At 43.1% G+C, this 72,089-nt stretch overlaps 1 protein-coding gene across 1 annotated transcript; it reads right to left on the bottom strand.

Annotated features, from left to right (window-relative positions):
- Positions 8,296-54,305, bottom strand: AGPAT5 (1-acylglycerol-3-phosphate O-acyltransferase 5). Its single transcript, XM_018042052.1, has 8 exons — positions 53,963-54,305; positions 42,025-42,094; positions 32,452-32,567; positions 29,076-29,165; positions 25,939-26,029; positions 17,523-17,684; positions 11,842-11,965; positions 8,296-10,872 (listed from the first exon to the last, which is right to left on the bottom strand). The coding sequence occupies exons 1-8, from the start codon at positions 54,179-54,181 to the stop codon at positions 10,647-10,649; spliced, it is 1,098 nt and encodes a 365-aa protein (XP_017897541.1). The 5' UTR covers positions 54,182-54,305; the 3' UTR covers positions 8,296-10,646.

The following is a 72,089-nucleotide window of genomic DNA, read 5'->3' on the forward strand; positions in this document are numbered from 1 at the left end:
AGCTCGAACATCTGAAAGTTCTCGGTTCACGTACTATTGAAGCTTGGCTTGGAGAATTTTGAGCATTACTTTGCTAGCATGTGAGATGAGTGCAATTATGTGGTAGTTGGAGCATTCTTTGGCATTTCCTTTCTTTGGGATTGGAATGAAAACAGACCTTTTCCAGTCCTGGGGCCACTGCTGAGTTTTCCAAATTTGCTGGCATATTGAGTGCAGCACTTTCACAGCATCATCTTTTAGGACTTGAAATAACTGAGCTGGGATTCCATCACCTCCACTAGGTTTGTTTGTAGTGATGCTTCCTAAGGGCCACTTGACTTTGCACTCCAGGATGTCTGATTCCTGGTGAGTGATCACACCATCATGGTTATCTGGGTCATTAAGGTCTTTTTTGTATAGTTCTCCTGTGTATACTTGCCATCTCTTCTTAATATCTTCTGCTTCTGTTAGGTCCATACCATTTCTATCCTTTATTGTGCCTATCTTTGCATGAAATGTTCCCTTGGTGTCTCTAATTTTCTTGAAGAGATCTCTAGTCTTTCCATTCTATTGTTTTCCTCTATTTCTTTGCACTGATCACTGAGGAAGGCTTTCTTCTCTCTCCTTGCTATTCTCTGGAACTCTGTATTCAAATGGGTATATCTCTCCTTTTCTCCTTTTCTTTTCACTTCTCTTATTTTCTCAGCTATTTGTAAGTCCTCCTCAGACAACCATTTCGCCTTTTTGCATTTCTTTTTCTTGGGGATGGTCTTAATCACTGCCTCCTGTACAATGTCATGAACCTCCATCCTTAGTTCTTCAGGCACTCTATCAGATCTAATCCTTTGAATCTGTCACCTCCACTGTATAATCATAAGGGATTTGATTTAGGTTATACCTGAATGGTCTAGTGGTTTTCCCTATTTTCTTCAATTTAATTCTGAATTTGCCAATAAGGAGTTCATGATCTGAGCCACAGTCCACTCCTGGTCTTGTTTTTGCTGACTTTAGAGAGCTTCTCCATCTTTGACTGCAAACAATATAATTAATGTGATTTTGATATTGACCATCTGGTGATTTCCAAGTGTAGAGTCATCTCTTGCGTCGTTGGAAGAGGGTGTTCGCTACGGCCAGTGTGCTCTCTTAAGAAAACTGTTAACCTTTGCTCTGCTTCCTTTTGTACTCCAAGGGCAAGCTTGCCTGCTGTTACCGCAGGTATCTCTTGAGTTCCTACTTTTGCATTCCAGTTCCCACTGATGAAAAGGACATAGTTTAGTGTTAGTTCTAGAAGGTCTTGTAGGTCCTCACAGAACCATTCAACTTCAGCTTCTTCAGAATTAGTGGTTGGGGCATAGACTTGGATTACTGTGATATTGAATGCTTTGCCTTGGAAATGAACAGAGATCATTCTGTCATTTTGGAGATTACACCCAAGTACTGCATTTCAGAGGGACTTCCCTGGTGGCTCAGAGGGTAAAGCGTCTGTCTACAATGTGAGAGACCTGGGTTCGATCCCTGGGTTGGGAAGATTCCCTGGAGAAGGAAATGGCAACCCACTCCAGTACTCTTGCCTTGAAAATCCCATGGGCAGAGGAGCTTGGTGCAGGCTACTGTCCATGGGGTCGCAAAGAGTCGGGCACGACTGAGCGACTTCACTTCACTTCACTTCACTTTACTGCATTTTAGACTCTTGTGGACTGTGAGCACGAGTCCATTTCTTCTAAGGGATTCTTGCCCACAGTAGTAGATATAATGATCATCTGAATTAAATCGGCCTCTCTGGTAGCTCAGCTGGTAGAGAATCCACCTGCAATGCACGAGACCCTGATTTGATCCCTGGGTCAGGAAGCTCCCCTGAGAAGGAACTCAGTTTTCCTTGGAAAACTCCACTCTAGTTTTCCTGGCCTTCCCTGGTGGCTCAGACAGTAAAGAATCTGCCTGCAATGTGGGAGATCTGGGTTCAGTCCCTGGGGTTGGGAAGATCCCCTGGAGAAGGGAATAGCTACCCACTCCAGTCTTCTTGCCTGGAGAACTCCATGGACTGAGAAGCCTGGCAGAATTCCATGGGGTCTCAAAGAGCCAGACACGACTGAGCTCCTTTCAGTTTCACTGTATCTATCGAGTGAGGGAAATAAACGTGCTGGGCGCCTAGTATGCCAGGAACTGGGATGGAATCTCAGGACCCACAAGCCCCAACTGACCTCTGTCATCCTGTAGACCAGTCTGCCCACCAGAAGCCAATGCCAGACACACATGCATGGTAGAGCCGGGCCAGCAGTTAGAAATAAAATGAGTCAGCAAACAAAGCGACACACTCGACACCGGGAGCCAGCAGACACCAGCGTGGGCACAGGAGTTAAGTGTGTCAGACAAGCTCGGGGCCTGGAGCTCCCCGAGAGAAGGGCCAGGGGAGCGTGCTCTGTGTGGAGTTACTTCTGACCTGAAGTCCTTCAGTCAACTTCTAGAAACAGATGGGGAAGGACTGCTAACTGCTGCTAAGTCACTTCAGTCGTGTCCGACTCTGTGCGACCCCAGAGACAGCAGTCCACCAGGCTCCCCTGTCCCTGGGATTCTCCAGGCAAGAACACTGGAGTGGGCTGCCATTTCCTTCTCCAGTGCATGAAAGTGAAAGGTGAAAGTGAAGTCGCTCAGTCGTGTCCAACTCTTAGCGACCCCATGGACTGCAGCCTACCAGGCTCCTCCATCCATGGGATTTTCCAGGCAAGAGTACTGGAGTGGGGTGCCATTGCCTTCTCCATGGGGAAGGAATACAGAGGCAAAAAGAAAAAAAAAAAAAGGATAAAGACATTAGCACACATGAAGAAAGGAATAAACTGTTGCCTTGATCCTTTAAAATATACTTTATTTCATTTCACGATATCAAGTTTAGTCTTGTCACGTGCCAAATTAGAACAGCATACCAAAAAACTTCAAACAAGAAAGTTGCTAGTTCTAGCGTAAAGCAGAACTGCTTATGGACATATACATAGACGCAGTATACAGGGTTGTTTGGGGCTCCCCTGGTGGTGGCTCAGACAGTTAACAAACCCCCTGCCAATGCAGGAGACCCAGGTTCGATCCCTGGGTGGAGAAGATCCTCTGGGGCAGGAAATGACAACCCACTGCAGTATTCCTGCCTGGAAAATACCACAGAGGAGCCTGGCCGGTTACAGCCAGTCAATGTGCAGAGTCTGACATGCCTGAGGAACTGAGCACGTGAGCACGCACACACACACACACACACACACGTGCACATGGCACTGCATGGAAAGCCCTTTGAGGTCGCTGTTACAACCACGTTCACTGACCTCGGAAGCAGTCTGCTGCCAGTCTGAGGGGACAGACATTCCTCAGCCTTCAGGACCAACGTGGGCTCAGTTTGGAAAGATCAGATTTTCTTATGAAAGATGGAGAATCTCCCCTGTTGTAATCTCTATATTCTTTCATATAGATTTAAAAAACCACTGTAATCTTTAAATAACTATGATCAGAGTTATCATCATCCACTTTTTAAAGGCACTTACAAAGTTTGAAATACTGCGTTACATCTTCATTAAGCAGGAGTGCTTTTTTCTGTCAGAAGTATTAGTTAAGTGACTTTTGTCTACTTTATTTGAACTCTGAATCTCCTCATCTGTAGAACCAGGGGTGGGAGGAGGATTTGAAGAACCAGACGTATTTAGTACTGCTACATTCCATGTGCTACACAAAATACTTCAGATGCACTGACTTACTGAGACCTCAGCCAGCCTTTGAGGTAAACACAATTGTTATGGCTGTTTAACAGATTTTTAAAAATTGGGTCACAGAAACTTTGCATTTAACTTCAGTTCAGTTCAGTCACTCAGTCGTGTCCGACTCTTTGTGACCCCATGAATCGCAGTATGCCAGGCCTCCCTGTCCATCACCAACTCCCGGAGTTCACTCAGACTCACATCCATCGAGTTGGTGATGCCATCCAGCCATCTCATCCTCGGTTGTCCCCTTCTCCTCCTGCCCCCAATCCCTCCCAGCACTGGAGTCTTTTCCAATGAGTCAACTCTTCGCATGAGGTGGCCAAAGTACTGGAGTTTCAGCTTTAGCATCAGTCCTTCCAATGAACACCCAGGGCTGATCTCCTTTAGGATGGACTGGTTGGATCTCTTTGCAGTCCAAGGGACTCTCAAGAGTCTTCTCCAACACCACAGTTCAAAAGCATCAATTCTTCGGTGCCCAGCTTTCTTCACAGTCCAGCTCTCACATCCATACATAAGCACTGGAAAAATGACACGACCATTTTAACTTGCCCAAGGTCAAATGTCAAGTGGCGAATCTGGGACCCAAAACCTGGCAGTCCACCTGCTGCCTGCTCACTCTCAACAGCCAACAGTTGGTTCCTTGCCATACGGGACCTGCTGTGGGGATCAGATGAGAGATCGTGCCCCTGGATTAGCACACTGCCCCACCAGACAGTAAGCATGTCTCAGGAAGAACCAAAGGAAAATGAGCTTCAAAAGTAACATATAATACTCTATATTTGTCGATGCAACATACCTACATCACATATGCATGACATAACTATCTCCAAACACAGCCTTTGTCATCACACATATTGCCAGGAGGGGCTTCGCAGGTGGCACTAGTGGTAAAGAACCCACCTGCCAATGGAGGACACAAAAGAGACACCAGCTTGGTCCCTGGGTCGGGAAGATCCCCTAGAGGAGGGCATGGCAACCCACTCCAGTATCTTTGACTGGAGTATCTCATGGACAGAGGAGCCTGGTGGGTCACAGTCCACAGGGTCACACAGTCAGACACAACTAAAGCGACTTAGCATGCACCCATGCATATTGCCAGGTAACTAATTTTTGAGATTTATAGTTTCCCTTTTTTGGTTGAACTAATGAAGCATCAATAAACCCAAGAATGTAAGTCAGAATTTATTCTGAACATACTATAAGGAGACTAGACTCTTAGTAAATAAGCATTTTTTTAGATATAAAGATTTATAAAAATAAAGTTGCAGAACATGTCTTTCTTACATAGTCACAGATAAAATCATGAATCATCATTAATATGGATGAATAACTGAGCTGTTTCCCCACCATCAGTAAACATTTATTGAGAGTTTGCTGCACAAATCAGATTTTCTTCAACACAGGAGAAATTATTGAGCTTTCTATTTAGGGCGACTTTGAAAAACAGGCTCCTTCCCACACCCCTCCCCGCTCAGGATAATAACCAAGAATCTGTTTTCATTCCAATCCCAAAGAAATGCAATGCCAAAGAATGCTCAAACTGCCACACATTTGCACTCATCTCACACGCTAGCAAAGTAATGCTCAAAATTCTCCAAGCTAGGCTTCAATAATACACAAACCGAGAACTTCCAGATGTTCAAGCTGGTTTTAGAAAAGGCAGAGGAACCAGAGATCAAATTGCCAACATCCGTTGGATCACAGAAAAAGCAAGAGAGTTCCTGAAAAACATCTACTTCTGCTTTATTGACTACGCCAAAGCCTTTGACTGTGTGGATCACAACAAATTGTGGAAAATTCTTCAAGAAATGGGAATACCATACCACCTTACCTGCTTCCTGAGAAATCTGTATTCAGGTCAAGAAGCAAGTTAGAACCAGACATGGAACAACAAACTGGTTCCAAACTGGGAAAGGAGTACGTCAAGGCTGTATATTGTCACCCTGCTTATTTAACCTATATGCAGAGTACATCATGCAAAATGCTGGGCTGGATGAAGCACAAGCTGGAATCAAGATTGCTGGGAGAAATATCAATAAACTCAGATATGCAGATGACACCACCCTTATGGCAGAAAGCAAAGAGTAACTGAAGAACTTCTTGATAAAAGTGAAACAGGAGAGTGAAAAAAGCTGGTTTGAAACTCAATATTCAGAAAACTAAGATCATGGCATCCAGTCCCATCACTTCATGGCAAATAGTGGAAACAGACTATTTTCTTGGGCTCCAAAATCACTGCAGATGGTGACTGCAGCCATGAAATTAAAAGACGCTTGCTCCTTGGAAGAAAAGCTATGACCAACCTAGAGAGCATATTAAGCAGAGACATTATTTTGCCTACAAAGTTCCATCTAGTCAAAGCTGTGGTTTTTCCAGTGGTCATGTATGGATGTGAGAGTGGGACCATAAAGCTGAGCACTGAAGAATTGATGCTTTTGATTGTGGTGTTGGAGAAGACCCTGAAGAGTCTCTTGGACTGCAAGGAGATCCAACCAGTCCATCCTAAAGGAAATCAGTCCTGAATATTCATTGGAAGGAGTGATGCTGAAACTGAAGCTCCAATACGTTGGCCACCTAATGGGAAGAACTGACTCATTGAAAAATACCTTGATGTTGGGAAAGGTTGAAGGCAGAAGGAAAAGAGGATGACAAAGGATGAGATGGTTGGATGGCATCACCGATTCAATGGACTTGAGTTTGAGCAAGCTCCAGGAGTTGGTGATGGACAGGGAAGCCTGGCATGCTGCCGTTCATGGGGTCGCAGAGTCGGACCTGACTGACTGAACTCTCTTTGACCTCATGTATAAATAGTCCCAGAATGTTTCCCCAGTGAGCAGAAGTAATGAATTTACTTAATTATCCACAAATTTGAAAAAACATCAGTGAAATCTTAGGGCTAATGTGATGTTGTAACTATAAACTGACACAGATAAGTGACTGCCAAATGGCACACCAAAATATCTGAATAAAAAGTTTTAGATTCAGTCCATGGAGATTTTACCTGTGTAAGGTGTTAGGTTCAGTTACTGTGTTTATAAAGACAGTTATACTAAATCGTAACGTAACATTCCAAGTTAGCCAATCTTTAGTTTAAAAGTAGGTGTAACTCATAACAGAGATTGCCCCTCCTTCAAATTCCTACTTATAAGCAAAGATATGTAAGTTATTACAAGGTGGTATCTGGAATATGTGCCAAGAAAACCTCTTCTTCAAGCTAACACTTGAAGAACAAATCTTATTAGGATTACAGTTTTTTTTTACTGTATACATTTGCAATTGTACACATGAAATCCCAGGACAGACATTCCTCCATTTTCTCAAATGTGAGTCTGCTATACATCTGGCAGTTACTTTGCACCTATGCTTCATGGGCAAAGGTTATACAACATTTCTTAGTTTTAATGGTCAGCTTAGTCAGATCATTTTACTGATATGGACTTATTCAGTGAAGGTAAGTATAAACCATATAACATTATGAAAGAAACAATAAAATTTATGTAACCTGGATATTACTTTGAAATCAAAGGTCTGTCTAGTCAAGGCTATGGTTTTTCCAGTGGTCATGTATGGATCTGGGAGTTGGACTGTGAAGAAAGCTAAGCACCGGAAGAATTGATGCTTTTGAACTGTAGTGCTGGAGAAGACGCTTGATAGTCTCTTGGACTGCAAGGAGATCCAACCAGTCCACCCTAAAGGAGATCAGTCCTGGGTGTTCACTGGAAGGACTGATGCTGAAGCTGAAACTCCAATACTTTGGCCACCTGATGCGAAGAACTGACTCATCTGAAAAGACCCTGATGCTGGGAAAGATTGAAGGAGGAGGAGAAGGGGATGACAGAAGATGAGACAGTTTGATGGCATCACTAACTCGATAAACATGAGTTTGAGTATGTCCTGGGTGTTGGTGATGGACAGGAAGGCCTGACATACTGCAGCCCATGGAGTTGAAGAGTCAGACATGACTGAGCAATTGAACTGAACTGAACTGAATCTGGATATAAAGGAGAATTGTACCATGAAAAAAAAAAATTACACGGAAATGATACAGATGAAAGAAGTCACCAGTATGTGTGATGTAAGGGTCAGTTGGATTCATTCTTGACTCACCAACCTGGCTAATTTTAAGCATCTGACATGTTTCAGTGTGGTATCTTAGTAATTTCAAAACTGTCAAGCAATTAATAATCACCATACATCTTATAAGCTTCCCTGGTGGTTCAGACGGGAAAGAATCTGCCTGTGTCAGGAACATCCCTTGGAGCAGGGAATGGCAACCTACTCCAGTATTCTTGCCTGGAGAATCCCAAGGACAGAGCAGCCTGGCAGGCTATAGTCCCTGGGGCCAAAAAGAGTCAGACACAACTGAGCTACTAACATTCATTCATAAATCTTATAAAATATATGGATGAACTTATATAACCAAATTAACACGCTGTATCACAATTTTGAAGATTTTAATGTACTTAAAAAAAATTGCTCAATACTATTTCAGAATGCAGGGCCAGCCATAAGGCCTATTTTATGTAAAGAGAGACCGTTGGTGAATTTTTGGGTCACAAAATGTTAAATAGCACAGACATCAGAGACAGTGAAAGATTTTATTATCTCTTTTACTTTCATCCAAACACACCCTTTTGTGAAAAAGATAAAAGCATGCACACTGACTGCAGTCTTTTAAAGAAAAAACAAGTACTAAGCCGTAAGTCAACAATAATATAAACAAAACCTTAAATGATATTATGTGAAATGATTTACTGGTATATAGAGTTCTTAATTTCAGAAAATTCAAGTCATATCAATACATGTTAAAAAGAAGCTTCTAATTTTTGAAATACTTTGATACAAAAAAAATTTAAACATTTTATAGACCTTTTGTGAGAAGAATATAAGGGTAGTTATAAGAAACATGCTATTCAAGTGATCTTGTGCAGCTCACTTGGCCTTCTTCAAATCAGTTATACTCAACATAATTCCAGTGGTATTGCTTCTTAAAATTTAAATTTAGAGCATATCCATGACATTCAAAATAAGTTACACAATTTACATTTATTGTGATCAAATTAGAAATAGTTCCTAAGTTTAGGGCTGTTGAAAAAGAGTATTTAACAAAGACATGGCATTGACATAATTGCGCTTTAGAGGGTAAGAGAACTGCAATGTGGCATAAAACAAAAGTTTTACCTGCACCTTCATTTATAATGAGGCCGATGGTATCCTGTGGGACTATGTGTACACACACATCACACACTCATCTGTGTATATACATACACATACTAAACTATGCACAAACCAGTTCATACTACCCAACTCTTCAGAGGGGTTTCTTGAAATAACTTACTCTGCTTCTGGAAAACCAGACAAAATTTCTCTTATTATTTCTAAGATTTATAGATGATGTTTATCATGATTTAAGAGGTGTATTTCATCTGGGGCACTGATACAATTTTACAGCAAAAACTCATTACCTGGAAGCAGAAATAGGTATCTTAAGGGACTAATAGGCAATCGAGCTTGAATTGTAACATAAAAGTAGAGCAGATCACACTTTAAAAGGTCCTCTTCTTGAGGGTTTGTTGTTCCAGGACTGAAAATTGTGTGACATGGTTCCTGAAACATCACTCTTCTTTTCAGGTGACTCTGATGAATTACGTGGCCTCATTAACACTAACGGGAACTAAACAAACTCACTCTGTCCTGATGGATTAAGTCTGTATTTACTGGCTTGAGGAAAGCGACTTCTTGACGTATAACACCACAAAATGCCTTTGCCGCGGGCAGTGGGCTGGCTCACAAGAGCTTAAACGGTTGAAGCCTGCGTCAGGACACAGCACTTCCGGGTGAGGCCTGCGTCAGGACACAGTGCTTCCGGCGAGGCCCCACGTCCGCTGTACGCAGCACCTCTGCTGATGATCTGGAGGAAAGGAACTCGAGGAGAACGGAAACCAACCATGATGACATAAAAACATGATTTTTGGATTAGACATTTCGCTGAACCCAAGGGTAACAGGCAAAAGGCACATGCTAGTAAGTCTAGTCAGGTGTCTGAGAGCTCCCACCGTCTTAAATATCTGCGGACTCAGGTCTAACGAAGGTTCACACTGATTATTTCAACATAAAAAAATAACAGGAAATCTTAAGGTTTTCAAGTACTTATGGCACAAATGTCATGAGGTTCTAGGAGCTTAGCCAAAATCTTCAAAAAACTGAGCAATTTAAAGTTCTGCTACAATGAATCTGGATCACAATTTTAACTTCTCATTTTTTTTACATTATTCTTTTGTATAGAGTACAGGGTGTGCAAATGAAGCTGTTTCAGTAAATATTAGAAATACTACTTTGCAAATACCAAGTGTAATTAGCTAACAACACAATACAATAAAAGCCCGTGCTAACACAGAGCTTCTCCCACCAACATTCCCCAGCCCTTTCCTTGTGCCCTTCTTGATTAACTACAATTTCTTTCATTGACTTGGAGAAATTAAACAAAAGGCAAAATATTTCACAGCTGCAAGACACTAAGTACTTTAGTGAAAAGAGTGGCCCAGTCAAGTCTTTAAAAAGTTGAAAATGAATACAGCAAAATATTTTGCAAATTAATGTTCATGAATGCCACTATTTGATATAACACAAATTATACAATCCTAATAATCTTCTGCAGTTGACATTAGTTCACAGGAAATGCCAAGAATAATATAAACTCTGTTTACCTTTTCCCTTTCCAACAGCTTCTGGACTGAAGTTGTAAAACTGTGTATGTTTGCCCAAGACCAACTGAATATTGGCTTTAGTCAGAAATTCTATTTTGTCCAATGTTCAATCAACAAGGCTTTATTTACACTTCTTATTAAATTCAGGAGCAATCGGATGTAACGTGCAGCCACCAACAATAAACAGCGCAGCGCATCCCACCACCTGGAGACAGCTACTCGTTTATGCTTTAATACTAACCCACAAGCAGCCAATCAAGGTTCCATAAATCCAGGTTTTCACATACAGTTTCCTTCCGGCCTCAGTCATAAGCAAACCAGCAGTCAAACCACTTAAGATCAAGAATGATGGTAAGGTTTTCTTGAGACTTAGCTTAGAATTAACACTTTCTCCAGGAAATTTGTTTCTTCTTTCTGGGTCCGGTGAATCATAGAATTCTATAAGCAATCTATGGCCAGAATGAAAAAAGAAAATTGCTTTAACTTTCAGATTTAGTCATTTAAATATTTTAATTCAACAAATATTTATTGGGTGCCTGTTAGAGAAGTTACAAGTCCTTATAAGGAAATACCCAAAGAGTTGCTTTAATTGGAGTTTCTAGACATTAAAAAGTCATTTTAATGGTACATCCTATAACTCATGGATCCAGTTTTTTCAAGAAGAGGGAAAAAAGTATCAATATTTAAAATACAGCTTTAAAAAAACAGAAAAAATATCCACTGATAGCAAAACAAACAGTAATAATATATCCTGAAGTTAACTCAGTTTTTATCTTCCTAAAAACAAAATTCTAAAACTTCTACTTTTAGGAATTTGTGTAAATCACAGGGAGCCTCACACGCTCCCCTCGATCCCGAGAGGCCCCCACCTGGTACTCAGAGTAACACTCAACATTTGCTCCAATGTCATGTTATTAGCAGGAGAGACACCAGGTCAACCCCAGAAACTGTTTAGGCCCCAAAACACTAACAGCAAAATGACACTTTGGTCACAAAAATGTCAACTACCCCTTGTTTTTCCAACAAATGCCCTGGGGTCAGTTCCACATACATGTGAGGCACCATCCTCCACCCACGGCTGCCACGCCCCGCTGGCCCTCAGGCTGCACACCCTCCCCCAGGCCTGAAGCATCACAATGCGAAGCTTTCTGAGTGTCTCTTTTTGTAAAAAAAAACTTTCCATCTTACACAAATTACTGAAATGTGGTAAATAATGATGGACAGCCCCCATAACAAGATCTTTCATAGTGACTTGTAACTGGCAAGATTAAAACATGAAGAGACAAAACATGGAATGAGATTTGAGTTTGTAAAAAGCATTCTTAAGACAGTAATCTGTTTACACTCATTTCACATTGTTTACTATAGTGACCAAGTTGAGCCAACGTATTTGAAGGGCGAGAACTATCATTACTCACTTATCTTTTATTTCAAAACGCTCATGAAGCCATCTTTTCATGGATACTTGTTCTTCTGGGATATTTTTTTTGTCTATACGATCAATGTGAATATGAATTTTTGGACATTCTTTGCAGAGAAATTCTAACAAGAAACAAAAATATTTCATTTTTATTAGTTTAGAATTCAGTTATATAAAATACTAACGAAATGAGGTTTAAAAAAGTTTTAAAACAAAGTTCAGAGTTTTTCTTTAGCAAAGACAAAACAAAAATAAAGATTACAAACTGGTGGTCTGGGGTTTCAGGCTGAAGCGGTATAATTTCCAAGTCTCCCATAGTTCCCTAGGTCATGAGTTAAATCAACCGGATGGTACTTCTCATACAACAAGTGCTGTAAGTTGTACAGGCAGCCCAGGTCAGGACCAGAAGTATGCACCCACCCTCTAAAGGATCCCCGTATGCCAACCACCCTCAGCCCCACCAGTCGCCTTCATGGGGCCGAGTGCTTGTCCCAGGTCACTGGGACCGGATGGATGTGCCTGGGAAAGCACTGGGCACATGGAGCCACCCTACCCCTCAGACCCCAGCACTGACTCGTGGCTCTGCCACGGCTCCACAGGCCTCCGCCCACCCCCAACTCCGGGAGTTGCCAGTGGTGTCTACTCACTGGTGCGCCTTGCTTCCCTGATCCTTGCCATATTTTAATGTATTCCAGTTGCTCTGGGAACCAAATTTCTTTTTGTGGAATAGCTGTGGGCCTTTCAACAGCTAGTTCCTAAAAAATGCTAACCTAAAAATTAGCAAACAGTCTTTTCTTCCAGCCCAGGTTGCACAAGGGATGAGGTCAGGATTTATTCCAAGATAAGAAAGAACTTTGAGCCCGGAAATTTCCTTTTTTGGATGTGACTTTCTGTGAGGACATGACCATGCTAGCATATTTAAATTCCTGGAGAAGAAGGAAATATTGCTAAGAGATTTAAGAGACAACTATGTTCCCTGGGTGGGCATGCAAGTAGGGGGACAAGACTGTTTATCTCAAGTTGGAATGTGCTCACAGGTGTGTTCAGGAAACAGTGGCTAGTGTGTTGTGAAGCTGGAGGAAGACAGGAAGCTGATCCTTAAAGTCTCCACCTCTGGACCCTGCACTCAGCCCTTCTTGTGAATTCTCTCTGCAACTGTTTTCCTCCATTTCTGGTGTCAAGCCTCAGTAACGCATTTCAGTCATCAAAAATTATCTTATTGTTTATATACTCTTAGAAGTGAACTAGCTTTGATGATAAATGTGCAAAACACTGCCATAGGAAGACTGCACTTTTACAATACTTTTCTCTTTCTTTTCCTCAAGTTCCGTTTTCTTTAAATCAAAGACTTCAGTGTAGGAAGTGCTTTCAGGAGCAGAACTGTGCACGGGTGATGAGCACAGACAGTGAGTCAGGCGGCCTGGGCTCTGACCCCTTACCAGCCTGGGCAGAGCTCAGCGTGCAGCCTCTCTGCACACTTTTCAACGTGTGTCCGTCCTCAAGACGTGACGGTAGCAGACCCGGCCCAGGAGGCTGTCGTGAGGGTGATGGGGCAGGACAGGACCCAGCACACACATGTGTGGAGTGTCAGTCATTGGAATTTTCTGGCTGCACGTGGCTCCTCACCTCACCCTATTTCTATTTCTGATACGTAAAAATGCAGGAGCTGGCACCAACTTTCCTGCCTTCACTTAATCATCTACACTTGCCCCTAACATTTCCTGCCCCTTAATTAGGCAGGTATCTGGTTGACACTGCATTTACCCTGGATGTCCCCCGAGTCCCAGGGCACAGATATACAGAATCTGCAAGGACACGAAACCAGCTGCACTTGTGGGGTCAGAAACGAACGCATGTGAACTCAAGTGTTTGGAGTGCGTCACCCATCCTTACCGACGCCAGTGCGAGAAAGGACCCTGAAGTTCCCCTGGACACTTTTGGCTTTCTCTCACCTAGAAGGTACATGTGAAAGTCGCTCAGTCATGTCCGACTCTGACCCTGTGGACTGTAGCCTGCCAGGCTCCTCTGTCCACGGAATTCTCCAGGCAAGTATTTTGGAGTGGGTTGCCATTCCCTTCTCCAGGGGATCTTCCAAACCCAGGGATTGAACCCAGGTCTCCCGCATTGCAGGCAGATTCTTAACTGTCTGAACCACCAGGAAATCCTAAGAATGTACATAGTGTTTTGGTATTCACATCACACGTTTGTGCATGTCACTTCACTTGGCCTTTCATGCACCTCTGCAGGCCAGGACTATCATTCTTTTGTGGGGGTGAAGGAAGCAAGGCCCAGCGTTGTCAGCAGTGGAGTCAAGCCAAGTCCCTGTGGTCAGGAATCCAGATACAGACCATACAAGCTCAGATCAGCACCAGCGACATCCAGGAGGTACTCCCACCAGAGACAAGAAATGAGTGACGGAAATACTTTCTTCAGTATTTCATAAGCTCCTATGTCTACTTTAGTAAAAACTATTTTAGTTGGGGCACATTTCACAGGGCATGAGCAAAAATTACCCCATAATATTTAGGGAATGTAGGGAAAATTATTCTAATTAAGGTGTGATTCTTTTCTGACTACAGCTTTCCCAGCAGGTCCCTAGAGTATACTGTATTCCAGGGCCGCACAGGAAGTCTTCCAAGGCTCTAGACCGGTCACAAGGCCAAGTCTCCAGAGCAACCGAGTCGCGCTGCTCTGTGCCTGTGGAGCCGGGTGAGAGGGGCGGGGCACAACCCAGGGGCCTCTGCGCCCTGCCTGGCACCCCCGTCCCTCTGGGAAAAACCAAGAGCAGAACAATGCGACCTGAACCCAACAAAAAACGGAGTAGGTAAACGGTTATACGTGCACACCGATGAACACTATGTAGTCTTTAAAAAAATCATGTTAAGTGTATATAATGACATGTAAAGATTTTCATGACACTCAAGCCAAAGAAAAAAAAAAAACCACACACACACACACACATTTATATATATGTATGTCTATATAAATACATACAGGCAGATATACACACCAACATACAGACATTACAAAAAACTTTGAGAAAAATATCTGAGGTGTTATCTGGGGTTGTTATCTGAACAGGTGAGTTTGTAGTTTTTTTCCTTCTGAGTTACCTGTAATTTTCCCCTTCAAGTATATCTTATTTTCATATAAGAAAATATTAAAAGAAAAAGTTACCCGAGAACTATATAAAATACTTGAACAGAATATCAATTGTCGTCCTTTAGCTCACAATTTCTTCCAGTGTAACACTCATTTTAGAAACAGGAGTTATAAATCAATCACACTCAAGTGGCCCTGTCTCACCTCTGCCCAATGGACTCTGTCCACAGAAGCACTTGGATACTGTTGGAAAAAGCAGGCAAGCGCAGGAGGACCCCCTGATGGGCCCTGAGCAGAACAGACCACGAAATGGGAAGGACACGGCTCACTGCCTGCAGCCTCCCGCTCTGCTGGCAGGCCCCGACTGCCAGACTCGGGTCACCAGGAGGGTCCCGGCAGGGTCATCCCCGCAGGGTCACGGGCACACAGCCCCGCGCCCGCTCAGGACAGCCTGTGAGCAGCCAGGCTGAGACACCCCAGGGAACTCGGATGGAAGCAATTCCCCTGCAGGGCTGGCAGCCACACTGGCCTATGGCACATCAATGAACCATCTGGAAACTTTATGGAAAAAAGTGCTGCACTCCTCCTACCAACAAAGTGCAAAAGTCCCTGGGACACTTTACTCACCCACAGGCATGGGATCTAACCTGTTATTTGAGGCTTCTGCCAGTTTGATAGCAAAATATGGTTTTTCACTTTTTTTGAACATTTTTTTCTGTGAACTGGCTGTTCTTACCCTTTACTCATTTTTCTATTGAGTGACCGATCATATCAGTTTATAGGTACATTTTGTACATTAAGGAAATTAGTTTTTTTTCCCCTACCCCTTGTCTTCAGTCTTCTGGTTTTACTCTGGTGTGTTTTTGCTTGAAGAAATATTTATTCTTAATTGACTGAAATGAAATAATTTTTTTGTACGTGGCTTTTGAACGTTAAGAGAAAAGCCAACCTTTTCAAAACTAGAGGCCCTGTGTCCAGACAACCCAAAGCCAGCCAAGGTGCTGAACAAGCGGAGCAGCGGGAGGAAGGGCCAGGCCTGGGAAACCCAGCCCTAAGACATATGCCCCCAAAAGGCACTTCTGGCCTAACTGTGAGGAGATGGAGTCACCAACACCAAGCACTGCCTTCTATACACGCTGTGCCTTGGGAGTGCAAAAGCTCTGTGAGCTATGAAGGGGTGCCTTCGTCAGGGACAAGGTCACAGCTCGGATGAGGGCGACGGCAGGAAGGTGGCCTGGCCTACACACCGCCCCCAGGCAGGAAGGTCTCCGTGACGGGCAGGAAACCAGCAGCCCCAAAGGCCCTGAGCAGGCGGCGACAACGTGAAGGAGCTCGGGGTTGGGCACGAGGCCCTGGCCAGCAGCACCCTGGGGACACTGCCTGCCCCACGGGTTCTTACCATGGGACCTCAACTTAATAAAAGCAGCCTTCTAAAAAGGTTATTATGGGAATTACATCTGGTTTCCACAAACGAAAAAATATGTTCAGCCTTGTTTTCTAAAGAATGCTTGATAAACTCGTGGCAATACTGTTGAATGACTACATGGATGTCCGTCTTCAAATGTAAAACTCGGCCAAGGGCTCTCTCAATGGTTCAAAAAGAGTAAAAAGTATTATATGTTGCCTTTTGTTTGTAAATTAAATTTGTACCTACAATAGACAAGCGATAAAGACAAGGGGTGCCGGTGGAGGGGAGAGCAGGTGGATGGGGCCTGGTAGAGACAAGCCCGCACACTTCCGCTGCAGCTCCCACTTCGATCTGCGGTGACAGTGAGTCAGGAGGGCGGTCAGCCCGCAGGTGGGGCCCCCCCGGGTGCCCTTCCTCCGCCGCCGGCCACTTCCCACCATTCAGCCGCATTCTGCTCACCCCCCTGTCCTCTTTCCCCTCCTTCCTCTGGGAGTCACTCTCCCTTCTGAACATTCGCCTTCAAGAGATCCTGCTGAGCTGCGCTAGACAAGCCGGTTCCACATCCAGCAGCCGCCGAGGGGAAATACTAGGCCGATACACCTTGAAGAGTGGACGGAAAACTCCACATGCTTCCGGCTGCCCAGCCCCACATCCAGAGGTCTCCAACAGTCAACAGTGCGCTTATATTGAACTAAAACATGCTGCCCACTTAAAATCCTGGCCCACAGGTCCTTAATACTTGAGACCATGGTTGAAAAAAGAAAAAGTCATGCCTGACGGTCCTTCTTCTTGTCTGTGATACCAGAGTTCACAAATGTTGCATGAAAAACACACATAAAGAGAACATTGACCGAGGGCACAACTCAGTGTTGCTAGCTTAGCATTTTCCCTGATCTCTCCTTCCTTTGCTTTATGGAGCCTTTCCATTTCTGTGTGTGAACCTTGGGCAGAAAGAGGCCGCGTTAACGATACTGGGCAAATCCAAAGAACTAATGGGACAGCCAAGCAGAGTTAACGAAATTACTGCCGTTACAGATTAGTAAAAAATACATCAAGGGTACACATTTTGAAAATATATCAATGTAACATAATAGAACACACTTATCCTTTTAAAAAATATATCCCACATTCAGAAACATATATGACTTACTACTTGAAAACAAACTTACCAGCCATGGATGGTGCTTCCTTCCGCTGCCCTTTATCATCCACAGACCCTTCAAAAGCCACTGTAACATCATAAACGGCATCCAAATAATCCTTCATAGAATCAAAAGCAACGTGAGTTGCCTTTATTCTTGGCGTCAGCACATGTTTCAATATTGGAAGGCCTAGAAGAGAAGTTGAGTCAGCGTGGCTGTGTATTAGTTACAAAACCCCTTGGCAACAGACTGTAACTTCTAAACTGTTTTTATAGGAAAGTTTAGACCACACTTTCATGTGCCTTTCTCAGTTTAAACCAACATTCATTTAATGCACTTACCACACACCCACATGTACAAGACCGTGCAGGAAGCTGTTAGAAAACTTGCCCTCAAAAAGCTTATGCCGCTCAGAAGCCCCCCAATTTGGAAAACTCAGACAAGAGCAAACATACAATCCTCATTTCGGGCGACAGAATAAAAGCGGTAGTACCTTGCCTGTGGTCACTCAAGATTCAGGAGTAAAATTCCTAATTCCTGACTCCAAGTCCAAGATTCTTTTAGTTCTATGTCTACTCAAATAGAGATGAAGTACAACTACCCAAACAACCCCCACTGTGTACAACACTTGAACTGAGAGCTGCTGTGATCCATATAAAATGTGAAATACTGACTCGAAACTTTTAGGGTAACTAAAGAAGCTAGTTTCTCAGTAAACTTTTTTTAAAAATCTGAAATCTAATTCACAGACCATAAAATTCACCACTGTAAAGTATACAACTCTGTTGATTTTAGTTTATTCAAAGGACTTTAGAACCATCACCACTATCACACTCCAGACCGTTTTCATTACTCCAAAGACCCTTCACCCTGGCAGACACGGCCAGGAAGATACCCACTCCACTCCCCGTTACCACAAAGCCACTTTCAGGCTCTATGGATTTCCCAATTATGGACAAATCATATAAACGAGATCGAAGCATGTGGACTGCTGTGTCTGGCGTGCACACCAGCACTTCGTTACTCGCTATGGCTGAATGATGCTCTACTGCATGGATATACCAGGCTGTGTTAACGCACCGACATACGTCCGGGTTGTTTCCACCCTTTGGCTGTTATGAGTGACACAGCTATGGGCGCCCATGTAAGCTGCATATGAATAGTGCACACAAGTCTTGGTATGAAAGTACAATTATTTACACACACACGCACTTTTAAAAGCTTCTTTAAGTGGGAAAATACTATCATTTATATAGACTAATTCAACACGTTCATTAGTGCTCCCGTGAGTGTTAAGAATTTGCTCCTTTCCCTTCCTATTTCCTAGGAGTTGGTGAACGACAGGGAAGGCTGGTGTGCTGCAGTCCATGGCGGCTCGAAGAGTCGGACACAACTGAGCAACTGAACTGAACTTCCCGTTTCCTACTCCCCGCTCCCCACCGCTGCCCGGCTTCCTGGTTTAGAATATTTATTGACAGTTTAACAGAAAAGTGTAGCTCTCTGAAAAAGTGACATGAAAACAAACCATTAAAAAAAAACCTCAATTTGGGTTTTCTACTGCTTCTCTCCAGGGAAAATTAGCTGCATAAGAAAGAACAGCTATAGCATGTTGGGATCTTCCTGCAGAAGAAATTTTAAAATGCAGAGTGGTGTGGGAAAGAAAAAGATTCCCACAACCACATATCTGACTTGAGTCCCTGGGGCAGAAACAGTTTAATTTATTCACAAACTTATAACAAAAACCTGAACAGTATACCAGGCTGGGAAACATTTGTCAATTAAATTAGTTAATACTTCCTTCTCCGCTCTTGGAATTCACCCAACTTTATGAAGTCCACAGTTCCACAGTATCACCCTGTGGCAATTAATTATTAGAATCTAAGTAAGTCGGTAAGAAGACAGAAAAGTAACACTTTCCTAAAAATGAGTTATAACAAAGGTTTGGAAAAATCGACTGGCAGATGAATGAAACACCCATCACTAGTAGGTGAAGAAGTGAAGTCAGAATGTTCTCACTGTGGAAGGTATGGGGCCACTCCACTATCCCCAAACCCCGGGTCATTATTATAAAACTAATTTCATAATAACACTATAGAGACCAGTTGGAATTTCAGTACAGAGTCAAACAATAGGCATTCGTAATTAACTACTTGAGCTTGAGCCCACCACACTGCCTCTAGGGAACTCAGAAAACCCCTGAGCCTGGAACAGGAAAATGTTAGCTAATTAAATTAATTCTTCCTGGTCAACATCTAATCTCTGTTTTAGTATCTGCTTTGCCTTGCTTCCACCTCCAGACCTCCTGACTCCCAGCTGGCACTAACAATACTCTAGCGTACCCTTGACCAAACTTCACCCTGAGGGCCAACACGGTGATGCTTCATATAACTGAAATTTTGTTGTTAAATAAATGATACCACTGAATGGAAAATCTTTATTGATCCAAGCAGGAAATTTTACAATATATATCTATGTTTATATATTGCTATATCTATACATACAGACATACACAGGGCTTCCCAGGCTGAGTGGTAAGGAATCTTCCTGCCAAGTAGGAGACACCAGTTCGATCCCTGGGTTGGGAAGATCCCTTGGAGAAGGAAACTGCTACCCACTCCAGCCTGGGAAATCCCATGGACAGAGGAGCCCAGCAGGCTAAATTTCACAGGGTTGCAAAGAGCTGGACATGACTGAGTGACTGAGCACACACACACGCATTCTGAGGACTTGTACTTAATTTGCGGGAGTCAAGTGGGATGGGGTGTGTGGTGTGTGTGTGTGTGTGTGTGTGTGTGTGTGGTCACTAGGTCATGTTGCCATTTCTTTCCCCAGAGATCTTCCTGACCCAGGGATTGAACCTGCATCTCCTGCATTGGCAGATGGATTCTTTATCACCGTGCCAACTGGGAAGCCCAACATAAAAACATTACTCACACTTAAAAATTTTTTTCACTTACTCATACCAACTGGTAAAAGCTTGAGGAAAAAGGGCATGCTGGAGAGAGGCCAAGATAGAGGCCTGTAGGGCAGAAAGTGGGGGAAAGCCCAATGGACAGATGACCAAAAGTGAACTAATTTATTTGGAAATATGAATAAGTCTTTTTTAAAGGAATGACTAACAGTTTCAAGTAAAAACGGAATTTAGAGATCATTAATCTAACAATCTATGAAGTAGACAGTAACACTGGGTCATCTATAGAGATATAGATTTGAACCTAGAGTCTTCATTGTCATATAGAGTGAAGTAAGTCAGAAAGAGGAAAACAAATATCGTCTATTAACGCATATACATGGATTCTAGGAAAATGGCTCAGATGAACCTATGCACAAGGCAGAAAGTGGAGAGGTGCAGACGTAGAGAAGGAACTTGCAGACACAGAGGGGGAAGCAGAGGACGGGATGAGCGGAGAGAGAAGCGCTGCGGCACACACACAGGACAGACAGCTGGAGGGAGTCTGCTCAAAGCACAGGGCGCTTAGCTCAGGGCTCTGCGACGACCTAGACAAGTGGGCTGGGGGCTCCCGCAGGCGCAGGAGGAAGGGGATGGATGAGGGTTCACATTGTTACCCCGCAGAAACTAATGCAACTTTGTACAGCAATTATAATCCAATAAAACAACGTAAGAATTCATGACACTCTAATGCAGACATACCTTAAATAACAACTCTAATTATAAATAAATGTATTTTATGACTAATATATTTTTGAAGGAAAATACTTCTAGGAAAGAGTGATAGACAGGGCCTTGAAATATTTAGGATTTATTAGACAGACAGACATACCCACACCCACCACTCCCACCTCTTAACCAGCCATCACCACATCAATGGTATGTGAGGTAATGACCTCAACATGCAAACAAGTGTCAAATGCTAAAACTCTAAATTAAAAAAGGTTGGTTTTGGTTTGTTTTTCTATTTGTTTACTAAGTCAGATTCAAATAAAGGTGTACTTTAGGAGCAAAATCAATGTTTTGAAGCAAAGCAGCACACTAACAAGAAGTGCTATTAAGTTTCAATTTTCCGGAAGAAAAATTAGCTTAACAGCTGGAAAAACGAGTTCATTTGTTTTTATTTTCAAGCAATCTCATTTAGTTGTGAGCAAAGAGGAAAGAAAACAGGAAACACTCTAGCTATACTGCTCACAAATCAATTTCCTTTGTGTGCAGTGGAAAACAATTACCATTAGAGTTATAAGAAAATATATTTTTAACAAATAGCGAGTTTTCCCAGTTACAGGATTTAAAGAATAGTCAGTTAGCAGGTAAAAATTGTTATCCATGAGAAAAATTATCCATTTTTCTGAGAAAGATCTGTAACTCACAGAAAAATGGCAGACCAGTGATGGTCAGTTACTGGTGACCAAGGTATTATCAGATCGAAAAAGCTATAGTATATATCATTATTATGCTATTTTAAGAATTACTTACAAGCACTTGCTTTAGCATTATAAAATTAGTTTGGATTTTTAAACATAAGTAACTTTTAGTAATTATATATAAGCTACTAAATTTATAACGTAAATAATAACATGTTTGTGGTTTTAAGTCACTACAGTTTGGGATAATGTGTTATACATCAGTGAATAACAAACACAATCATGTTTTCTCTCTTCTATTAAATCATAAACTTCTGAAAGACATTATACAGCTACTTGTACCACCTTAGCAGACTGTGTTACATATTTAGAAATCAAAAATGAAATCAGCAGTCTATGAGGACTTAAAGCGCTCTAGGTTAACTTCTCCCAAGTTCAACTTAAATCAACTCATTAAAAACACATGTTCCAAGACGTAGTTGGTTCCTTAATCACAACAAAATGCACCAGATTTTACAAGATACATGAAAAGTAACAATAAAAAAATTCCCAAATATTAACTTTATTGTTTCTCTTTCATCTCATCTAACATAAAATTCTAATTCCCAAACAGAATTAAAGTGGATATGAGATGACATATAAGAGTTTCTGAAAATTTATATAGTTTATTAGCCTTCATAACTCGAGACTTTATGAAGAGTCTCAAACAAGTTCACCTATAAACTCTTTTAAGCTTCAAAGAGTAAAATATATATTTTGTTACAGTCAGGGCTCAGCAATGTAGAATCGTTAGAGAAGGAATAATTTAGGAGAGCTGCAATATTCTGAAATCCTAAGAATTTACTCCATAAAACCCCCAAATTTTGTGTAACAATTCTAGGTCATTGTTTTCTTTCTTATATAAATTTAGTAAACAGCTCCTTAAACAAAAGAAGACACTTTTACAATAGAACTTTTCTGAGACTAATACATACGAATGTGAAAAACTCTCCAAGGAAAGGATATAAATGCAACATTCTCTAAACCCACTTGGACATGGAACCCTTTCCCCCTGTCCCCTGCAAACTCTAGTAGGCTCAGTCATTACATGCTTTTAGAACGAGGGAATTAAGATGGTGACTTCTTAAATAAAACATAATGAACTACTTAAAAAAGAATACTGCTCAGTGGCTTCAGCTCTGGAGTGAAGTGCAGACCACCACGCCCAGACAGAATTCAGAGTCTTCTGTTGTGGCTGGACTCACACAGCTCTTCTTCGCTCATCCTGGGCTTGAAGACATCAGACTTTTTGCTCATAACTCCAGGTCTTTGTTATTATTGTTTCTCACACCTAGAATCCCTTCCTTTCACCACACGTGTCGGTCCTAATTCTGCCTTTCCGATGGACACCCTCTGTCAGCTGGTTCTCTTTCCCTTCAACTCCCACGGACTGCTGTCTGTGCTTCTCCCATCTCATCTCTTTATACATTACAAACATGTGTCCTCACTACCATTTGTATAGGGACTCCTCTGCTTTGTAAAATAAGTATTTCTTAAAGGAATCAGTCTTTCTATTTTATCCCTTAGGATCAGCTATAGCTTTTTGCCATTATTAATAGATTCACCTGTGGCAAATCTCCACATTCTAAGTTAGAAGTAATGACTTAGTAAATGTATGTATATGTAATATACATATACATATATCAGACTTTCTACAAACATTATGTCACTGAACCTCACAAAAGCCCTATGAGGATAATTCCTGATACAAATAAGAAAACAGACCAAAAAATAAAGCAACTTGTCTAAGGTTATATGAATAATATATGCCTGAGAATGCAGCCCAAAGCTAATGTTCATCTAAGACTAAACACTGGTTCAAGAAGGATACTTGATATACACCATAAAGAAAAGCTGAGCGAACCTTGCAGAGAGAGGCCCAGCTGACAGGGTGTGTGCGTGGGAAGAGAGGCAGTGCATTTGACACAGCCAGTGTGGGTCATGCCTTTGAGCCAAGCAAGTAAACTCTCTACTGCGCAGCTGTACAGGAAGTCCAGAGTCGGGCAGAGACGTGTGGGTCAGAGACAGAGTTTTGTGAGGCATCAGCAGTCAAATAAATGGTGGTGACAGCTATGGATTTAGAGGAAGGCCACCGTGAAAAACACAGAAAGCGAAATAAATGAAAAAGACCCGAGTGAGACACGGGAAACAGCACAGGAAACAGGAAAGGATGAAGCAGAAGAGGACAGAGAGGAGATTAGTGGGAAGTGCCGGAAAGGCGGGAGGAAAGGAGACGAGCGCGACAGAAATCTCGGGAAAGAACTTTAGTAAGCACCAAGGATTCCACCTCCAAGCATGATCGATTAGCCAAAATTAACTAGAAGCAAACACTCTCTTTCTCTGAAACACCAGCCCATTTCAACTGCTCACTGTATAGGGGTCAGAGCAGAGACACAGCAGATCCTCAGAAGCACCGCAGAGGCCCCGGCCAGTGCTGCAACAACGCACCCGCTCAGACAGACTGCACGTGATCCAGCCAGCCTCCCAGACACCTCTGGGAGCACAGCCCACCCGGTGAAACTGTACACCGACCGGTATATCAGCTATCCAGGTCCCTAAAAGATGGATACTAAGAACATCTTCGTTATTAGGGACATCAATAGCTTTAAGTACTGTAGACTAACTGTGTAATATTCTCCATTAGGAGCTTCACGCATCTTTAATCCTTACACAGATTTAGCTATACCCAACATTCAGGAAACGAAGATCATGGCTTCTGGCCCCATCACTTCATGGCAAGTAGATGGGGCAACAGTGGAAACAGTGTCAGACTTTATTTTGGGGGGCTTCAAAATCACTGCAGATGGTGACTGCAGCCATGAAATTAAAAGACGCTTACTCCTTGGAAGAAAAGTTATGACCAACCTAGATAGCATATTCAAAAGCAGAGACATTACTTTGCCAACAAAGGTCCATCTAGTCAGAGCTATGGTTTTTCCAGTGGTCATGTATGGATGTGAGAGTTGGACTGTAAAGAAAGCTGAGCGCCGAAGAATTGATGCTTTTGAACTGTGGTGTTGGAGAAGACTCTTGAGAGTCCCTTGGACTGCAAGGAGATCCAACCAGTCCATTCTGAAGGAGATCAGTCCTGGGTATTCTTTGGAAGGAATGATGCTAAAGCTGAAACTCCAGTACTTTGGCCACCTCATGCAAAGAGTTGACTCATTGGAAAAAACTGTGATGCTGGGAGGGATTAGGGGGCAGGAGGAGAAGGGGCCGACAGAGGATGAGATGGCTGGATGGCATCACTAACTCGATGAACATGAGTTTGGGTGAACTCCAGGAGCTGGTAATGGACAGGGAGGCCTGGCATGCTGCAGTTCATGGGGTCGCAAGGAGTCGGACATGACTAAGTGACTGAACTGAACTGATGGGAACAAGCATACGCCCCCCCCTCACCCCAGTATCCCCATCCACTCCCTGGATACTAAAATCCCCAGATGCTCAAGGCTCTTATGTAAATATGGCTGAGTACTTGCATATAACCTATGCACAACCTCCATATGCTTTAAATCAACTGAACTCTGGGAGATGGTGATGGACAGGGAGGCCTGGCGTGCTGCAATTCATGGCGTCGCAAAGAGTCGGACACAACTGAGCGACTGAACTGAACTGAACTGAGACCACTTATAATAACTGATACAATGCAAATGCTATGTATATAGTTGCCAGTATGGCAATTTCAAATTTTGCTTTTTAGAGCTTTCTGAAAAAAGTTTTTAAAAATATTTTCCACCTGTGGTTGACTGAATCCGTGGATGTAGAATCCACAGATCTGGCAGGCTGACTTACATGTTTTTTAAGAGGTGGGCCAATTGATCCTCAGTAACATCAGGCAGCTTGCGCCCATACGTCTAATAAATATCAGAATTGGGATTCCAGTCTAGGTCTGTCAACCTACAGGACAGAAACTCTGTCCATCACAGAGAAGCCACACTGCAAACAAAGGTTCCATCTAAATAATCATGTCCCTGGATAGATTCTACCTGAATCTATGGTACCAGAATACATATACAGCAAGCACTTAAATTTACTCTTAAACACATTTAAAAATAATAGTTTCAAATGTAGTTAATTTTTTACTTACCTTCTTGAGCAGCAAATGCTTGACTAGCTGAAATGACTTTTGTTAGTTCTGGATTATATCTTGTTCCCTCTGGAAAAATTACAAGATACATCTGTGAAGACATAAAGATTTGGTTTGTTTTATGTGAGTGTTTTTGTTGTCGCTGTTAACTTACCGATGATAACCCTGTAAATCCTAAGAGTATTTCCCATGGTGGTGAAAAAAAATTCAATTACCTATGACCTTTATTTCAAGCAGAACAACCAAAATGCACAAATTCAATTAAGTCATGACACAGCATAGAATATATCTGAAATGGAGTCCTATATTTATTCAGATGTCAGTCATTAATAATCTAACAACATTTCTGCTGCTGCTGCTGCGTCACCTCAGTCGTGTCTGACTCTGTGTGACCCCATAGACGGCAGCCCACCAGGCTCCCCCATCCCGGGGATTCTCCAGGCAAGAACACTGGAGTCGGTTGCCATTTCCTTCTCCAGTGCATGAAAGTGAAAAGTGAAAGTGAAGTCGCTCAGTCATGTCCGACTGTTCTCGACCCCATGGACTGCAGCCTACCAGGCTCCCCCGTCCATGCGATTTTCCAGCAAGAGTACTGGAGTGGGGTGCCAACATTTCTAATTACATGCTAATATTCACTGATTTAAAAGCTTGCCATGAAATGCTGACTCATACAAAGCCTCAATTCATTAATGAAAGAGGTTCCCCCTACTAAGATTCTGCAAAATCACTTTTGAAAAGGTGTAAATTTTAGACATCAGGGTCCCTAAGTACACCTCATCTGATGGAAACCATATATAAATATATAAATCTTCATAATATAAAAGGTAATAGATATTCGTATTTCAAAAGATTCACATAGCAATGTTTATTCAGAAGATGTATTTCTTAGTAATTTTTGGGAAAAAAAAAAAATCCTACAGTCTCTCAAATAATGTGCATGTGTGCTAAGTTGTGTCTGACTCTTTGCGACCCCATGGACTATAGCCCTCCAGGCTCCTTTGTCTGTGGGATTCTCCAGGCAAGTACACTGGAGTGGGTTGCCATTTCCTACTCCAGGGAGTCTTCTCGACCCAGGGATTGAACTCATGTCTTTTATGTCTTTTCCACTGGCAAGCAGGTTCTTTACCACTAGCACCGCCTGGAAAGCTTTCTCAAATAATACTACTGGTGAATAAGAGCTGATTTAATCATTAATCATTTATTTCAGTGAGGAATATTAAGTCACATGGAAGTTGACTTTATAAATATATTCTACCTTGCCGATTATGTGATTAACTTTCAGAAACAGAAGAGCCTAATAAAGAGTCTGAGAAATACGTATCTGTTTCACAGCACTTAAATATTAAACAGTGAAGCGACCACCCAGATCCTATGAAAGTGGCCTCATCCCCGCAGTGACCTGAAGGGACAGCCCCTTGTGCTGCCTCATGAGCCTGGCATCCATCACTCAGCAGCACTGCATGACCACTGAAACACTAGACTCTTGCCCCTGGGAATCAGAAATGCTCTCTGGGAGCCCAGAGTGAAAGACTAGGTTATCTGAGGGCTCCCCTCGTAGCTCAACTGGTAAAAAATCCACCTGCAATGCAGGAAACCCTGGTTCAGTTCCTGGGTTGGGAAGATTCCCTGGAGAAGGGATAGGCTACCCATTCCAGTCTTCTTGGGCTTTCCTGGTGGCTCTTGGTAAAGAACTCACCTGCAATGCAGGAAACCTGGGTTCGATCCCTGGGCTGGGAAGATTCCCTGGAGGAGGGCATGGCAACCCACTCTAGTATTCTTGCCTAAAGAATCCCCAGGGACAGAGGAGCCTGGCAGGTTGCAGGCCATGGGATTGCAAATAGTCAGATACAACTGAGCGACTAAGCACAGCACACAGGAGGTTCTTTGCACTGACTTTCCTATTGAAAACAATTTAGAGAGCTGGATGTAACATCATCCTAAGAGCATCCAAGAGCTGACAAGATGTAAGATCAAAACTAAAGCAAACACAGAAAAGCAGAAGTAAGCCCAGAGAAGAATTCAGCTCTAAGAGATACAAAAAGTGAGGGCACAAAAATCTAAGGCCACAGATCTTGTAGAAACAGTAAGAATGAAACAGAAGTGAAGGGAGCACCAAAAGGGCCACACTCCTGGGGTAAAAGCAAGCCAGGTAGTCACGCAGGGCTCAGAAGGTCTTGTCTCACGGCACGGCCTGGGTGGTCCAGGTAGCCTCAAGCTCAGGATGGGCCTGGGTGGGCCCAAGGGAGAAGTGCCTCCAGAGATGGGGCTAAAACAAACGCCAGTGTTCTCTTTCATCTTATGCTCAAGCTGATTTCTGCAAATAATTTTTCCAAATATAATCAAGAGCAAACAAAGATCACCTAGCACACAGGGAAAGGAGGCACCATGAGCCAGAGAGAAGACAGAGGGAAGTGGAAAGAGAGGACAGCTGGGGGGAGGAGGAGGGGAGAGGCGGTGAGGAAGGAAAAAAGGAGAGAACTTGAACCTGTCAGCTACATTTCTGAGCACCAGGACAGACAACCACACAGGGCCCCGGGGAACGAGGCACGGCTCCCCTGCGGCCCTGCCCTCGGAGGGAGTGGAGAGCCACAGGGAAGCGATGAGCATTCTGTAAGGAGAATGCTGAGGCTTCTTCTGTGGGCAACAAGGTTTCATAAAATAATGTTTACATGCAATGATTCTTCATTTGCAGATATTCATACTTTTTCTGACTTTTCAAATAACTCAGTAGATACAAGAAATCCAAATTCATACTGACAGAAAACAGTCGTTCTTCTTAACCTCCACCTGAGGCTGAAGAAAAGTCAGAGGAGCTCGTAAGTAGCTCAAGTGTAACGTTACAAGGGCAGCTCTGCTTCTATTTATAGACTGAAGACACCAAATGGTCTCCTTACTCCTCTTTAAGGTCAATATTGACAACCACCCGGAAAGGATCGAATCACCTGCAGCAACCTTTCTGACGGCCAAAAATAACTGCTTACCTATATTTCGAAGGTTTTTTGCTGCCTCAAAAACTCTGAATTATTTATTACACATGGGATAATAGATTTTCAAAACAATTCTTAAATGCTACTTTAATCCTTAAATTACAAATTGAGAGTTGATAAGAAAAAAAATAAAACTGAGCGTAATCTTACTGGAGTTCCTGCGCTGATGTAGCGCTGCAGCTTTTTCCTCATCTGATTTTCATTGAACTTGGCACTTCTTTTTACATAGATTCCACCATGCTGCCATGTAAAAAGAAAAAAAAGAGGGCAAAAACATATTTACTATTAAAATGTCCAATGACCAGCCATCAAAAGGGTTAACTTTGGGGTGAAGAATAAAACTACATTTTAGGAATTAAGTTATATTGAATACTTTTAAATAGTAGCCTTTAAATAACATTAGCTGAATTCTGTGTTTTCAATACAATTCAAATAAAAGCAGGTGTGGCTTATCATAGGAAACGTCACAAACATTTACTTCTGCTGTCAATTAAAAATGCTTTCTTACCTTAAAAACACTTTTTTCTTTTTCCGAATCAAAAACTCAATCAGATGGATCTTAGTTCTCAGTTATTCCACTGACCTATGTTGAAGCCCTAACCCCTAAATGTGACTATATTTGGAAATGGGGTTTTTAGGAAAATAATTAAGGTTAAATGAGGTCATAAGAGTGGGCCCTGACCCAATAGGAATGGTGCCTTGTAAGAAGAGATTAGGACACAAAGTCACGTAAAGGACAGACACAGGGAAAAGACAGCCACCTGCAAACCAAAGCCTCAAAAGAAACCTCTTTAACTTCCAGCCTCCAGACTGGCAGCAAACAAACCTCTGTTGTAGTTTAACTCATAGTGTGGTATTTTATTATGGGAGTCCAGGCGGGCTAATACAAACACCATCATAAAAATTGTTTAGTCACTCAGTTGTGTCCGGCTCTTTGTGACCCTCATGGACTGTAACCTGTCAGGCTCCTCTGTCCATGGAGCTTCCCAGGCAAGAATACTGGTGTGGGTTGCCATTTCCTTCTCCAAGGGATCTTCTCGACCCAAGGACAGAACCCAAGTCTCCTGAACTGACAGGCAGATCCTTTACCGCTGAGCCACCAGGGAGGTCCTCGTAAAATTTAAGATAACCTCAATTAACCCTCATATGTGCACGTCATTGAAACTTTGCATCAGGTCAGTCTTTTTTTGTCTTCCTCTATGCTAACTCGAACTCATCTGTAAAATTAACGGACTGGCTGAATTTGATTTTGTCTTAATCAAGAATATGAGTAAAAGGAAATAAAGAGAAGCAAGGAGGGGACAGGATATAGAGGAGGCGAAGGGTGGCCTTAGATTCTGAACGTGGTTCCTTCACACATCAGCTGACTTGCCTGAGTACAGAAAAGAAACTCCGAGTGCTCTAAGAGTGCAGGTACTTACCCAAGTAAGTAAGCAGTAGTTTGGGTACTACTTACCCAAACTGGGAGAACCCATGAGGATAAAGTCATTCTTCACAAACTCTTTAGAATCAGAGCCGCAGGAAACATATACTGCAATGTGAAACTTCCCCAAGCTTTCAATGACATTATGTCTCCTCTTCACACACTATTTCCTACTAATCACTTGATGTGCTTATTAAACTCAATTTTCATTAAAAAAAAAAAATCTGAGTTCTTTCCCAGGTATACAGAAGCTACAGAAGTGAAGACCAGCTATCTTTCCCTTAGGAACTCCCTGATTAGTGATGAAGCAGAATATGTATACGAGTGTAATATAAGAGAATGGATACGTGTTACAATAAAGATGGTCAGAATTGAAAGCAGAGTGGAAGAAAGTGTAGAGAGCTCAGGTCAGTCACAGCTGTCACACATATCTCTAGTTACACTCACAGGGCTTAAATGAGCAAAAGCTCTCTAGTGCCTTTTCGATTTTTTTTTTTTTTTTTTAAACACAACAGTAAGGTTCCCAAAACATCTGCATTTGTTGGGACGAGGGAGCAGAGAGGATTCTGTTCTGAATTTCAAAGGTAAACTACACCTGTCAATGTCCACAAGCTGGTGGTTTAGAAATGTTTAATTTTCTGAATATCTATATATTAAAACTAAAGAGGGTGACAGAGGATGAAATGGTTGGATGGCATCACCGATTCAATGGACATGAACTTGGCAAACTCTAGAAGACTGTGAGGGACAGGGAAGCCTGGTGCACTGCAGTCCATGGGCTGCAGAGTCAGACAGGACTGAGCAACTGAACAACAGCAAAACATTTAAAACACACCACCGCCACAGATAAAATAAAAAGAAAACTTGACTGTTTCCTCACATGTCGCTTGTAACTATTTTTGAACAGCATTATTTCTGCTTCATACAGACTGTAAAAAACAAGTCCACTTAAAAGAAAATCTCACTTCCTGGCATAAAGTTATGCAACCTACTCCACTATTCTTGCCTGGAGAATCCCATGGACGGAGGAGCCTGGTAGGCTACAGTCCATGGGGTTGCAGAGTCGGACACAACTGAGTGGTAACACAAAGTCCACCACTTTTTAATTTATTCCCATTTATACATGAACATAATAGTTTAAGATACTTTTATCAAAATATATTTGGATTTTATTTTCCTTTAGAAGGAAATAAGGAAAAGAAAGAGGAAATGGACAGTCAAGACTCTAACCTCCAACACCACAGGAACTCTGATCACGGGACTTGGGGGCAGCATGGACTGTCCAAGAGGTGACCTCCAGATTTCTATCTTTTCAGGGCTTACCGTAACTTTAGCCTCTCTTCTTTAATCGAGTATTAAAGTCTTATTGTCAAGCATGTCTTCCATACAAATTTCATTCTTAACATTTAGAAAACTCCAAGTGTATCCGTATTAGTCACTCAGCCGTGTCTCTTTGCCACCCATGGACTGTAGCCCACCAGGCTCCTCTGTCCATGGGATTGTCCAGGCAAGAACACTGGAGAGATGCCAGAGCCTCCTCCAGGGGATCTTCCCGACCTAGGGATCGAACTCGTGTCTCCTGTGTCTCCTGCACTGCAGGCAAGTTCTTCACTGCTGAGCCACTGGAGAAGCCCCCAGAAAACTGCATAATTTATTCAGAAAAGGCATAGAAAAATGCTAGTAATCCCCTTCTGAATATTAAAGAACCTGTTGTATAGTTTCATGACCTGATGGTTATGATGTGATTTTAAAGAACTTTTATAAAATAACATATACTGAATATTTATTATGTACCTGACGCTCATGCTAGGTACTTTACATATATAGCCCACTATTTTTTTTATATCCTACAGATAATTACTTTTTAATTTATTAAGGGTCCATCACATTTTTTATCTTTAAAATTTTTTATATGATTTTGGTACATTTGCAATTTTTATTTAACAATTTGGGTAATCAGACATATATATATAAATACACACCATTAAAAATGCCAAGTAGAACCACATTAATTTAGAATGAACTGGTAAACCCATTAAAAATAAACCCAAAAAACTTAAAACATCCATACATATAGAAAGAAAGAAGCATGGAAAAAAGTACCTGAGAAAAATAACAGCCATACAGCGGGAGCCACTTGAGCCCATCTTTCAGCACGTAGCGCACATGTCCGAGAGCATTCTGCCTGACGGCCAGAATATCGGCAATGATCCAGTCAACTGCAAAGACAGAATCCATCAGTCCTAAGTGATCCCTGCCACAGAAGCAGAGCCTCTTCTCAAGACTGTTACAAAGCCGTGCTTTGAAAATATTACTAGTAGAATTTTTAAATTTCTTTAAATCAACCCCAGACATTTGAAAAATACAAATTCTGTGGGTTTTTTCAGGTTTGTTTTTACATTTCTTAAAAGCTTCTTATTTCAGGGATATATGCAAAAACCATAAACCATCAAAGTAACACAAATGATGCAGGAACAAAGAATCAGATAAGCCTCCCTAATTCTTAAAGTCTAGAAAACATGAAATGATAAGCAGAGACTGGCTAAATGAAGCTGTCACGTTCAAGAAAATATTCCATATAGACTAATATGCTCAACAAAAGGCAAGGATGTTTTATGTTCACCAATAACTTTCAGGACACAATCATAGGCTATAACGGAATTCAAAACAAAGAAGTCTCAAAGTTTACAACTATGCTGGGCACGTATGTATTCTTTTTCCTATGTAAAAAACTCTAGTTATGTAGATATGTTATTACTAAAAGGTAAAAAACAAAAGAAGGCAGGAGTTAAAAAAAAAAAAAACCACTAGTGAGCCGATAATACCAAACCCAAAAAACTTGTAGGAAGAAATACGCTGTTAATTGATCTTTCCAGCAGAACAAATTCTGAACAGAGAAACTAGCCCTTCCTTCCCAAAGCAAAGAAACAGGGACCAGCAAAGGGTGCAGAAGATGCCAATCAGGAGATGGTTTAAAGAGATTAAGAGAAAATGAAATGAAGTTAAGACAGCAATCAGTAGAGTCTTGAAGACCAGAGAAATCTGATTTGAAAATAAATGGCTGCAAACTATTCTATTTCTTCATAAGAATGAAAATGATAAAAATGAAATGTGAGGGAGACTGTTCTAGTATCTACAGAGGAACTGGAAGATAGGTATACTTGAAAAAAGCATTGATAAGAATTTGTGAAAGGATTCAGTCACAGGATCACAGGTATATTCAGGGTCAGATGAATGAGAGCAAAAGGAATAGATTCTTGGAGAAATATGTTTTTGTTAGGTAGGAAGGTACGCAGCAGCCTTGAGGGGTGGCCTAGCCAAAAAGGATGCAAGCTGACCTCTAAAGCCCAACCCAGACACAACCAAGAGAGCTCACAGAGAGAACTTTCCAACTCCTGCACATGCCCCCTGGGCACACAGGGGTACAAACTAACCACCGGGGCTTCCTCAAGTAACCTTAGAAAGCTAGGGGCCCACTAAGGGCTCATAAATATCCTATACGTAAATACATCTGATTGTAACAGACTGAATATGGAAAGACATGCACAACACAGCCTGTTGTTATGTAACTTGCAACTGTCAACCGGCCTTGAGTGTATGACCATTTGCATTCCCTTTCTTGATGGGTGGCAGGAAAGCTCTATTTTGCACAGGATACAACCAATAGGAGGAGATGGGAAGTATAAAAAGGGGGAAGCCAAGAGGGATCCTTATCATCAAGTTTCAACCAAAAAGGACAGTTCTCTGAGGAGCACAGGAGGATGAGCTCTCCGCTGTGTGCAATCCTTTAGGCACAGCACCACGCTGGACAGAGTACGCCACAGAAGCTTTAGCCAATTCAAACATTCAAAATTATCCTTCTGGAAAAATGTTTTATCAACCAGTACAAATCTTCCTTTTTTTAATCATTCATCATTTAACTTTCTTGATGATTTCAGAGGTACAACTAATACATCTCTAAGTTCTGTCACTGCTACTGCTACTGCTAAGCTGCTTCAGTCGTGTCCGACTCTGTGCAACCCCGTAGACGGCAGCCCGCCAGGCTCCCCCGTCCCCGGGATTCTCCAGGCAAGAATACTGGAGTGGGTTGCCATTTCCTTCTCCCCCTTTAAATAGAGGGAAGCAAAGATGTCCAAGCGTGGACGGCTGCAACCGGCGCACTAATCGCGGCCGGCTACGAGCACTAAGCGCGGCCGAGAGGAGCTGCCTCACGTCGGAGGTCAGGGGCAGAAGCCGGGAGGACCCCATGCCCGAAGGGCGGCAGCCAAGAGGAGCTATACCACATCTGAGGCCAGGGGCGGCCGCCGGGAAGAGCAACCCCACGTCCAAGGATCGGTGGGTGCGAGGGCGCAGGAGGGCCTAGAGGACCTATCCCACGTTGAAGGTCAGGAATCATGGCGGCAAGGAGATACCCTTCGTCCAAGGTAAGGAGCAGCGGCTGCGCTTTGCTGGAGCAGCCATGAAGAGATACCCCATGCCAAGGTAAGAGAAACCCAAGTAAGATGGTAGGTGTTGCAAGAGGGCATCAGAGGGCAGACACACTGAAACCATACTCACAGAAAACTAGTCAATCTAATCACACTAGGATCATAGCCTTGTCTAATTCAATGAAACTAAGCCATGCCCGTGGGGCAACCCAAGACGGGCAGGTCATGGTGGAGAGGTCTGACAGAATGTGGTCCACTGGAGAAGGGAATGGCAAACCACTTCAGTATTCTTGCCTTGAGAACTCCATGAACAGCATGAAAAGGCAAAATGATAGGATACCAAAAGAGGAACTCCCCAGGTCAGTAGGTGCCCAATATGCTACTGGAGATTAGTGGAGAAATAACTCCAGAAAGAATGAAGGGATGGAGCCAAAGCAAAAGCAATACCCAGCTGTGGATATGACTGGTGATAGAAGCAAGGTCCGATGCTGTAAAGGGCAATATTGCATAGGAACCTGGAATGTCAGGTCCATGAATCAAGGCAAATTGGAAGTGGTCAAACAAGAGATGGCAAGAGTGAACGTCGACATTCTAGGAATCAGCGAACTAAAATGGACTGGAATGGGTGAATTAAACTCAGATGACCACTGTATCTACTACTGCGGACACGAACCCCTCAGAAGAAATGGAGTAGTCATCATGGTCAACAGAAGAGTCCAAAATGCAGTACTTGGATGCAATCTCAAAAACGACACAATGATCTCTGTTCATTTCCAAGGCAAACCATTCAATAATCATGGTAATCCAAGTCTATGCCCCAACCAGTAATGCTGAAGAAGCTGAAGTTGAACGGTTCTATGAAGACCTACAAGACCTTTTAGAACTAACACCCAAAAACGATGTCCTTTTCATTATAGGGGACTGGAATGCAAAAGTAGGAAGTCAAGAAACACCTGGAGTAACAGGCAAATTTGGCCTTGCAATGCGGAATGAAGCAGGGCAAAGACTAATAGAGTTTTGCCAAGAAACTGCACCGGTCATGGCAAACACCCTCTTCCAACAACACAAGAGAAGACTCTACACAAGGACATCACCAGATGGTCAACACCAAAATCTGATTATATTCTTTGCAGCCAAAGATGGAGAAGCTCTATACAGTCAACAAAAACAAGACGAGGAGCTGACTGTGGCTCAGATCATGAACTCCTTATTACCAAATTCAGACTTAAATTGAAGAAAGTAGGGAAAACAGCTAGACCACTCAGGTGTGACCTAAATCAAATCCCTTCTGATTATACAGAGGAAGTGAGAAATAGATTTAAGGGCCTAGATCTGATAGATAGAGTGCCTGATGAACTATGGAATGAGGTTCGTGACACTGTACAGGAGACAGGGATCAAGACCATCCCCATGGAAAAGAAATGCAAAAAGCAAAATGGCTGTCTGGGGAGGCCTTACAAATAGCTGTGAAAAGAAGAGAGGTGAAAAGCAAAGGAGAAAAGAAAAGATATAAGCATCTCAATGCAGAGTTCCAAAGAATAGCAAGAGGAGATAAGAAAGCCTTCTTCAGTGATCAATGCAAAGAAATAGAGGAAAACAACAGAATGGGAAAGACTAGAGATCTCTTCAAGAAAATTAGAGATACCAAGGGAACATTTCATGCAAAGATGGGCTCGATAAAGGACAGAAATGGTCTGGACCTAACAGAAGCAGAAGATATTAAGAGGTGGCAAGAATATACAGAAGAACTGTACAAAACAGATCGTCATGACCCAGATAATCATGATGGTGTGATCACTCATCTAGAGCCAGACATGCTGGAATATGAAGTCACATGTGCCTTAGAAAGCATCACTACGAACAAAGCTAGTGGAGGTGATGGAATTCCTATTGAATTCCTGAAAGATGATGCTGTGAAAGTGCTACACTCAGTATGCCAGCAAATTTGGAAAACTCAGCAGTGGCCACAGGACTGGAAAAGGTCAGTTTTCATTCCAATCCCAAAGAAAGGCAATGCCAAAGAATGCTCAAACCACCACACAATTGCACTCATCTCACACGCTAGTAAAGTAACGCTCAAAATTCTCCAAGCCAGGCTTCAGCAATACGTGAACCGTGAACTTCCTGCTGTTCAAGCTGGTTTTAGAAAAGGCAGAGGAATCAGAGATCAAATTGCCAACATCTGCTGGATCATGGAAAAAGCAAGAGAGTTCCAGAAAAATATCTATTTCTACTTTATTGAGTATGCCAAAGCCTTTGACTGTGTGGATCACAAGAAACTGTGGAAAATTCTGAAAGAGATGGGAATACCAGACCACCTGACCTGCCTCTTGAGAAATCTGTATGCAGGTCAGGAAGCAGCAGTTAGAACTGGACATGGAACAACAGACTGGTTCCAAATAGGAAAAGGAGTACGTCAAGGCTGTATATTGTCACCCTGCTTATTTAACTTCTATGCAGAGTACATCTTGAGAAATGCTGGACTGGAAGAAACAGAAGCTGGAATCAAGATTGCCGGGAGAAAAACCAATAACCTCAGATATGCAGATGACACCACCCTTATGGCAGAAAGTGAAGAGGAACTAAAAAGCCTCTTGATGAAAGTGAAAGAGGAGAGTGAAAAAGTTGGCTTAAACCTCAACATTCAGGTAATGAAGATCATGGCATCTGGTCCCAACACTTCATGGGAAATAGATGGGGAAATAGTGGAAACAGTGTCAGACTTTATTTTTGGGGGCTCCAAAATCACTGCAGATGGTGACTGCAGCCATGAAATTAAAAGACGCTTACTCCTTGGAAGAAAAGTTTTGACCAACCTAGGCAGCATATTCAAAAGCAGAGACATTACTTTGCCGACTAAGGTCCATCTAGTCAAGGCTATGGTTTTTCCAGTAGTCATGTATGGATGTGTGAGTTGGATTGTGAAGAAGACTTGAGCGCCAAAGAATTGATGCTTTTGAACTGTGGTGTTGGAGAAGACTCTTGAGAGTCGCTTGGACTGCAAGGAGATCCAACCAGTCCATTCTGAAGGAGATCAGCCCTGGGATTTCTTTGGAAGGAATGATGCTAAAGCTGAAACTCCAGTACTTTGGCCACCTCATGCGAAGAGTTGACTCACTGGAAAAGACTCTGATTCTGGGAGGGATTGAGGGCAGGAGGAGAAGGGGACGACAGAGGATGAGATGGATGGATGGCATCACTGATTTGATGGACGGGAGTCTGAGTGAACTCCAGGAGATGGTGATGGACAGGGAGGCCTGTCGTGCTGCGATTCATGGGGGCCAAAGAGTCGGACACGACTGAGTGACTGAAGTGAACTGAACTGAAAGATGTCCCCCATAGTAAATGAACGATCCCCAGCGTCTGTGTCTGTCAGGCAGCAACACCTACTCTACTGAACATCAATTATCAGTTTTCTCCAAAGTGTGTACCTTCCCTTAGAAGTCGTCTCCTTACCCGCTCCCCTCTAATTCAAATCAATTAAACCTGCACTGATAAACAGATTTCTTCCTAACCACGTCATAGAAACTAAATAATTAAGTTTGTTAAAACTGTACCTAATGTGAAAGTAGAGACTCAGAATACATGGAAAACTCAGTGTATTGTTTCCAGACTAGAATACTCTGTAGCAAATTTTGGTACGGCTAAAAACAACATTTGGTATCTTTTCCGGGGACAACCATTTTTTTAAATTTGGAGGAATTTGAAAATGCATTTTTATATTAAACACACATGACTATACTATGGCCTAGATACACCTTCCAATAACTCTAAGGAGAAAGTTTCAAATTTACAAAATACGTTATGTTTGTAATGTACCTTCCTGGGCTATGCCCTTACACTTTTGAAACATTTAGTGAAAAAGTTTTAGGAACTAACGTAAGTAGTCAAAGGGCTTCCCTGATAGCTCAGTTGGCAAAGAATCGCCTGCAATGCAGGAGACCCTGGCTTGATTCCTGGGTTAGGAAGATCCTCTGGAGAAGGGAAAGGCTACCCACTCCAGTATTGTGGCCTGGAGAATTCCATGGACTATACATTCCATGCGGTCGCAAAGAGTCAGACATGACTTGTGTGACTTTCATTTAAGTAGTGAAAACACACAAGCTTGGTGCCTCCAATTTCTTCAAGTCAATTATCTTATTTTACATTTTTAAAAATTCTCAACTAGGTTTCAGATAAAAGACACCAGACTACAGCTGAGTTACTGATGGCTGGGATATTACCTTAATATCTATCACATTTTGTGTTCTGGCATGAATAACTTAAGTAAGAGATCAAGAAACGCGGCTGTGTAAGAATTCTTCCATGGTGATCCAGCCCAAGCAGTGCCTCAGTTTATATTATTAACTTGGAAGAGAGGAGGGAAGGGCAAAGGAGAGGCAGCAAGAGAAGAGAGGCGCTTCTCAGCTGTGCTTCTATGGAACAAGAGTTTCCAATTCTTAAGGGCACAGTGTTGGCTGAAAGGGACCCTGCGCGTGAAGTACTCGCTTATCATGGATGCAAGGTGACCTGGGGATTAGCCACCATCAACACCATCACTCCTACGCTTGGCTGCCCTTGAGCCATGCTCTCTGAGATTAGAGCCAGGTTACGGAAACTGCCTAAAAGCCCTGACCAGTAGACACGACTCACACCTGACCAACCAGGCTCAGAAAGGCTAAGTCATCGCCCACAGACACACAGCATGCTGTAGAACAGCATATGAACTGGGGTCTGACTCCACAGCCCAGGCCTTTCAGTGAAAGTCTACTCACCATTCACGCTGTTAGTTAAGGAAAATGTCACCCAGACCAAGGGAAGGGAATGTTTCATGAGATTAAAAAGGTCCAGAGTGTTCAAAGCAGAGAGTTAAGGAAGGCGGAGGGAAAGGAACAGCGGGCAGTCCTGCTGACCCTGAAGAAAAGTCAGTCAACAGAGACAGAGAACGCAGAGATGGCAAGGGCTCACCACAAGTGAAACCAAGGGAGCAGAGGAACAGATTGAGACGCCAGTTCAGCGGCCAGCCCAGCCAAGAAAGGCCTCCTGCACAGGCCTGGGAGAGCATGAGCTGCGAGGTCTGAGCTCAACAGCAGTCTTTGAAATGTTCTTTCTTCTTCTGACATTTTCAGTTTACTTGATGGTGGTTTTCAGGGTCTCAAAAGGGTTTCATAAAGGGCACCCAGACACAGCAGGCCCAGGGCCCACGTCTCTGGATAAACAAGGGGTCTGCAGAACCTCAGACCATAGGCAGAATTTTACGTGCCCATATTCTAACTGAAGCCTGCAATTCTACAGTAATTTAAAATCTCTGTCTAGTTATGTTCCTAAGCTACGGGTTTTTTATTTATGCTCATGGCCATGCCACCGGTTTATAGGATCTTAGCTCTCCAACCAAGGCTTGAACCCCGGCCCTCGCTGTGCAGCATCCTAACCACAGGACTGTCGGGGGAGTCCCTGGATTTTTTAAAGGACTCAAAAAGCAACCCTCCCAACTCCTAACGGCTGACTGGTGCAGGCCAGCACCCAGGTCAGATGAGGGCATGCACAGCCCGGGTTCTCGCCATGAGACGCGCAGCTTTTCCCACAAGCCAGCACTGACTGCCGCCCTCACACTTCCCGTTCTACCCTTCTAGTCTCGGAAGTCCGCACTTGGGAGTGAGGGATATAAAGGCCAGAGCACGGTGAGCACACCAAGGACAGCAGCGGCCTCGGGAAATGTTCAGAGTCCTCACTCTACAAGTCTGTGCTAGGCCCACGGCTCTGTCCCTAGAACACTCTTTCCATTGAAGCCTGGAAAAAGGCAAGTTGGCAGGGAACCTGAACAAGGAATTTTAAGAGAGACCTCTTAAATAGAAAGCTAGCTCTAAGTGAAATTAACCAGGGGCTCAATAGAAAGTAAAATGGGCTAAACGAGCCACTCCCTGTCCTAGAACCAGAAATCCTTTTTATCTGGATGTTGGAACCTTGGTAAAGATTGGCCATCAGTAGCAGGACCAGAATAGCAAGACTGTGTCACTAATAAAAAGCTCAGTGTGACTGGAGAAAGCATGAAAATAGAGGAGGAAGTCAGGCTGCTTTATATAGACCAGAGTTAGAAACAGACTCTGACCACAGGGCTGGTTGCTTTCCTAAAGTCAAATGTAATTAAGTCAAATTGTCTTAGCAGTTAGGGTAATAAAATTAGGGAAATACAATTACATCAAATTCCTATTCACTTTGTAACATCAACTCTTGACCTAGAAAACTGAGTGTAACTATTAATAAGCTAAGTTGAGAAAAAGGCATCTCTCTTTCATAACCTTTCCGAAGGCATAGGTAGTGATGAAAGTAACTATGAAGAAACATAGCTGACAGGATGAAGATAAAGGACAGCCACGGGCATCAGTGATTTCCCAGTCAGGTGTTAATCATTCATTAGTCTGTTTTCAGTCTTGAACTTCTGCTTACTATATTTTTTAAAGTAATAAAAATGGAATTTAGGAAGTGTGCATCAAGAGCAGTTACAGCTTTGAAAAACTAATGAAGTCAGATGTCTTTTTGACTAGAGTACTGGAGAACTAAAAAGTACCTGAGTTGCTTAGTTTGGATACTGTAGTGCAGTTATATAAGATGCCACCTTTGGGAGAAACTTGGCAATGGAGTCACGGGAGTCTATGTACTATTTTTGCAAATCCTTGTAAATCTACAATTATTTCAATATAAAAAGCTTAAAAATTTTTTTTTAAAGCACCTTGACCTAATTTAAAGTACACCCTGCTATATTGGAGACCAGAGTCTTCTGTGATTCTTCTGATAGAAAAGGAAGCTGCAATTAAACCAAAACATCTGAAGAAGCAAAAGGAACTGCAGACATCAGAAAATAATACTGTGTTTAGGAGTAAATACAAATTGGTACAATCTTTCTGTAGCCTAACAATAAAAAATCTAAAATGTTCATACAGTATGATTCACAAACATTTTGTTTTTTCTAAAAACAAAACTTAAAAAGGGAGAATACAGGAGTCTTTAAAGAGACAGTCAAAGAAAGAGAGAAAAGGAAAGAAAATAGCTTATATACACCCAGCAGAGGGACAAGAAAATTTCATAGCTTTCACAGTCCTATTTTTCCAAAACAGTAAAATTACAAAAATACAAGGTCACATATAATATCTGCATTGAAAATTCAAGTTTTAACAACAAAAAATCCATTTAAATATATCAGAACATTACTTTGAATTACTTCTCTACTGTGTGTGGAGAGACCCAAGTTTAATGCAAATGAAATACAAACCTGTGCTTTGATGATTTGCTAAATATATTATATTTTCTTTATTTTTTGGCAAATCTCCATATAGCAATATCTAAAAGATAAAAGGAGAAACATTATTTTGATATTTTAAAACATGTTCTACTGTAACATATAAAATATGACAATGCAAAACATTGACAAAAACATGATGTCATGAATATGTCATCCATGATTAACAGCTATTAGACTTCTCTTAGGAGCCTTACAGGCCATCAACAACAGCATATGACTAGAAAGAAGTTGAGCACAGGGAGGGTTAATGGTCACTAAGAGAAACAATGATCAGTCATCCTCCGGAATTTTTACTGATTTCTCGCAATATCTGAAACCCTGTTCATAAGGTATATCATCCTTCAAAGAGCCTACAGGGGGAGACACCGGTGTGCACACAGCAACTATGATGAAACATAATGCAAATATTATGAAAATACAGTCTATTTTAAAGAACTGTCAACTGCAGAGCTGCAGTAGCCATTTGTTAGGTGTGATAACACTATGGGAGATGATGAAGGGATGATCAGGAAGGGGGAGCCAAGGCATGGAGTGGCAGCGTCTGGGGCCAGCACGGGTGTGCCTGGCAGGGTCTGGGCCAAACCGGGGCTGCCCGCAGGCAGGGAGCTGGCGTGGGAGGACCGGAGCGAGAGCTGAGCCAGAACGCAGTGTCTTCTGAAAACCAAGCTAAGGACAAAAACTTTATCTGGGAAGTAATGGGGAAACTTGGATCCTGATTAGGACTCTATTACGACTCCATACAGAACTCCCTGGATGGAGTTCAAGTCATCCCGAGGAAGGGGGGCTGCAAGAAGGGGAAGGGGTACACAGTAGGCTTCAACTCCAGCATTCATGGTTTACATCTTTAACAGGGGGTGGGTACCCGGGTGTGCCTTACAGGAGTCTTTCTATAGTTTTGCATGTCTGAAATACTTCATAATCAATCATTTAAAGAAACTGGCAGTATATTTTTAAAGGCTTCAAAGGAAATGACTCCTAACACTGTAATTTTTTTCTTCAGGGCATTTCTGTTTCCATATCTTGTCATCATTGATTACTCAATGAATTAGCTACAGATCGATCTTTTTCCTGATGCTAGGGCAGACTGAAATCAAAAGGAGAAGAGGGTGGCAGAGGATGAGATGGTTAGATAGCATCAGCCACCCAGTGGACAAATGAATTTGGGCAAACTCCGGGAGAACACGGAGGACAGGGAAGCCTGGTGTGCTGCAGTCCACAGGGTCACAAAGAGTCGGACAGGACTTACAACACGACTGAGCAACAACTATCCTTTTAGATAGTCGCAGAGATTGTCTTTTGAATACAACACTACTCATTAATATCTTAACAACAGAACAAACAAAGGACTCTATCTCTGTAGATAAATGTAATTCAATGACAAAGTTCTGGAGACCAGGGACTCAGAATGAGATTTCTATTATCCTCCTCAGAAAACTATACTAAAACTGACCCAGAAAACTGGGTCAGTCAGTCAGTCAGTCAGTTCAGTCAATCAGTCGTGTCCGACTCTGCAACCCCATGGACTGCAGCCCGCCAGGTCTCCCTGTCCATCACCAGCTCCCAGAGTTTACTCAAACTCATGTCCATTGAGTTGGTGATGCCATCTAACCATCTCATCCTCTGTTGTCCCCTTCTCCTTCTGCCTTCAGTCTATGTGGGTAATATGTGTTTAAATATTTGCTCAGTAATTCTTTAATATAAATTGAGCCTCACTCCCCCCACCCTCACCATCCGAGCCCTCTAGGTCATCACAGAGCACCAAGCTGCTTGCTCAATAATTTTTTATTAATAAAGTTTATCAACACCAAAACAAAAAACCAAGATCAATGACTTGATCCATGCAAGGTTAAAAAGTGGAGTCCTAGTTTGTGAGTGATCCACCCTCTCAGCAATGACCCAGAGTTGCTTTGGGACCTTCAGGTAGGACTCACTGGGTTCAAAGCACTGTGAAAGAGAACTTCTGGCTTGACTTCCTTGGACAGAATACTCACAACGACAGGCTGTGGTTTAATTGATTCAATCTGAAAACCACTCTTTGGAAACCTGCCTGTCCTCAGGCTGAAGGCAGTACTTGAGCCACCCAGGGGGACTCTCCTTCCCTTTCACTTCATTAAGAGACTACAGCCTTTGAAGGCAGCTGACAAACAAAGTATTAAAAGGATTTCTTTTTTTTTAGTTTGATTGTGGTAGTCATTTCATAATGCATACTTATAACAAACATCATAATGAATAACATGAATAGGTAAAACTTTTGTGTGTCAAAAATAACCTTAAAAATTCAAATAATGGGTATTCACAGGATGATAGTTATCAATCATACAGAAAACATAGCATTGCAAACTTTATTTCCTATAAAACGAAATATATTCCACTTTAAAATAACACAAGCATGGTGAGGGTGAAAAGAAAACCACAAACAGAAGCACAGCCATCTAATCTCATGACACACCATCTCCAGAAGGGCAAGTGGCTACTACGCGCAGCGGCAGCAGAGTGGCGGCTGGCCGTCATCTGGTCCAGCACCACAGCCTCGCTCGGCAGCGGGCCGAGCACAGGCCAACCACGCTGCCTTGCTCAGGGACCCGTGACGAGTCAACAGCACCACTTAAGAAGATCTCACACCTTCACTACTTGGGCTCAGTCCACATACTATATACCACACTGGCCTTAAAACATCAGTTTCCTACTTTTGTTTATAGACACAACCATTAGCCCAAAAGCTTTGCAGGAAAGCCACCTCTGCTTTCCCTGAGGCTCACTAATTTCCTCCATCCTTAAATAGCTTCCAAACAACTGGCATTTTCAAAATGTAGTTTGTTAAAGTTCAACAGGTCCAGTGTTTAGAAACAGATCTTCAGCGGTATCTAGAAAAAGTAAGATAAGTAAGAATTCTGGTGGGCAAAACAGATGGGCAAACTGTGAAAGGAACAAAATCTTAATTCAAAGCCACTAAAGGGAAAATAAATGCATAGTTCATACTTTTAAAGATTATTCTTCAATGTGCATCTCACGGAAATAAAAGCTGTTTCCAGTTGAGATGCAAAAGAAGATGGTAAGCCTCTGACATGAGTTAGGATCTCAAAGTAGGTATTTGGATTCATTCCCTTTTTTTTTTTTTAATTTGTCACTATAACTTGTTTGGAATTCAACAGAAATGAGAGTTACAAAGAACTGCCCTTAATATTTGAAAATTTAAAAGCTCTAAAAGCAACGTAAGTGAAATGATGAACTGCAAACCTTACTGCAATAGATGCCGATTACTAAGTACTTCAAGTAAATATTGATTAGCCAAGGAAAGGAATACATGATTGTAAAGTTTATGTACCACATATATGTGTATGTGTACCACAGGCTCTTGAGAGTCCCTCTGACTGCAAGATCAAACCAGTCAATCCTAAAGGAAAATCAACATTGAATATTCATTACAAGGACTGATGGTGAAGCTCCAATCCCCTTTGGCCACCTGAAGTGATGGGAGCTGAAATTTGAAAACATCCTGAAGCTGGAAAAGATTGAAGGCAAGAGAAGGGGGCAGCAGAGGATGAGATGGACAGACAGCATCACCAACTCAATGAACATGAATCTGAGCAAACTCTGGGAGATAGTGAAGGACAAGGAAGCCTGCAGCCCATGGGGGTCACAGAGAGTCAGACACAACTTAGCAACTAAAACAACAAAAAGGGTTTCCCAAATTTAAAAAATTCCTAACAGCTTACAAAATACCCATACACACACACTGTTAAATGACTCTATGATTACCTAAAGCCACCTGCGTGCTCTCATTGCCGTCATCTTAGATCAGCTTTTTCACACCATTTATTCACCTTCTCAAGGAAGCCCTCCTGCCTTCTAATAAGCTGGACCCCAAGATTCATCACTCCCCCTTTTGCATCACAGTAAACTCTGTCGCCCTGTGTACCCCTATATCTAGCTCACATCACATTCCCCTTGAGGCCCACAAGCTCCTCAGGGGCAGGGACCTCATCCCTGTTCAGAGCCTCATCTCTCTGCCCAGAGCCCAGCACCCAGATGCTTTTCAGCAGATGTTCACTGAATCAATATGCTGCACCTGTACTTCTCACAAGTGGATAAAGCTATGCCTCACTTTCAACGGTAAAGAGCTGGGGCATAAACAAATACTTTAAGTACACCAGTGACTGACTTAAGGCATCATTCTGTGAGTCTTCTAGTACATGTATTTCAAATTACAATCACTTCACTGGCAGGTAATTTGTTCACACAAGGCATGTGGAAAACATGGCTGTTTTGGTTCTTCCTGAGTTTCTGAGTAATTTTAGGTTCATCACAATTGTTTAATTCGGGGTTCATCCATTTTTTTTAAAACTCATGTAAAATCCCTCCAGAGAAAAATAACAATGTTTTCTTAATTTTATTAACTTAACAGACAATAAAAATGCTCTTTGATTATCTTCATTGTGATTGAAACACACTGGTCACAGCTCTGCTCCAGTCAAACAAGCCTGTTTAGGTTGCACAAAGAAAGCTTTCAGCAGACCTGGGTTTGATGCAACACTGTCCTCTTACCTGGATCTCACCTTAACCTTTCTCTTGGTTTGTTCTCATAATTTGTAAACTACTTGAAGACTCCCTCTTTTGTATCCTAAAAGGGGATGGCAGAATGGAATCTAAAGTAATCACATATCTCACACAGTGGAATACCCACCCAACAATGCCTTGGGGACATAAAACACAGCATACTTTCTCTTAAACAAACAAACAAAATTCTTCATTTAGTTTAATATTAAAAAGCAGAGACACTACTTTACCAACAAAAGTCCATCTAGTCAAAGCTATGGTTTTTCCAGTGGTCACGTATGGATGTGAGAGTTGGAATATTAAGAAAGCTGAGTACTGAAGAATTGATGCTTTTGAACTGTGGTGTTGGAGAACTCTTGAGAGTCCCTTGGACTGCAAGGAGATCCAACCAGTCCATTCTGAAGGCAATCAGTCCTGGGTGTTCATTGGAAGGACTGATGCTGAAGCTGAAGCTCCAATACTTTGGCCACCTGATGGGAAGAACTGACTCACTGGAAAAGACCTTGATGCTGGGAAAGATTGAGGGCAGGAGGAGAAGAGGGCAACAGAGGATGAGATGGTTGGATGGCATCACCGACTTGATGGACATGAGTTTGAGTAAACTCCAGGAGTTGGTGATGGACAGGGAGGCCTGGTGTGCTGCAGTGCATGGGGTTGCAAAGAGTTGGACACAACTAAGTAACTGAACTGATCTCAGTAACATCTATTTCTTTCAGCATGTAAACTGAAATACGAACTTTGTGAAAAACTTCCTGCACTGTCCTTCAATATACATGGTGCTGTAGAAAGGGCTCAGAATATCCACCCCAAAATATGCCACTTTGACATGAGGTTTATTTTGAGCTGAAGGCAACTGAGAAACAGCACATACAGCTGTCCTCCCCCTAAACTTCCTTTTGTAAAGGTGACATTAAACTCCACTCATCAATGAGTCAGCAAACCTTACTAAACACTCTTAGCCACTTCCCAGGGACCGTCCCACCATTTACCAGCCCCAAGAACCCAACACACTTCTCCTCTATCTAGCTGTGTCTCCACAGTCTATTGTCCTTTGTTGTTAATAAAATGATATATACATCCCTGGACTGAAGAATTCCATGGACAGAGAAACCTGCAGGCTACAGTCCATGGGGTCACAAAGAGTTGGACTCGGCACCTAACACATACACATCCCTGGGCTGAGTCTAACCACCTCTTTTGGTTTTCACTTCTTTTCTGTGATGCTCCAATAAAAACACGCTTATTTAACGTGTAAAATACTAAATTTTTAAAAAAATACCGACATCAATGGAATTTGTATGACTTTTCTTCTGTTCTGACTTCTGTCGATTTAATTTGCAGGCCCAGCTACAGAACATTTTGCCTCCTCTATGCTGCAATATAATCATCATTAAGACACAGGCAGAAATGTTCAATTCAAATAAAGACAGAGATGTGAATCCTAGTCCATCACCTTACCAACTTTATGAACTTCAGCACAAGTACCTAACCTCTCCATGCCTTTTTTTGGTAACCTGTAAAATGAATGTAATACTCCCCACAGATTGTGGTGAAATAATTGAGACCATGAGAACTACTTCACATGATTCCTAGTAACAATCCCCCCACGTTAACTGTTGCTATTAGCAGTAGTGTTAGGCGCTCAGTCATGTCTGAATCTTTGAGACCCCATGCACTGTAGCTCTCCAGACTCCTCTGTCCATGGCAAGAATACTGGAGTGGGTTGCCATTCCCTTCTCCAGGGGATTTTCCAGACCCAGGGATAGAACCTGGGTCTCCTGCATTGCAAGCAGATTCTTTACCATCTGAGCCACAGGGGAAGCTCATGTTGTTATTATTACTATACAATAAGGTGAAACTTTTCACTCAAAACTGTGTTAAATGATGAATGGATAAGAGAAACAGATATCTAGTTTATCTTCCTTAAAAAAAAAAAAGTCTGATTATGTAGAAATGCAGCTATAATTTCAGCATAAATAAGCTGGCATATGTAATTCACACTGTGATTGTTTATAATTATTTAAAGTGAATTTTTAAATGTATTTCTATGTCAACGAAATATATTATTTCAAGATCACATACAAGATTTCTACTGTAATACACACGAAACAATGGTCTTTTCTGCCCAGTTTGAAACATTTCCCTGAATAGGAAAAGTATGATGCCTTTCTGAAACAAGGTTAAAATATACACATAGTCATTTGTCTAATAATCAGTATAAAAATAATTATTATGCAACATTTAAGTGGAACCTTACAAATCACAAAGCTCTCTTTATACAATATATTTGTCATATGTATCGCTTGATACTGTCTTCATTTACAGATTGTGTTTTTCCTGAGTATCTGTGATGGATCTGTCATTGAGCTAAACAGCTTCACATATTATCTCAGTCTTCAAAATAACAGGAAAATAAGTATTCCATTTAAGAATGAGAATATTGAGTTGAAAAGTTGGTTTACTCAAGCTAACAGAGAATGGCAAAGAACTGGGAATCTCACCCAACATCCAAAAATCTTTTGAATATAACAAATTACCTGCAAAAATTCCAAATAAAAATTGTCAAATGAGAAGGTGTCCTACGTATTAGAAGCTTATGTAATTTTTTTTTCACTTTGAACGTTAACCACAAAGAGCTAAGAAAGCCTTGAGTAAAAATTTAAAAACTGACATAAACGTTTTCCTGCTGCTGCTGCTAAATCACTTCAGTCATGTCCAACTCTGTGTGACACCACAGACGGCAGCCCACCAGGCTCCCCCATCCCTGGGATTCTCTAGGCAAGAACACTGGAGTGGGCTGCCAGTTCCTTCTCCAATGCATGAAAGTGAAAAGTGAAAGTGAAGTTGCTCAGTCGTGTCCTACTCTTAGCGACCCCATGGACTACAGCCTGCCAGGCTCCTCCATCCATGGGATTTTCCATGCAAGAGTACTGGAGTGGGGTGCCATTGCCTTCTCCAAAATGTTTTCCTACAGAAACACAAATTAAGAATGGGAGCAAAGCAACATGTACACACATGAGGAGTTGGCTTCACCACACAGCATGTAACACAGAAGAATTACCTTCCCCCAGTGAAGTGACCACTTGTCTTCAGTTATACTCCAGTGTTTCCTCCACTCTTTGCTCATTTTGTCATTTTATAACATCCCATTATACATTCAGTTAAAAAAAAAACAAAACTGACTTCTTTCTAACTGCTAAATTGTATGCTGGGAGCAGAAGCTATTTTATCAATGGAAACACTGGTGCCTCGCATGTGGTTAGCACTTAATATGACCCCATTTCCCAGTATCACCCCCATCATTTCTCTCTGCTTCTATCACATACACTCACACATACATATAGCCCTCTAAACCCACAGGCAACACTTATTTATTTGGGGTTTTCATTGCTAATTCATGGAAAGAAGCAGAGTAAATAAAAGAAACGTGACAGAACTGCTTATCTTTAAAAACTGCAAAAAAGTGCAGGTTTTTATTGACAAGTGTACGAAAGTCTCTCTATTGCCAGCTGTTTCAGAACTCCTTTTATAAGGTCTCTGACCTTATTCTCAGTCTTCGGTCAACTATCAGGGCCATTCAAGAGCCCCCACGGATTACACGTGAGATGTGCCCACATTTCCAAAGAAACACAGATCAGCATCCCGTGCAGAGTGCTCTGCCCTTTTGTTGAAAGGGAACCATCGAGTCAAGTCACTACTGCCACCTCCAAGGAGCTACAATCATGTAAAGGGGACTATATATATACATATATATAAATATGCTCCTGCTATGCTAATACTACATGCTAATGTTACATATAAATGATCCTGACATTGAGATGGGATGAGACCGTGACAGGTGAAGAGGAAAAGTGCCTGAGCTGGAAGCAAGCATCCTGAGAAGAGCAGTGCAAGGGCGCATTCTCGGAATGCGCTGGGAATGGGGGAGCGGGGACTGGGAAGGACGCAGCAGCTGCACAAAAGTGCCACCAGCGAATGGAAAAGCTGGCCAGGGCGGAGCTGTGACAGCCTTGAAGGCCAGCTTAGGAGTCTTCATTTTCACTCAGTTATCACCTGAATGAAACACACCATGTTACTCCTGCTTGAAGTATACAAGCTCAGAGTGGTTCATAACAATTGATACAGCCTTCTTGAATAATCTAGCAGAGTCACAAAGACTCTATAAAAGTCTATAAAAGACTCTATAAAGTCTATAAAACTAGACCCATTTAGGAAAGAGGGAAAGTAAACTGCATATACAGAGAGCCCTCTTTTCTTTTGTTTTCCATCATAATGGCACAGAGGTATCCCCATAGGTTAGATTACACTTAATGCTACTATAAAACCCATAAAACTCATCCAAGAACTTAATTTAAAATGGAGAAGTCTCTCCACAATTCATACATTTATTTAAAAGCTCCTGGTAGAAATCCAAAGTTACATATCACACTGTTGCAGGCTGGGAGAGGGTGTGTAGATAAGGGAACTTTAACTGTCTCAAAATCTTTTTGCAGTGTTTGAATATTTTATTGCACCTGTAACTTAGATTTTCTTATAAGTCTGTTCCCCGGCCGGACTTAAACTGTGTTAGATTGGAATCATATTTGATTGAGAAATGTTTAATTTCCTCTTTCAAAGGTTGTGTCATTCTGCTTAAGCATCTTCCGGGTTCTGCGCCTCCTAGCTAAACTGAAGGTAGTAGTCTAAGGTCTCTAAAAGTCTTCACGAGAATGATAAATAAGTAGAAGAAGGAGAAAATAAAAGGAAACAAGGAAATATTTACATTCTACATAGAACTACTAATATTTGAGAAGAATCTGGGCAACATTTTAGCAGAAGTGAAGACAGAATCCAAATGTGATAAAGGGCTTGAGGTCCCTTCTCTGATTCTGAATACACCTTTCATTCTAATAGCTCAGCTGCTTTTACACGATGCATGCTCAGTCACGCCTCACTCTGTGAGACTTCATGGACTGCAGCCCGCCAGGCTCCTCTGTCCACGGGATATTCCGCAAGAACACTGGAGTAGGTTGCATTTCCTGTCTCCAGGAGATCTTCCTGAACCAGGGATGGAACCTGAGTTTCTTGCATTGGCAGGAGGACTCTTGACCACCGCACCACCTGGAAAGCCCGCTTTTTAAAGGATACGGAATACAAATTTATCTCATTAAGAGTTTAGCACTACTTTTGAGGACACAGTGCTACCAAAATAAAGAACTAGTTATAATGGCCTCCAGATATGAAGGCCTTGAGGGTTTCTGAGGAACTTGAAACAACCTTTAAAATAAATGTATAAATTATTAGAGTATTCTAATTGAACACATTATATAAACATTAAAATCTTGGACTTAATTGTCTTACTTCTAGTGTTATTTAAACTATTTTATATTTGAAACAGGTCAATTGAAAAACTAAATTTATTTCATACCGACTGTCATTATTTGATGGTTACAATGTATCATGTTAGCATTTAGGGAGGTAGGGATTAGCAGTCATTAATGTAAAATCTATTTTAAAGTAAACCAGTTGTTACTGATTTAAACAGGAAGAAGATGGTAACTAAAATACTTAGGTTTTAATGAGGAGGCATGTTGTGTATCACTATGTATTTTGGTCTGCAAATATCAATGATCAGTTTTTCCTATATTCCAGTAGAAGGAGGAGAAAGTGCAACATTTTTTTAAATACACAAGAAAAATGAATCCTGACATTTAGAAGATTATCACTAGATACTGGTTCTTCATGTATTTATAAAAGGATGTCTGATGGTCTCAAGCATGATTCAAAATTTTATTTAGCGTGCGTGGGTCCTTGATGAAGTCTGTTAGGAATCCTTGAATTGAACAGAACTGATCATCAACAGACTAAACTTTTAAAAAAACCACGTGCTGAGGTCTATACTGAACAGATGGAAGGTGAGATATACAACTTCAGAAACACCGGAAAGTTCAGACACATTTTTTAGAATAAGAAACGTATTACACAAATTATTTCAGCCGTATATGTTGTATAGCATGGGACATGTTACAGGCTTTTATCTAAAATTTTAAAAAACAACAACACTGTAGGTAGAATTCTTTTTCGAAGAGGTAAATGACTGTGTTATATGTTCTGTTTCCTAGCCTGCACCAACTGACATATGATGTAAAGTTAAATACGTACCATGACAAAACCTCACGTTTAGGCAACTGTGGTGAAGTAAGAACCCAGTGGGGAAATGACTGTTCTGAATTAGTGAAAATTTTAAATGAAGCCCATTGTAAAAGTCAAAGATCAGGAAACTGTTATCTGGAAAAGCAGTCTTTCTCTTCTAGGAAACACAAATACTGATTTAAACAGGCCCTGGCTTCTAGTTTCCACCCCTCAAACCTCCAACTGGGGCAAGTTCAGAGTCATCAGGCATTAACAGCAATGCAACTGCAAATTCAAAATAGTAGCTGGTGGACAAGAGGGTGTAAGCAACAGCACTAGGGGGGAGAAAAAACGAAAAAATAAAATAAAAATAATGCCATCCCATTCACTCCAATCCACCCAACAAGAAAAGAAGAGGGCTGGGTATAAGGAAAACCAAGAATTAAGCTCTACTTTTCTCCCCAAATTGGAGAAAAAAGGAAAATTCACAGTTTTTCCTCATAGTTGCTATTTTTGTGTAAGACTTCAAAAAATTTAATAAAGAGGGCCTTCTCATTTTGTTTTGCGAATTTAATCTACACATAATCCATTCTCTACAGAGAAGGAAAGGAACAGAAAGAAAAACAAAAAAGATTAGCCACACACTTAAGCCTAGTCAAAGTTGGCAAGAATGTTATCTCCGGTAAGGCTTCTACAGTAACAAATGTATTACTTTTCATGCCCAGCTTTCAAGCATCCTGGGGAAGAACGCGAAACACAAAGTTGCATTGCCTGTCCAAAGAGTAACACCAATCGGTCTGCAGAGAAGGTCTCCGATTTCTAAGATTTCTAAGAGTTCCAGCATGACCATCTCCTCTCAGACCAAGCGCCAGAAACTGTCAACTGCCTGCCCTACTTATATGTCCATCTGCGCCGACTTCGCCAAGCACGAGACAGACAGTTACAGAAGCGGGAAGAGGGAGCGGTTGATCCCACTTGTGGCCTCAGAACAGCGTTCCTGCAGCTATACCCAGAGACTCGGGGTGCCCGCTCCGAAGCATCGGGCCAAACCCCGGAGCGCGACCGTGAACGTGGCCCGCAGGGCGAGGATGGGGTGGCGGCACGTGTTCGCAGGGCCGGACCTGCACCGGCCGGGGGACACGCGGCGGGTCGAAGCTGGGAAATGGGCCCGCGACCCCCCACCCCGCCGCCGGGTCCCCCGACAGCGGCAGGGGCGGCGGCCCGCGCGCGGGGGCCTCACCTGCACCCCGGTGTAGTTCTCGAAGAAGAAGAGCACCATGCTCTGATAGACGCAGTAGAGCCGGTCGTCCACCGCCTGGTAGAAGCGCGAGGGCAGCAGGGCGGAGAGCAGCCGCCAGGCGCCCCAGGCCAGCACGTAGGTGGGCGCCGCGCCCAGGAGCACGGCGGCCGGCAGCACGCAGCGCACCGAGTGCATGTGGAGCACCAGGGACAGCAGCATCCTCCCGTCTCCGCGCGCCCGGCGCTCCGCCGGCCCTGCGCCGCTCCGCCGCCTCCCGCCTCCGCGAGGCCCTTGCTCGCAGGCCAATCAGCTGGCCGCGCCCGGTCCCGCCGCCGCCCCCTCACCGCGCCCGGCCGCCCGCCGCACCTGAGACGCCCGGCCCGCGCCCGCTCGGGCCTCCGCCCCCAGCCGCATGGGCCGGGCCGCCGCCGGAGGGCGGGCGCGCTGGCGAGCGAAGGGCGGGGCGCGCTGATCGCGGCCCGGGGCAAAGGACGCCAAGGCCCTCAAGGGCTGGGGGGCTCAAGACCGCTCACACCCCATGACCTTCTGCCCCGGCCGGGGGCGGGGCTCCACGCCAACAACACGCCTCCCGATAGGCTGCCCGTCGCTATAGTCCCCCGCCGGGGGCGGGGCCCCGCGGCAAGAATTCGCCTCCTGATTGGTTGAGCGCTGTCGACGGTTGAAACGCTGCTGCTGCCCAGCCGCGTGGACTGCCCCGTTCGGGCAACTGCGCATGCTCCAAAGGTCTCTCAGCCCCGCCCCCTCCGGGGGCGGGCGCGCGGGAGCGACGCGGTGACTGGCTGTAGGGATGCGGTCCTGTGGGTGCGGGTCGGCGAGGGGATCGAGGTGGCCGGGCACCCCGTGGTCGGGCTCTGAGCACAGGTGGACTTGAGGGGACGCCCCACCACCTGCTCTTACGACCGAAGGCCCCTGGACGCCGGGATGCGCCCTCGAGCCGAGTCGTCCCCTTCCGGTGGTGCGCACAGGTGAAGCTCGGCACCTAGAAGGTGCTGCAGACCCTGGCTGCCCGGCTGACAGATTCGTCAGGCCGCCTGGGTCAAGGCCAGCAGGAGACAATCGGGGCAGTTACAGAAGAGCCACACAGCGGCTCTCGGGGCTCTCGCCCTGCGTTCTACAATCAGGCTGCCCTTCCTCTTCACGGCGGCGCCCACCCGCTCGCCTCGGCTCCTGCCTTTGCTCCCCGGCGGGTGCCCAGGACCCCGCTTCCTGCCCTTCACTCGTCCTTTAGCTTGTGTCTGAATCAGATTCCTTCTTTCTCATCACTATACGTTCACGCGTAGCTGGACAGCCTTTTTACAAGGTTGTTTAATTGATCAGATTCACTCTTAGTTTTTTAATTGTTGGATGCCAAATTTTATTTTTTTGAACTTTTTATTTTATATTGCGGTATAGCAGATGAACGGGCTTCCCTGGTGGCTCAGATGGTAAAGAATCCGCCTGCAATGTGGGGAGACCTGGGCTCTGATCCCTAGGTTAGGAAGATCCACTGGAGGAGGGCATGGCAACCCACTCCAGTATTCCTGGAGAATCCCCGTGGAGCATGGTGGACTACAGTCCATGGGTCCAAAGACTCGGACAGGACTGCTAAGCACAGCACAGCGCGTAGCAGATTAACAATGTTGTGATAGTTTCAGATGGACAACAGAGGGCCTCAACCATGCATATACATGGGTCCGTTCTCACCCAAACTCCCTCCCCTTCCAGACTTATCAGAGTCACTCTTGCTTTACTTCCGCAGGCCTGGCTGTTTAATGTCTTCCTGATAGCTTATGCTTAGCCTCATTTTTTGTGTAGTTCTTGAAGGTACTTGCACAGTGGTGGTGGTGGTTCAGTCACTTCAGTCATGTCTGACTCTTTGGGACCCCACGGACTGTAGCCCACCAGGCTCCTCTGTACATGGGATTCTCCCTACAACCCATGGGAGTGGCTTGCCATGTCTGCATGAACATGGGGAATAAAGTACTGACATACTTCTGTGACCTTCACAAAAATCTAAGACATCAGGGCAGCTGTTTTATTGTTATGAAAACAGATTCCGAGGCCTTCTGGATTCTTCTACCATCCTTTGACTACAATGAGTGTGGTTTACTGTGTAATCCTTTAAGTGAAAAAAGAAAAAAAAATTTTTTTCTGAATGCAAGCCTGTGAAAGTGTCTGTCTGACTCTTTGCAACCCGAAAGACTGTAGCCCACCAGGCTCCTCTGTCCATGGAATTCTCTAGGCAAGAATATTGGAGTGGGTTGCCATTTCCTTCAACAGGGGATCTTCCTGACCCAGTGATTGAACCCAAGGAAGCCCAGCCAAACGCATTTAGTGGCATTTTGTGGAAAATTGTAATCAGGTCCACAACAGTGGCTACCTGATTTGACTGTCTGTACACAGTTGACATGTAACATGACTGGTAAGTGGTCACCCTGAGGGACAAAGCCAGATGAATGGAAATTGCTCAAAGAACAAGTGTTTGCACAGGTATATTGCCAGCAGGTAAGCATTCACAGTAGAGAGATTTTCAACAGGATTTTTGGTCTTTTTTTTTTTTTTTTAATATGGAACACTTGCTGAATTTGCATGTCATTCTTGCACAGGGACATGCAAATCTTTTCTGTATCATTCCGATTTTAGTATATGTGCTGCCAAAGCAAGCACACCCCTTTTTATGTGGAAAGCAATGCCCAGTGAGAACTAGATTCATACTGGAGGGGAAAAGTCATGGATATAGGATAATGCGCACAATCAGTGTCCCCGTGCTTCCTTGACTTAAATGAGACCAGACATCTGTACAATTAGGGAAATGCATGAAGGGATAGGATTCTCTGGTGATTCAGAAGGCAAAGAACCCACCTGCAATGGAGGAAAGGAACAGAAAGAAATCTTCCCAATCCCTGGGTTGGGAAGATTGCCTGGAGAAAGAAATGGCAATGCACTCCAGTGTTCTTGCCTGGAGAATCCCATGAACAGGGGAGCCTGGCGGGCTACAGTCCATGGGGTCACAAAGAGTTGGACAGGACTGAGTGACTAAGCACACAGACGTGAAGGGATAAAACTGGTTCAATGTTAACATTACAGTCTGTACACATGAAGTCAGTAAATGTGTGTGATATGTGTAAATATGTTACTTCTTGTGGATTATCCCTGTATTGGAGAAGGAAATGGCAACCCGCTCCAGTATTCTTTGCTAGAGGATCCTGTGGACAGTGGAGCCTGGTGGGCTGTCCATAGGGTCGCACAGAGTCAGACAGGACTGAAGTGACTTAGCAGCAGCAGCAGCAGCAGCCCTGTATTACTGTTGGTCAGCAGGTTGTAAAGTTTTGTGCCAGGTTCTGGCATGGGGACACTGAGAACTTGAGCTGCCCTTGTCCTCTATTTATATCCAAACTCAGCCCCTTCCCACTCAATTATCCCCTGTGCCCTGCAGCCTCCTTATCTGCAGACTCCCAGTCACAAATTTACTCTCCTGCCCACCTCTTAGGCTGTACTCAGGCCACACCTTCTGCCTTTACTTTCTAACCTTGTACATATTTTAACCCCTTGCAGTGGGGTGAGTTTTATGTAAAGGGGAATTCATGGTACCATACGGACATATAATAACAAGATCTCATTTAGGCTGGGCACATAGAAGGCTTCTCAGGCAGAGAGTTGACATGAAACTCGAGTGTGAGCTTGCTAGGGTAAAACTAGGGATGAGAAGGAAGAGGAAGCACCTTCCAAGGGAGAACAGCATGTCTGCAGGACTAAAGTTAAGAGCTCACAGGTTCTCAAGGCTGAGGAAAACTGTGTGCCGCAAGTAACGTCCTTTTTTTTAAAATTCAGATGCCCCCTAGAAGTATGTTGTGTATTTCCCTCACTTGTTTTTAAGCTAATATCTACACTTATTTTTATCATAAGTTTAATCAGTTAAAAAAGAAGTAAGTTCCCATGAGTTGTGAATAAAATTTTAAATTAAGTGATTATAGAAATCTTTTAAGTGGAGCCCATGGGTTGGCTCAGTGGGTAAAGAATCTGCTTGCAATGTGGGAGACACAGGAAACTCAGGTTTGGTCCTGGGGTCAAGAAGAGCCCCTGGAGAAGGAAATGGCAATCCACTTCAGTATTGTTGCCTGAAAAATATCATGGACATGGAAGCCTAGAGTGCTGCTGTCCATGGGTCACAAAGAGTTGGACACGACTTAGTGACTGAACATCAAGATTTTTCCCAATTAGAATTTTACGCTGATCCTTTATCTCCTTGAAAACATTTTCATTCCACTTCTGCCACATCATTTTATCTTCACGGAATATATTTTATGCTTCCAAGTCTTTTTTATTGATCAGACTGTATTTTCAGGTTATGTGTGTGAAGTCGCTCAGTCGTGTCCGACTCTGCAATCCCATGGACTGTAGCCCGCCAGGCTCCTCTGTCCATGAGATTCTCCAGGCAAGAATACTGGAGTGGGTTGCCATTTCCTTCTCCAAGGGATCTTCCCAACCCAGGGATCGAACCCCGGTCTCCTGCATTGCAGGCAGACGCTTTATCCTCTGAACCCAGGGAAGCCTATCAGAGCTCCTAACAGTTAAAATTTCTTCTGGATTGAGCTATGGCTGTTGTTGGCAATGCACAATTCAATCATTGTATATCACAAAATCTGATAATTACTGTAAATAAAGTTTGTGTTAATGATACTTCAGTTACCAACTCAATGGACATGAGGGGTTTTTAAAATTTTTTTCTTTTTTCTTTTTTGGACATGAGTTTGAGCAAACTCCAAGAGATAGTGAAGGACAGGGAAACCTGGCATGCAACAGTCCCATTGGGTTGCAAAGAGCTGAACATTACTGAGCAACTGAACAACAGTTAAAGGAAGCTATCTGTAAGGCAATTATCCTTCAATAAAAAATTAATTTTAAAAGAAATTAAGTTATTCTTTGTGTGCTAAAGTTATTACACCTTTCCCATCTGAGTGCAGAATCATATGGAAGATGGAGAAGGGGCAAGTGAATGGGACATTGTGAAATACAAGGTGTTCTGGACTCCTGGAATCTTCTCAGGCAGATTAAATGGACAGATATCATTGACTCAATAAATCTAGTTAAACAGTCAGTAGCAGAGTGGTTACATGAATAAACCAAGATGACACAAGAAATGAAATGGTACACAGCAATTTAAAAAAAAAAAGTAGACCCAAATGTATCATCATAGATCTGCATGTGAGGTGAAAAAAGCAAGTTGTTGGATAATGCATGCTCAGTAGAGTCTGACTCTTTGCAATGCTATGGACTATAGCCTGCCAGGCTCCTCTGTTGCTGGGGTTTTTCAGACAAAAATACTGGAATAAGTTGCCATTTCCTCCTCCAGGGGATCTTCTGGATCCAGGAATCAAATCCGAGTCTCCTGTGTCTCCTGCTTGTCAAGCAGATTCTTTATCATTGAGCCATCTGGGAAGCCTGCTAGATAATATATGCACTATTATCCCATTTCTGTAAAAAAAAAAAAAAGAACAAAAATCTATATTTCTAGATGTAAAAGTCCAAAAACTACTGAAGACAGTGGTTTTCTCAGGGGAGAGGAAGTAAGATTAAATGAAGGTCAGCTGGACTTCCTGTATCATTTCAAGTTTTAACAAAGAAATATTGATTTAGCAAATATGTATCCAGCATTCCACATCCCACTTCTTGCTGGGTGTCAGAGATAAAGAGAGAACAAATAAAGACCCTGAGGCCATGACCTTTGCTGGTCTGGGGTGGGATAATGGGATTAATCTGTTACAGAGGCAAATAAAAATAATTCAGAAAAACAAGCCAAGAGGTGACTTTGGCAAGAGATAGCCAGAAGGTGTGATCTGAGGGCGTTACTTGACCTTAGTGATAGGGATGGGGAGGGAAGAGTGAAGGATGCCTCTCCAGTTTCAGGCTTGAGTAAACCAGGTGGAGTTTGGTTTCATCCTTGAAGGGTGGAAACAGGTTCTGTGGGGCATGGACCTTCCTAAAGGAGAGCACTTAAAGAACATAAGTTTAGGGAGGGGAAAAAAATAAAAGAATATAACTTTACAAATACAAAATTGGATTTTAATATGGATATTTATTTAGAATGAGAAAATAAATGTTTACAGGCTGATGTACCACAAAAATAGAACACTCAGGAAAATGTTTTATCATATGACTGTATCATGCGTATGCCTACGTGCTAAGTTGTTCTAGCTGTGTCCAACTCTTTGTGACCCTGTAGCCCACCAGGCTCCTCTGTCCATGGGATTCTCCAGGCAAGAAGACTGCAGTGGGTTGCCATGCCCTCCAGGGGATCAAACCCATGTACTTATATCTCCTGCATTGGAAGTGCCATCTGGGAAGACCAGCTGTATCACAGATTGGTGAGACACCGAAGTGTAACTTTCTTTTGATTATGAAACACTTTTTATATTTTATGTACAGGAAAGTACTCACCTTTTCAGCATGTAATGTAAACTTGGTTTTTATCCTTGATTATTAGGATTCATGATATTCAGCCTCACGGTTCAGTTCAGTCACTCAGTCATGTCCACAACTCTTTGAGACCCCATGGACCGCAGCACGCCATGCTTCCCTGTCCATCACCAACTCCCAGAGCTTGCTCAAACTCATGTCCATCGAGTCGGTGATGCCATCCAACCATCTCATCCCCTGTCACCCCCTTCTTCTGCTGCCCTCAATCTTTCCCAGCATCAGGGTCTTTTCCAATGAGTCAGCTCTTCCCATCAGGTGGCCAAAATAATGGAGGTTCAGCCTCAGCATCAGTCTTTTCAATGAATATTCAGGACCAATTTCCTTTAGGATTGACTGGTTTGATCTTGCTATCCACCAAACTGGTTTTATTTTGTGGGGGCAAGAGATGCAAAGTAAAAGAACATAGTGAGACTTAGAACAATAGAATGGGAAAGACTAGAGATACTGAGGGAGCAAATGTCCTAAAGGACAGAAACGGTATAGAGCTAACAGAAGCAAGAGATATTAAGAAGAGGAGGTAAGAATACACAGAACTGTACAAAAAAGATCTCAGTGACCCAGATAACCACAATGGTGTGATCACTCACCTAGAACCAGACATCTTGGAGTGTGAAGTCAAGTGGGCCTTAGGAAACATCACTAGGAACAAAAAGCTAGTGGAGGTGATGGCATTCCAGCTGCATTAATTCAAATCCTAAAAATGATGCTGTTAAAGTGCTGCCCTCAATATGCCAGCAAATTTGGAAAACTCAACAGTGGCCACAGGACTGCAAAAGATCAGTTTTCATTCCAATCCCAAAGAAGAGCAGTGCCAAAGAAAGTTCAAACTACTGCACAATTTCACATGCTATCAAAGTAATGTTCAACATTATCCAAGCCAGGCTTCAACAGTACATGAACCGAGAAATCCCAGATGTTCAAGGTGGATTTAGAAAAGGCAGAGGAACCAGAGATCAAATCACCAACATTCATTGGATCATAGCAATTTGATCTCTGGTTCCTCTGCCTTTGGGCTTCCCAGGTAGCACGAGTGGTAAAGAACCTGCCTGCCAATGCAGAAGATGTAAGAGATGTGGATTTGATCCCTGGGTCAGGAAGATCCCCTGGAGGAGGGCATGGCAACCCTCTCCAGTATTCTTGCCTGGAGAGTCCCTTGGACAGAGGAGCCTGGTGGGCTACAGTACATAAGGTCACAAAGAGTCAGACATTACTGAAGCAACTTAGCACGAATGCAGTCGTTGGATCATAGAAAAAGCAAGAGAATTTCAGAGAAACATCTGTTTCATAGGCAACGCTAAAGCCTTTGACTGTATAGATCACAGCAAACTGTGAAAAAGAGTTGGGAATAACAGACCACCTTACCTGCCTCCTGAGAAACCTGTATGCAGGTAAGGAAGCAATAGTTAGAACCAGACATGGAACAACAGATTGGTTCTAAATTGGGAAAGGAATATGCCAAGGCTTATATTGTCACCCTGCTTATTTAACTTATATGCAGAGTACAGCATTCAAAATGGCAGGCTAGATGAAGCACAAGCTGGAAGGGAGATAGCCAGGAGACATATCAATAACCTCGGATATGCAGTTGACACCAACCTTATGGCTGAAAGTGAAGAGGAACTAAATAGCTGCTTGATATAGGTGAAAGACAAGAGTAAAAAAACTGGCTTAAAACTCAACATTCAAAAAACTAAGATCATGGCATCTGGTCCCATCACTTCATGGGAAATAGATGGGGAAACAATGGAAACAGTGACAGACTTTATTTTTGGCGGGGCTCCAAAATCACTGCAGATGGTGACTGCAGCCATGAAATTAAAAGACGCTTGCTCTTTGGAAGAAAGTTATGACAAACCTAGACAGCATATTAAAAAATAGAGACATTACTTTGCCAACAAAGGTCCGTCTAGTCAAAGCTCTGGTTTTTCCAGTAGTCATGTATAGATGTGAGAGTTGGACCATAAAGAAACCTGAGCACCGAAGAATTGATGCTTTTGAACTGTTATGTTGGAGAAGACTCTTGGGAGTCCTTTGGACTGCAAGGAGATCAAACCAGTCCATCCTAAAGGAAATCAACCCTGAATATTCATTGGAAGGACTGAAGCTGAAGCTCCAATACTTTGGCCACCTGATGGGAAGATATGACTCATTGGAAAAGACCCTGATACTGGGAAAGATTGAAGGCAAGAGGAGAAGGGGATGACAGAGGATGAGATGGTTGGATGGCATCATTGACTAAGTGGACATGAGTTTGAGCAAACTTGGGGAGACAGTGAAGGACAGGGAAGCCTGGCGTGCTGCAGTCCATGGGGTTGCAGAGTTGGACACGTCTAAGCGACTGAACAAAAACAAGAAAACTGCGCTTTAGGGACTTCCCTCGGAGTCCAGCGGTCAGGACTCCACAATTCCACTGCAGTGGTGCGGTTCTACCCCTGTCTGGGGTCTTTTCCAGTCCCTACATTTCACCCTGTACCTCCCCCCCCCAAAAAAAAAAGAAGAAGAAGAAGAAAGCAAGCATTGTAATCTTGTAGGGAAACAGTGCAGTGATGGCCATCCGAAAACATCCGCCTAGTTTCTGGAGCTGGTGAATAACTTAGAGCACAGACAGAATCAGGACTGCCAGTCCCATGACCTGAAGGAGGTAGTCCTTGCTCAGGTGTTCCCCATAGAATCACGAGGCACCTTAATGTGTAAGGAGGGGCCAGGAAAGGAGCTTGGAGAGATGCGCGGGGCGGGGGTAGGGGGGCGAACGCGGCCCCTCGGCCCCTCAGCCCCCCATCGGCTTGCAGGATGGAGGAAGGGCTGGGGCCAGGGTGAAGGCAAGACGAGGGCGTGGACCATTCCTCGGAGCCCCAGAAGGACACAGCCCTGCTCCGGACTTTCACAACCCCAGTGGGGCCCGTTCCAAACTTCTGACCTCAGAACTGTAAGATAAGCTAGTTTTATTTAACTTTCTAACTATGTGGTGATTTTTTGTAGCAATAGTTTGTAGCCTGAGGAATTTTCCCAGTAGGCACTACAAGTATTGTAATGTGACTGTGATATTATATTGCGAGGGAGGAGGCGGATGGCTCAGGAGGGCAAAAGCAAGTCTTTATCCGGTACTACTGTGTCTGTGTCTTTCGTGTCGGGTCTCACGAAAGTGGCATTTAAAATCAGAGGGGAACGAATGAATTAGTCAAAAAATGTCACTAACTCTGTGTATTTTGGGGAAAAGTTATAAACATGACAACCTACATGAAAATAAAAGCCAAGTAGTGGGGGAACTCACACATAACAGTTAACCTAAAAAGTAAAAAAGCATACTAAAAAAAAAATACAGGGTAATCATTCTGAAGTCTTCACATGGAGATTTTACTTGGCGTGATACTAAGACTAAGTATTGATTCTCCAAAGGTCTTAGCGTCTCCACGGAGCAATCAGAGAGCAGAGTTGAATAAACTTGGCTGTGTCTGTGTGACAAGCCACAGAACAGACACGCTGAATGCTGTGAGGTCTGAGGGCCCTGGGCCACCCTGGGTGATGCCACCTGAACTCAGGTGTGGAATGTAATTAAAGAAAGCTGTAAGCTGATCAGTTGTACTGTAAATTGACTACAACTTAGTGGTAACAGAAGGGTGTGATCTGAACAGTAGCACCCACAGAAGCAAAGGGAAGCTCCTCTCCACTTCCCTGATGATGAGGAAAAAGAATGACTTCTCCTCACTAGCAACTTAGAATGTGCTCCAGCACTCCGCCTCCACTCGAGTTTTCATTTATTTTTACCTGTAAAACTGAAATGAGAGGGCACTGTGGTTCTAAAAGCCTTAAACACTGTTTGGAGTTTTGAATGAAATGAAGTTGTCCTCACAGCTGTCTCGAATCCAACCTGCTCACAGTTGTAATTAACAATTCTAGTTATTGTTTCCTGCTGCTGTTAGTGGAGGAGTGTGAGCCGCCTGTCCTGTTTGCCTCTTGAGAGCCCTCAGATTCCCATTTAGATCAGATGTCTGCTGCTCCCTGATACAGCTCACATGCTTTGGGGAAAGTTGACTCCAACCCCTGTCCCACAACAGGCAGTGATTTCTCGTGGGTTTCCTTGTTTTTGTTTCTGTGAACATTGAACACTTGAAGTTCCTCAAGACCTTTATAGATGGTCCAAAGTCAAAAATATACTCCTAATGACACTGAAACATTATTTGTGTTGAACTTGGAGTAATGTTGGTGGATAAACCCACTAGCACCTTGGCATCAAGGCCAAGTTGACATCAATACCAGAGTGCATAGTGGCCATGTGTCCGTCACCATGGACTCTCATGAAAAACCATTCATTTCACTTAAGAATACCCTCGATGAAACAACAAACATTAATTATGTTAAATTATGACCTTGAGTACACTTCCTTTTATCAATAACGTTGTGTGAGTAAATGATACATTTGCGTGAAGCCTGTTTGATGCACCCCATCTGATGTACCATAGTTCTTCAGAGAAAAAAGTTTGATTTGTGAGCTCAACTAGCTAGTATTTTCATAGAACAGAATTTTTACTCGAGTAACAGGTATACCTGCCAGAATAACCATAGGTTTTTTTTTTTTTTAATCAAAAGTGAACAAAATGGTGCTGTCACTTCAAGGAAGAACTGACTGTATTGCTGATAATAATAAAACTTGAGCTTTTAAATGAAAATTAGAATCTTGAAAAACCTACTTTTGCTCTTGTGAACTTGACATGTTCGCAATAATTGGACTGATTTTTACTTCTGTGGTGATAATTCTTGTGTTTTCAGTATCACATCAACATTTAGAAAGCCAGCATAACGCAGTGAAGCATTTTTTTTATACATTAGTTCTTGGGGTCTAAAAATCTTGCATAGGTAAATTTCAAAGTGCAAGGCAGACCAGTGGATTTCAATGTAACAGCGTTCAAAAATTTGACGTGTCAAACTCTTCATTGCTAACAACATTTAAGAAATGACCAGTTCCTGTGTTTTAGTATAATATGAAATAATATTATCTGAAGGCTATTAAACTCCTTCCCTCTTCCAATCACATCTAAGCCTGGATTTTCTTCAGATGCCTCAGCCAAAAAAAAAAAAAAACTACAGCAACAGATTGAATGTGGAGAATCCAGCTGTATTCAACCAAGCCAGACATTAAAGAGACTTATAAATTTTGAAGTGTCGCTCTTCTAAATTCGTTTTGAAATTCTTTCCTATAAAATATATTAACATATAAAGGGCTTATTACTGTTTCCTAAAAAGAGTTACCAAATATTTTAAACTTCTCACTTTAATTTCCAATATTGTAAATAGCAATCGGTATAACTTAGGTTTTAAAAAAAAAACTCCTTGTATAAAGGGCTCCTGAACCCCCACTGATCTAGGATAGCGGTCCCCAACTTTCGGCAGCAGGGACTGGTTTCATGGAAGAAATTTTTCCACGAACCGGGGAGATGGAGTGAGGAATGATTTGGGGATGATTCAAGGGCATTACATTTATCGTGGACTTTATTTCTTATTATTTTATCAGCTCCACTTCAGATCATCAGGCATAGATCCCAGAGGCTGGGGATGCCTGCTCTAGGACAAAGTGGCTGTAGGACAAACCAAACGGTAATTTGGTTTAGGGATGAACTAGCCGCCTTGGGGCTCCCGAGACTCAAGTGGAGGTTATTAGGGGTTCTCAAAATGAAACTTGTTGACTCTGCCAACAATGCTACCAGAAATGCTCCATTCCTGTCTTTGGGCTGATAAATTAATATTGGGGTGAAACTTGGAACTCTGTAGAAAGTCTGCTTCAACCTGAAGACAGAGTTGAAATAGGACAAGAAGCCTTTGATGCAATCCTCAGGGTGTATTTCACAGCTGGTTTGATTCAGCAGATCATTTCTCAACCTTCTTGTTAATGAGCAAATGAGCTTCTATTAAAGCCACGTTGAGTTGGGTTTCTCTCATCTCCCCAGTACTCCATGCTGGAAACCTCTTCTGTATCCCTGCTCCTCACCCGGTACGTCCACTGGCACTAGGGCATTCATTCACTTGCTCACTCACTCACTCAGTCACATTTTTGAGTGCCCTGATCTAGGATCTATAACTCAGATGACCATTATATCTACTACTGCGGGCAGGAATCCCTCAGAAGAAATAGAGTAGCCATCATGGTCAACAAAAGAGTCTGAAATGCAGTACTTGGATGCAATCTCAAAAACGACACAATGATCTCTGTTCATCTCCAAGGCAAACCATTCAGTATCACGGTAATCCAAGTCTATGCCCCAACCAGTAACGCTGAAGAAGCTGAAGTTGAACGGTTCTATGAAGACCTACAATACCTTTTAGAACTAACACCCAAAAAAAGATGTCCTTTTCATTATAAGGGACTGGAATGCAAAAGTAGGAAGTCAAGAAACACCTGGAGTAACAGGCAAATTTGGCCTTGGAATGTGGCATGAAGCAGGGCAAAGACTAATAGAGTTTTGCCAAGAAAATGCACTGGTCATAGCAAACACCCTCTTCCAACAACACAAGAGAAGACTCTACACATGGACATCACCAGATGGTCAACACCGAAATCAGATTGATTATATTCTCTGCAGCCAAAGATGGAGAAGCTCTATACAGTCAACAAAAACAAGACGAGGAGCTGACTGTGGCTCAGATCATGAACTCCTTATTACCAAATTCAGACTTAAATTGAAGAAAGTAGGGAAAACTGCCAGACCATTCAGGTAATGACCTAAATCAAATCCCTTCTGATTATACAGTGGAAGTGAGAAATAGATTTAAGGGCCTAGATCTGACAGATAGAGTGCCTGATGAACTATGGAATGAGGTTCGTGACATTGTACAGGAGACAGGGATCAAGACCATCCCCATGGAAAAGAAATGCAAAAAAGCAAAATGCCTGTCTGGGGAGGCCTTACAAATAGCTGTGAAAAGAAGAGAAGCGAAAAGCAAGGGAGAAAAGGAAAGATATAAGCGTCTGAATGCAGAGTTCCAAAGAATAGCAAGAAGAGATAAGAAAGCCTTCTTCAGCAATCAATGCAAAGAAATAGAGGGAAACAACAGAATGGGAAAGACTAGAGATCTCCTCAAGAAAATTAGAGATACCAAGGGAACATTTCATGCATAGATGGGCTCGATAAAGGACAGAAACGGTCTGGACCTAACAGAAGCAGAAGATATTAAGAAGAGGTGGCAAGAATACACAGAAGAACTGTACAAAAAAGATCTTCATGACCCAGATAATCACAATGGTGTGATCACTCATCTAGAGCCAGACATCTTGGAATGTGAAGTCAAGTGGGCCTTAGAAAGCATCACTACGAACAAAGCTAGTGGAGGTGATGGAATTCCAGTTAAGCTGTTTCAAATCCTGAAAGATGATGCTGTGAAAGTGCTGCACTCAATATGCCAGCAAATTTGGAAAACTCAGCAGTGGCCACAGGACTGGAAAAGGTCAGTTTTCATTCCAATCCCAAAGAAAGGCAATGCCAAAGAATGCTCAAACTACCGCACAATTGCACTCATCTCACACGCTAGTAAAGTAATGCTCAAAATTCTCCAAGCCAGGCTTCAGCAATATGTGAACCGTGAACTCCCTGATGTTCAAGCTGGTTTTAGAAAAGGCAGAGGAACCAGAGATCAAATTGCCAACATCTGCTGGATCATGGAGAAAGCAAGAGAGTTCCAGAAAAACATCTATTTCTGCTTTCTTGACTATGCCAAAGCCTTTGACTCTGTGGATCACAATAAACTGTGGAGAATTCTGAAAGAGATGAGAATACCAGACCACCTGACCTGCCTCTTGAGAAATCTGTATGCAGGTCAGGAAGCAACAGTTAGAACTGGACATGGAACAACAGACTGGTTCCAAATAGGAAAAGGAGTACATCAAGGCTGTATATTGTCACCCTGCTTATTTAACTTCTATGCAGAGTACATCATGAGAAATGCTGGACTGGAAGAAACAGAAGCTGGAATCAAGATTGTTGGGAGAAATATCAATAACCTCAAATATGCAGATGACAGCACCCTTACGGCAGAAAGTGAAGAGGAACTAAAAAGCCTCTTAATGAAAGTGAAAGAGGAGAGTGAAAAAGTTGGCTTAAAGCTCAACATTCAGAAAACGAAGATCATGGCATCCGGTCCCATCACTTCATGGGAAATAGATGGGGAAACAGTGGAAACAGTGTCAGACTTTGTTTTTTTGGCTCCAAAATCACTGTAGACGGTGATTGCAGCCATGAAATTAAAAGACGCTTACTCCTTGGAAGAAAAGTTATGACCAACCTAGATAGCATATTCAAAAGCAGAGACATTACTTTGCCGACTAAGGTCCGTCTAGTCAAGGCTATGGTTTTTCCTGTGGTCATGTATGGATGTGGGAATTGAACTGTGAAGAAGGCTGGGCACCGAAGAACTGATGCTTTTGAACTGTGGTGTTGGAGAAGACTCTTGAGAGTCCCTTGGACTGCAAGGATATCCAACCAGTCCATTCTGAAGGAGATCAGCCCTGGGATTTCTTTGGAAGGAATGATGCTAAAGCTGAAGCTCCAGTACTTTGGCCATCTCATGCGAAGTGTTAACTCATTGGAAAAGACTTTGATGCTGGGAGGGATTGGGGGCAGGAGGAGAAGGGGACCACCGACGATGAGATGGCTGGATGGCATCACAGACTCAATGGACATGAGTCTGAGTGAACTCCAGGAGTTGGTGATGGACAGGGAGGCCTGGCATGCTGTGATGCATGGGGTCGCAAAGAGTCAGACGCAACTGAGCGACTGAACTGAACTGAACTGAATACCGGCAGGCCCCTGTGCTGCGTCTCTGCCGTGTCAGTAGTAAGAGACGGATTGAGTTACCAGGACACGCAGTGACTTCAGACAGGGTGACAGGATAGAGGGTTGGGCAGCCGCCCCTTTAACTCACAAGGTCAGGAACTGTCTCTTTCTTGCGGGGACACTGACATTAAAAAATGGAACAAGGAGCAAAAGGAAAAGGAGAGCATTTCAAGCTGAGAAAACAAGAACCAAGGTCCTGAGGCTGGATGGAAGGAAGGAGGTCAGTGAGCAGCAGCTCTAATAGACCAGTGGCTAAAATCCTCATAGTCATTCTTTTTTTTTAAACTTTGTTGTTTTTTTTTTCAAATTTATTTATTTTAGTTGAGGGTAATTCGTTTACAGTACTGACAGATGGCAAATCTATCAACATGAATCGGCCGTAGGCCATGTGTGTCTCCTCCTTCCCAAACTGCCCTACCACCTCCCAACACCTCACCCCTCCAGATGGTCACGGAGCAGCAACTTTGGGTGCCCTGCGTCATATGGCAAACTCCACTGATTGTCTATTTTATCTATGGTAATTCAATGCTATTCTCTCAAATCATCCCACCTTCTCCTTCTCCAACTGTGTCCGAAAGTCTGTTCTTTATGTCTGTATTTCCTTTGCTGCCCTGCACATAAAATCATCAATATTATCTTTCTATTTATATGCATTAGTAAATGATATATGTCTTTCAGACTTACTTCACTGTATAATAGGCTCTAGGTTCATCCACCTCGTTAGAACGGACTCAAATGCATTGCTTTATATAGCTGAGTAAAATTCCATCGTGTGTCTGCATGACAACTTCCTTATCTATTCTGACGATGGACGTCTAGGTTGCTTCCATGTCCTCAGTTCAGTTCAGTTGCTCAGTCATGTCCGACTCTTTGTGACCCCGTGAGCTGCAGGACGCCAGCCCTCCCTGTCCATCACCAACTCCCGGAGATTACTCAAAACTCATGTCCATTGAGTCAGTCATGCCAGCCAAGCATCTCATCCTCTGCCGTCTTAGTTATCGTAAATAGCTCTACAATGAATATTGGGGTACCTGTGTCTTTTTCAGTTATGGTTTCCTCAAGATATATGCCCAGTAGTGGGATTGCTGGGTCGTATGGTAGTTTTATTCCTAGTTTTTCAAAGAATCTCTGTACTGTTCTCCGTAGTGGTTGTATCGGTTTGCATTCCCACCAGCAGTGTGAGAGTCATTCTCGACTCTGCTCCAGCCCACCCCACATCCAACCCTTCAGTAAACTATCGTTTCACCATCTCAGTGCCCCCAGAACCCAGCCCCCTCTCCCCACCTCATCAACGTGTGGTCCTGGCTCATGCAGGTCAGCGTCGCAGCCCCCATATTTCCACCCGCCAGCTCCTCCCTCTCCCTAGTCACTGTATCTCCTGCACAGCAGCTGCCATGGGTCAGCCCCATCCCCTTCAAAATCCACACGGTGGAGTCCTACCCCCAGCATCTCAGGATGTGACTGTATTTGCAGACAGGTCTTAGAGGTGGTGGGTGGGGTAAAATGAGGTCCTGAGGGTGGACTTAAATGCACAAGGACTGGCGTCCTTATAAGAAGGAAATTGCAACAGAGACACCAGAAAAAGGTGATGATGGAAAGAAACACAGGGAGGCGACGGCCATCTCCAAGCCAAGGAGAGAGGGCTGGGACAGGGCCTTCCTCACCGCCCTTGGGAGGAACCAACTCCACCAGCACCTTGGCTTTGATTTTCTAGCGCTCAGAACTGTGGCAGAGTGTCTGTTCTTTAAGCCCTTGGTCTGTGGAGCTTTGTTACAATGATGCAAAGAGCCAACTCATTGGAAAAGACCCTGACACTGGGAGAGATTGAGGGCAGGAGGAAGGGACGACAGGGGATGAGATGGTTGGATGGTGTCACCAACTCAATGGACACGAGTCTGGGCAAATTCCAGGAGATGGTGAAGGACAGGGAAGCCTTGTGTGCTGCAGTCCATGGGGTCACAAAGAGTCAGACTCGACTGAGCAACTGAACAACAATGATAAGCCCTGTCTGTGGAGCTGTGTTGCAGCAGCTGGGGTGAATGAATGCAGCAGCCGAGGTGATCCTTCCGTCAGCTCTCTGCTCGAGGTGGTTGACCCTTGGAGAACTCTGGGAGTTAGGGGCACTGGGGCGCCACGTTGTCGAAAATTGGAGTATTTAAAGGTGCTTCCTCGTGTACTATAGTATTTACCATTGAAAAAAATCCAGGAATAACTGGACCCTTGCAGTTTAAACCTGTGTTGTTCAATGGTCAACTGTTCTCCCATCTCGGAGTAAAACCCAAGTTAAGTCCCGCCTGTGCCCCTCACCCTCCCACCAGGAAGCCCCTCTGCGGGGCGGGCAATCACCCTCACCAGGAACCCCCTCCGTGGGGTGGGCAAGCACCCTCGGTGTAGCTGCAGGCTCCCAGCTGCAGCTGTGTAGTAAGTGTACTGTCAGGACTGAGCCCTCCTCACCTTGACTTTACTCTTTGTCCCGGGAAGATAGTGTTGTCAACCAGTAACTCTGCTGTTTTCTTTGGAAATCTCTCAAAATTCCATTGAAGGGCAGCTGGGCAGCCTCTCCTCCGGACAGCAGACAGCTCCTGCGGGGGACCCCACCCTGGTGGACGGTCCCTCCACAGGGTGCTGAGCAGACAGGGGCCTCAGCCCAGTTCGAGGGTCCTTTCCTGCCACATCCGCCAGATGGGAACTCCTATCACTGACTGCCCAACTCCAGTGAAGTGTCCACATTGAACAGCCTCCATAAACCACTCAAACCCACACCTCCAAACCCATGAATGTCCTCTCTTCTCCCATCTGCATGAGGATATTCTTTACTGTAGTGAAGA

The sequence above is a fragment of the Capra hircus genome, chromosome 27 (assembly GCF_001704415.2).
Source record: "Capra hircus breed San Clemente chromosome 27, ASM170441v1, whole genome shotgun sequence".
In the NCBI taxonomy this organism is placed as follows: domain Eukaryota; kingdom Metazoa; phylum Chordata; class Mammalia; order Artiodactyla; family Bovidae; genus Capra; species Capra hircus.

Excerpts from the sequence above, each read along its gene's own strand:
- AGPAT5 (XM_018042052.1), bottom strand. The coding sequence starts at position 54,181 with ATGCTGCTGTCCCTGGTGCTCCACATGCACTCGGTGCGCTGCGTGCTG. Across the intron at positions 29,166-32,451 it reads ATGGCTGTTATTTTTCTCAG|CATGGTGGAATCTATGTAAA; the intron begins GTACTTTTTTCC and ends TTTACATGGCAG. Across the intron at positions 11,966-17,522 it reads GGAAGCACCATCCATGGCTG|AATTTCTCTGCAAAGAATGT; the intron begins GTAAGTTTGTTT and ends GTTTCTTGTTAG.